Here is a 72,089-nt window from a genome sequence, read left to right as displayed (position 1 = left end):
CTCCCTCAATATTCATTAATCCTCTTGTGTCGGTACGTGACACTCCGATCCCCTAAATCTATGTGTCGGTTCGTGACACCCGATCCCCTAAATCTATGTGTCGATTCGTGACACCCGATCCCCTAAATCTACGTGTCGGTTCGTGACACCCGATCCCCTAATACTACGTGTCGATTCGTGACACCCGATCCCCTAAATCTATGTGTCAGTTCGTGACACCCGATCCCCTAAATCTACGTGTCGGTTCGTGACACCTGATCCCCTAATACTACGTGTCGGTTCGTGACACCCGATCCCCTAATACTACATGTCGGTTCGTGACACCCGATCCCCTAATACTACATGTCGGTTCGTGACACCCGATCCCCTAATTTTACGTGTCGGTTCGTGACACCCGATCCCCTAAATATGCTTCTATCAATTCATCAAGCCTTCTTTCTTACCAAGGCATCATCAATCTCATTATTTTAGTTCATCACGCCTTCTTTTATACCAAGGCCTCATCATTAACAAAGAGATTAGGATTTTACAAGATTTGGGATTCAATAGCTTCATCATGCTTAATATAATCACAATTATATAATCACGTTCATGCAAGCATACAATTAAGCACATAGCAGGGTTTTACAATACTATCAATACATATCATTCGCTATTAAGAGTTTACTACGAATAGCATGAAAACCATAACCTACCTCCACCGAAGATTCGTGATCAAGCAAGCAAATTTTCCCAAAGCTTTGTGTTTTTCCCCTTCTCGATCGTCTCTCTCTCTATCGATTCCCTTCTCTCTCTTTCTCTTGTTCTTTCTATTTTCTTTATTCAAACCCTCTTTCTTTTACCCTAATTAGTATATAATTAAGAATAAAAGATGACAATAATAGCCCACTAATTAACTTAAGGTTACCTCTTTTATCCTCAAGAAATTGAGTTATTAATATAGACCCACGAAATATATAATTATAGCAGGAATAGTCCAAAATGCCCCTTTAAAACTTAACCAGAATTCCGACTTCAACTGGGATTACGCAACCTGTGACGGCCCGTCGCGCCTGCGACGGTCCGTCATGCAGGTTCATCAGAGACTCGATTTCCTTAAGGAGTCTGTGACGGCCCGTCGTACCTACGACGGTCCATCCTGCACTTCCGTCACGACGTTCAGAGAATCGTTCCCTGTACCAAATTCTCAAGAGTTGAAGTGTTTTGAAACGGTGGATCACGACGGTTCGTCGTGCCTGTGACGATCCGTCCTGCAGGTCCGTCACAGAGTTCAGAGAGTCGATTTCAGCACCCAAATTTCAGAATTTCTAAGTGTTTTGGGACGAGACACCCTCGACGGTCCGTCGTGCCCATGACGTTCCGTCGTGGGTTCCGTCGTCTCAGCCTGTTTTTCCAGAAATAAAATCTGCTGCTCAAAACGACTAAACAGGTCGTTACAGATAATAATAAGTTTTGAGTTTTAGAAGTTATTTATTAATTTCGTTAATGAGTTTTAAGTCTTTCGCATTATTTTCTGTTTATTAAGATTGAATTGTTGGGGTTTAGATTGGTTGGTTCGCTCACATAGGAGGTTAAGTGTGGATGTCACTCGCGGCTCGTTTTGGGTCGTAACAAAAAATTGCTTATGTGATAATTTGTCTACATTATTCAATGTATGGTTATTAATAATTAATCTTTTATTTTCTCCAAGAATAAAAAATAAATATTTTATGACTAGATCATTAAAATAGTTAATTTCATTTATCAAAGTAAACCAATAGAATTTGACTTTATTTCAAAATTGAAAACGGAAAATAATTTAAAAGATATAAATTTATAATTTAATATTAATATTGATTACCATTATCTCATTAAAAAAAATGGTAACACAATTTTTGGTTCTCACCATAAATGCGTAAGAGGCCTTTATAGTTGCTTTTCTTTTTACAACACCTTTTTGATGTCCTTATTTTTGCTTATTGGGATCTTTTTTTGGCAAATTATTTTTATTAATGAATTATTTGTTATAATTCTATCTAAATCTTGATTAATTATATGAACAGTCAAGATATAATCACCGATAAAAATACATTAAAGTAAGCCAATAGAGTTTGACTTTATTTCAAATTTGATAGAAAAGGAAAATAATTTAAAAGATATCAACTTAAATTTTAATATTAATTTGCTTTACCATTATCCTATTAAAAGTAATGGTAACACAATCTTGTGGATTTTAATTGTAAATGCAAAAGAGGCATGGTTTGATGAATACTTCATTCTATAAGAATGACTCTTCACACCACACTTAACATAAAAGATAAGAAAAAAGAAGAAGATGAAACTCATGAGAACATTGATAGTGATTTTTTTCGTGTCTCTCACTTTTGTGGCTCATTCATATGAAGATTTGATAGACGATATTTGTAAAAAGACAATTGATGATAAACTATGCGTCGATTCTCTTAGAGCGGATCCTAGAAGTTCTTCTGCTGATAAGAAAGGCTTGGCACATATCATGTTACAATTATCTTTAGCCAAAGCTAACGGAACTTATAATCAATATCTAGTTTTAATGAAGCAACCAATGGAACCAATTCTCAAGCAATGTATTCAGATTTGTCGAGACAATTACTATATAACAGTGACTGAACTTATAAGTTCAATTAAATATTTAGACGAAAATGATTTTTTTAATGCAAAAAGTGATGCAGGGGCTGCCGTAACTTGTACAGTCACATGTGAAGAGTCTTTTACTGAATGGCATCCAATTCGAAAGGACCCACTAAAAAAAGAAAATGACGCTTTTTTTCATTTTAATGTTATGTTATCGAGTTTGCTAAACCTTCTATAAACTCATCTATTAAACAATGAATTGCGGTACTTAAATAAACTTTTCTTTTCATGGTGTTCTTATTATTGTTTATTGAGGCCTTTTCTTTTTTGTAAATTCATTTATTAATCAATTATTTATTAGTAAATTCTATCTACATCTTGATTAATTTTTTAAATAGTTATCACCTTTCACCACCAACACTTATTACGTAATTTTGTTCATTAAATTTAGGATAATTAAATGAAAAGAAATCACTTAATATTTTTATCTATATTAAAATTTAAATTTGATACATCATAATTAAAAATCTACTTCAATTAATCATTAGACTGAGTATGATAACTAGAGACTTAAAATTTTGCTATTGTGAATTTATCAATTAAAATTTAAGAGACAAGCTTGTTACTTTTTTTATAATTAGAAAAGGCCCATATGTTTAAATATGAAAGCCCTCTTTTATGAGTTAATTGGAAAAATAAAGTTAATGAGTGGAGTAGATTAATAAAAGCGTAAATTAGGTATATAACATTTTCTATAAATATTATTAAGATATAGCATTAGAGTTTGTATTTCAATATATAATATTCAATATCTCAAGCTATAACATATTATTAAAAAAAAATATAACGTTAATTTTAAATAATTAAAAAAAATTATTTAAAAAAATTGAAGAGAAAAAAACGGACAAAAATATAAATGGAAAATGGCTATTAATTGGTGTTAATTTATTAGCACGTTTTAAGGAAATTTAAAAAATATTCAAATTAGTTAGTTGCCTTAAATCTCTCAAATTAGTTTAAATGAGATTAAATTTTGATTTAATTCCTTAAAAAGCTTTAACAAATTGACATCAATGTACAAGCTGTTTTTATCCCCAAATTTCACGATTCTTTCAGATTTGCGGCAGATATCAGTTTCATTTTTTTAGTAATTGAAGAAATTTTGGCATTGGAAAAAAATTGGTTTGCTGTGACGGAGAACATTGTGTCGATATTAATTAAACATGGTGAAAGGTGAAATTCATTAGTTGGTTTTAATTATGATTCATTTGTTATAATTATGATTTGTTGATTTAACATGGAAAACATTGTGTCGATTTTTTCGGTCATTTTAAGATATGTAATATAGATTATAGCTTGTTTTTTTTGAATGAAACAGTGATTTGATATATATACCGTATCTGAAAAATAACACGTAAATGATGTGTTTGAGTTTTAATAAAATGAAAGATTCGCATAATACTTGATTTATGAACAAAATAGAGAAAATGAATTTGATGGTACAATGTGTTCAGTCACTAGTCAAAAAATAAGTAGTTATAATTCTGTGGACCGTCGAAGTATGATAGTTATATTAATCGTATATGAAACTTATACGAAACTTGTATTAATTATGTATGAAATTTGGTTTTTGTTGAAATTAGAATATATGTTTCTGTTTGGCATATGAAGGTAAAATGTTGATATATTTTTGTATGAATTTTGTATGAAAATTGTATTCTTTTTGTTTATTTTTTTTGTTTAGTTATTATTTTCTTGTGATGATGAAAGTTATAACAATTGTGTATGAAATTATTATCAATTTTATTTTATGAATGGACAATCTTTTAAAAGTTAATTTAAGTAGTTTATAGGTCATTGAAATGTATTTTAAATGTGTATGAATTATTTTGCAATTATATGTATTATGTTATACTAAATGTTATCTTAATGTTGTGAAACAGGTAAATATGTCGATTTTCAGATGGAGGACATCATATATGAAGCGTCTACTCTTTATAGTGGTTTTGTTAATGCTATAATATCTCAACTTAATATGGAACAAAATATAAATGCAATAATTCTATTTGGAACAGAGTGATTTGAAACAAAATCAGAAATTGATCCAGATTTCAGACCGGTTACAGAAATTCTTTTAGTCCAAACCTTAACTCTGTACCATTTACGTTTATGACAAACATGTTATCTCTGTCATTTTCAGTTTCAAGCAGAAAATATGGCGTAACAACTAACATTGGATTTTAATATTGTGTAAATCATGAAAACAAAAGGTATTCCCTGTAAAAATTGTTGGAACTAGTCTTGACCGAGGAAGGTCAATAGATCATCAAACACATTCATGTTGATACATGAAGACAAATGTGTTTGTTCCTTCTTCTCCTATAAAATTGGTAAAACTAAATTAGTACTTTTAACTTAATTTATAATTCATAAAAAAAATTATAAATGCACTGCTATATTAATGTACTTTCAATGCAATTCATACACATATCATACAAAATGAATGCATCAGTTCATACATCTTTCATATAATATATAATTTCATAGAAAAATCATAGATACACTGCCATATTAAAGAACAGTCAATCCAATTAATACACAATTCATACAAAATAAATACATTAGTTCATACATAATTCAAACTAATACATATTAGATTTTAAAAAAAATTAAAAGTGTTCGCATATAACATTGTAAATTCACTTCATACACGATTAATACATAACTCATATACTATTCATAGATAAAAAAATTTCGACACCAGGATAGTAGAGGATCGGAGTGTCACGTTCCGACACCAGGATAGTAGAGGATCAGAGTATCACGTTCCAACACCAGGATAGTAGGGGATTAGAGTGTCACGTTCCGACACCAGGATAGTAAGATGAATGAATGTTGAGGGGATCGGAGTGTCACGTTCCGACACCAGTATAGTAAAGAGAATAATCTTGAATTACGCTAATATACTCAGATTTAAAGAACCTGTTTCCCAAATGAGTATGGTGTGGAGGCTTGAGTCCTCATAGATGTGCTTGGTGTTGTGGACAATGGTTATGGTACTTGTTGTTGTCACCTGTTAAGTATTTGGTTGGTTTTATGTTATTATTTGATATGTATTGCTTTCTATTTTGAGTTGGCCGATGATATCTACTCAGTACTTGTGCCTTGTACTGACCCCTACTTGTAATTTTCTTCTTTGTTATTTATGGAGTGCAGCAAACGTGCCATCAACTTCGACTCAACCGCAACTCTAGCCAGACTTCAGCATAATCAAATTTCAGGGTGAGCTATTGTTCCTAGCTCGGACTGGATTCTCTCTCATTCATGTCTTGATGTCCTTGAAGTTCGGACATGGACCATTTGTTTACTTATTTTAGCTTCCTAGATACTCTTAGATTAGTAATTTGAGGATAGAATGTTCTTGTGGTGATGACTTCCAGATTTTGGGGATAGTAATTGATAAATTTTAGAAGTTATTAATTGATTTTGCTAATGAGTTTTAAGTCTTCCGCATTATTTTCTGTTTATTATGGTTGAAAATGTTGGGGTTCAGATTGGTTGGTTCGCTCACATAGTAGGATAAGTGTGGGTGCCACTCGCGGCTCATTTTGGATCGTGACAATACCGGTCAACGGGTTCCGGTCCGGTCCGGTATCGATTCATTCCGGTCTGGTGAACCGGTTCCGGTCCATTGACCAGTCTTATCTGTACTATTTGCGTTTATGAAAAACATGTCATCTCTGTCATTTTCACTTTCAAGCAGAAAAATATGGCGTAACAACTAACATTGGATTTTAATATTGTGTAAATCATGAAAACAAAAGGCATTTCCTGTAAAAATTGTTGGAACTTGTCTTGACCGAGGAAAGTCAATAGATCATCAAACACATTCATGTTGATACATGAAGACAAATGTGTCTGTTCCTTCTTCTCCTATAAAATTGGTAAAACTAAGTTAGTACTTTTAACTTAATTTATAATTCATAAAAAAAATTATAAATATACTGCTATATTAATGTACTTTCAATGCAATTCATACACATATCATACAAAATGAATGCATCAGTTCATACATCTTTCATATAATATATAATTTCATAGAAAAATCATAGATACACTGCCATATTAGAGAACAGTCAATACAATTAATACACAATTCTTACAAAATAAATACATCAGTTCATACATAATTCAAATTAATACATATTAGATTTTTACAAAAATTAAAAGTGTTCGCATATAACATTGTAAATTCACTTCATACACGATTAATACATAACTCATATACTATTCATACATAAAAAAATTATCAATTAAAATAATCAATAAACACCTATACACAACTACAATTCTCTTCTATTATTTCTTAATAATAAACAAACAAATAAATAGGAAAAAAAATATTGAGTAAATGTAACTTCATTCGATTAAAATTTACTAAGAACAAGTTAAATATTATATATATTTATATATATATATATATATACACACACACATATACATTTTAATTTAATAAGAATCGAGGCTTCTAATCTAATTAAATTAAAATGTATATAATATATATTAACTTGTTATGATTAAATTTTAATAGAATGATGTTACATTTACTTTTAATATCTTTTTATTCTATTTGTTTGTTTGATTATTATTAAGAAATAGTAGTAGAGAATGTATTTGTGTATGGTTTAAAATTAGTATTTTGAGTTTGTTAAGCTAGATAAAGCAAAATGAGTATTAAAAACTCAAATTTAATTTGTTGTTGATACAAATAAAGCAAAATTAGTATTGAAGACACATATAATAAAAAATTAATGGCCTTAACATTAAAATATATTCATAATCAATCCCACTTATACTATTACATTAAATTTAACCAAATATAACTTTAAAACTTAAAATAAACAGATATAACTGATTAATATTTATTTTTTTAAAAAAATTATCTATGATAAGAGTTCATTTAAGAAATCGCATGCCATGAAAACAATTTTATGGGAAGCACTTTTTTTAAAAAATGAGTTTTATGGTATATAAATATAAATTAAATTAAATTCTAACATGAATATTGAATTAAAACTCAAAAAGAAGCATACATTCTTTATAATCTAAACACAACAGAATATTTGTATATCCCACTTTTCATATTTATATACCTTTTTGCAATAAGTTGAGTGGTAGTTATATTACTCCTTAATATTGCAATGTTAGTATTTAACTTTATTTTGTCACTTAAATTTGTTGTGATTTTGTTTTTCTTTATGTAGTAATTTAAATTTATTGATTTAAATTAAGCTATTGAGTGTAAAAGTTTCAACTAATCAAATTGGTTCAATTTAGTAGTACTAGACAATATCTCATTTAGCTTTTCATAATTTCTTCCTCCAAAAATTATATATACATGACAATCTTGATAGTTGAAATGCATGCATAACACAATTATGCATATATCATTTTCTACATTTCTTGCTTTAAAAAAATGAGTCAACTCGAAGATAATCAAGTTTTCGACATTTTACGTTTATTCAGTTTTTTTTCGATTATCGTTATTTTTTTACTATCTATATTAGAATACGTCGGATGTCAAAATATTTCACATCCTCCATATGTTATAGTAGCAAAGGATGGGTCCGGGAATTATAGTAGTATAATGGCTGCTTTATTTGCGTGTCCGAATAATAGTATTTCACTATACTATATTCAAATCAAACAAGGAATTTATGAAGAATATGTCCAAATCGACTCGTGGAAAACCAACATTGTTTTTCTTGGAGAAGGAATGGACAGAACAATAATAACAGGAAATAAGAGTTATGGAGGTGGAATAGGAACGTACGATACTGCTACCGTGGGTAAGATGATCTCACATAAATAGCTCAAATTAATGGTAGAAGTATATGTATATTATATCATCGACATGATGTTTTTTTTAAAGGGGTGGATGGAAGAGGCTTCATTGCGCAAGACATTGCATTTCGGAACACGGCTGGAGCTGTGAACTATCAAGCGGTAGCTTTAAGGGCATCTGCCGAGTGCATCACCTTCTATAGGTGTCAGTTTGATAGTTTTCAAGACACCGTATATACACACAATGGCAAACAGTTCTACAGAGAATGTGTAATTTTGGGCACCATCGATTTCATTTGTGGTGATGCAACTGCAGTGTTTCAAAGTTGTTTGATTGAAATACGTAAGCCACTAAAAGGTCAATATGTCGTCATCACAGCACAACAGAGAAACAATAATGGTCAAACAGGACTCGTATTGCAGAATTGCACGTTGAAATTGGCAACTCCAGACGCAGGAGATAATGTAGCTATGTACTTAGGTCGGCCATGGGGAAATTTTTCACGTACGGTCATTATGCAGAGTTACATAGATATATTCGTAGATCACAAAGGGTGGATAGAATTTGGAAATATGCCTATAGTTCAGCCATACTATTTGGAATATCAGAATAAAGGAGTTGGTGCAGATACAAAGAGACGTGTCAAGTGGGCATCAACTACTAATGATCCCAGAATTGTATCAAATTTCACAGTTAGAAATTTCATAAACGGTGATGAATGGATTCCTTCCACAGTTCCACATTACTTAGATCTCATGTAGATACAAGTAATAGGATACTTAATTAAATATTGGGTTTGCTGCTATTTGTATGGCAGCTTTGCTGTCACAATGTAAATCAATGGGTTGTGTAATTGAAACTCCTAATTCTTTGAAAAGTCATGTTAGCCAAGACAACTCTGCCACTGTCGATGCCATGCTTCTGAACTCTGCCTCTACAGAACTTCTGGAAATTGTCTCTTGCTTCTTTAATTTCCATGAAATCAAAGAAGTTCCAAATCCAACCATATAACCTGTAACAGATTTTCTGATTTTTGGACATGTGGCCCAGTCAGAGTCGCAATATGCAAATAGATGAGAAGATGTTGTTGAGGACATATGCAGGCTAAGACCTGGAGCATTCTTGATATATCTTATGACTCTGATCGCAGCATGCATATGTGATTCCTTAGGTTTGTGCATGAATTGACTTAGAGCCTGGACAACGAATGAAATGTCAGGTCTAGTCATGGTGAGATATAATAGTCTGCCTACCAATCTTTGATAGCCACCTGGGTCTTCCAGCATTTTGTCATCAGTTGTGCATCCTGTAGACACATCAAACTCATAGGAAGTATGTTTTTGGTTGAAATCAAGGGGTGTAGATGCAGGTTTAGCTCCCCCTTGCCTTGAATCAGCAATCAATTCAATGGAATATTTCTGTTGATTCAACAAAATTCCAAAAGCATTTCTGGAAAATTCAAGACCAAGAAAGAATCGCAAATGTCCAAGATCTTTCATCTTAAATTGTTGTTTCATCTTGACCCGCGTAGACTGAATAATATCAGTATTAGAACCAGTGATCAAAAGGTCATCAACATAGACAAGGATGATGGTAATGTCAGGTTCAGTAGTTAGAGTAAAGAGAGAGTAATCAAAATGACTTTGAATAAATCCCAAATCATGCAGGACACTGGTGAGTTTCAAATTCCATTGTCGGGAGGCTTGTTTTAAGCCATATAGTGATTTCTTTACCTTACAAACCTTTTGGATAGAACCTCGGTGAAACCATAAATCTGCATATAAACTTTCACTACTAAGTCGCCCTGAAGAAAGGCATTGTACACGTCCATTTGAAAGATATTTCAGTGTCTAGATGGTGCAATTGCAAGAACAGACCTCACCGTCACCATCTTAGCAACCGTAGAAAAAGTGTCTTGGTAATCGATGTCCTCTTTTTGGCTAAAACCTTTGGCAACCAATCTGGCTTTGAATCTTTCAACCTTTCCATTAGCCTGATACTTAATCTTGAAAACCCTTTTGCAACCTATGACATGCTTGCCAGGAGGTAAATCCACTATGTCCCAAGTACCATTATCCTCAAGAGCAGTTATTTCTTGCTGCATAGCAAAAATCCATCTTTCATCTTTGATGGCCTCATGGTAAGTCTGACGCTCTATGTCAGAGGTGTGAGCAGTTAAACACTCAGCATAAGCAGGGGATAATGAATCATAGCATAGATAATGAGACATAGGATAAGCACAATTGTTAACTACATAGTCAGTGAACCATTTTGAGGGAATTTTCTGTCTTTGAGATTGTCTCAAAGGTATGAAAAGTGGTTGAACAGAAGCATCTGCAGGCAAAGAAACAAGAGGATCTGCAGGTGAAGGAATAAGAGTGGTAGTTGTTGGCAAAAGATTAGGTACGGGTGGAAAATCAGTAAGAAAATCTAGAACAGGAAACATGGGATCTTTACTGACAGTCATTTGTTTGAAAGGAAAAATAGACTCATGAAAAACAACATCCCTGTTATAAAATAGCCTCTTGGAATGCATATCATAGAGTTTGTGACCCTTCTTAGTAGCTGAATATCCCATGAACACAGTTGGTAAAGCTCGAGCAACAAACTTGTCCCTCCTATGGACATTAACAGCATAGGCTAAGCACCCAAACACCCTAAGATTATCAAGTGAAGGGGAGGTATGAAAATATATTTCATACGGGGATTTATTTCCAAGCACAGAGGAAGGTATCCTGTTTATTATGTGAACAGCTGTAAGAACACAATCACCCCAAAATGATATAGGAACAGCTGCTTCGAACCTTAAAGCCCTAGCCATTTCAAGTATATATCGATGTCGCCTTTCCACCACTCCATTCTGTTGAGGAGTATAAACAAAAATGGTTTGGTGAATAGTCTCTTGGGTCTCATTCACTGTAGTTTGTAATGTGTAGATCAAGAAGAAAAGAGGATGAGATATCAATCGAAATTGCGAAACTTCATAGATATTTTGCGGAAGTAGAAAGTATAAACAGTATATCGTATGCTCTGATACCATGTAAACTTCAGCTACCATGGATCTACACCATGGATTTAGAGCTGGAAATGGAGATCAATCTAGAAACAGTTTAAGAGAAGAAGAACTGATTTTTTTCATTATTGAAAACTAAAATACTGTAATGAACTACAACCACTTTATATACAATGCTAAAACTACATATACAAAAGTTAGTTAGCTAACTAATTGTTCACACATTTCATGCTTACTAACTAATCATAAGTTAGTTACTCACTCCTAACTAACTGCCACATCACTACATTCTATATGTTTGTATAAGTTTTTTCTGTCTTTGACTTAATTAATTTCTTAATCGAATTTAAATTTTAGGCAAAAATATATATGCAATGTCCAGGTGATGTTTCAATCTTGTGCATTAAATGAAAATAACACAATCTTTTTTATTTCACCATATATACAAATTTTGAGTCTTTAATGTAAAGTAATTTTGTGAGACCTCTAATAACTCTTAACTTGGCCAATTACGCTAGAATATTGGAAGAAACAAAATGAATTTGTTTTAAAATTTGATTGAATTACAATTTTGTGAATGATACATGGAAACTCAAATAAAACAAAAAAAAAATAGAAATAAATAAATTTTGGTTATATTTGAATTATGAATGAATTACTCTCCGTTTAAAAAAGAACGGTCTAGTTTAACTTGGAACGGAGTTTAAGAAAAGAAAGAAAGACTTTTTAATCTTGTGATTCTAAATTAAAGTTATGTCAAATGTATCAAAATGTCTTTTAATCTTGTGGTCTTAAACATGTCACGTTAAAAGTTAAAGTCAAAGTGTTGTCAAAAAAGGAAAGAGGTCATTCTTTTTTAATCAAACTAAAAAAAAAATAGGGAAATTCTTTTTGAAACGGAGAGAGTGCGTTTAAAGAAACCGTATATACATATGAAAAGAAGAAACAACAGTAGTACACGGCTGGAACTTGGAACATGTTTACATTTCCTTATATTTTTACTAACCATTATCAATTAATTAATTTAATTAATGGGGGAAAAAAAAGCAAAATAAAAATGAAAAATAGTAAATGATATTTATAAAAAAAATAACTACGTAAATGGAAAACTATCTTGTCAAAGGGCAAATTACTCAAATTATGATTTTTTTTCGACATTAATAACAATAGAAGGAAGAATTGTTACAAATAAATCAAAAGAAGGAAGCTAATATGATTTTTTTCCCGATATTAATTATAATAACAACTAGAAGGAAGAATTGTTACAATTAAATCAAAAGTAGGAAGCTAAGTGTAATATTTTATACCAAGAGAGAAGTTAGTGTCACAGAGCAAAATCTGAGAAGAAGTCTTTAAAATTATTCAATTTTTAAAAATTAGGACTTAGTTAAATCAAATAAGGAAATATATAATAATAAATCTTTTAATTGATTTCAAAATTTTGAATATTGAGAAATCTAGAGAATGACTATTTTATGTAAAATGTGGACATTTTTTTAAAAATTAAAAAGAATTACATTTCGCTATTGTTTAGTGTGCTTTTACGGGGTTTACGATTCGGATAAAAATTGGTTAAAATCGAAAAACTGAACCAAATTGATTATACAAATCAAATTTTATTTGGCTTCCGTGTAGTTTGGTTGTAAATTTTTATAAATTGATAGTATATTGGTTGGTTATGGTTTTGTTAGAAACAAACGAAGAGACAACGAAATCGATAAATCATATATAATATTTTTGTAATATACATACATAATAATTTTTTTATAAACAATTTTAAATATCTTATATGCCTTTTAATCAAAATTTAATTTATAATTTATTTTGAAAGAAAAATATCCAATATGAGAATATTTATTTTATTGGTTTTATGTGTATCAGTGTGTTTATGACAATTCTTTATAAGATTGAAAATATCACTTTCTCTTTGCCAAAATAATGAATTTGAAGTTTTATTCACGTATATTCAATGATTGAAAGTTATGTAATGTCCGTCATTATTCCATTTTAAATGGATTGTTATCACTTTTTTCTCGTTTTGAATGGAATATTTTTTTCCTATTGTTAATAATCGAATAACCAAATCTAATCGAAGCAAAATCGATAACAACCAAATTGATAAATATATACTATATATGATTTTGATAATTTTAAAACCGATTAAGTTGGTTTGATTTTAATTTTGACAAATAACCAATCCAAATCGACCCGTGAATATTCCTACTTATAGGTATGGATGTTGCATTCGTTAACTTCGAAAAAAATCATGTGTATACTTATATAATTATCTTGAAAAACTGATAAAAATTAGAATATAATTAACAGTACACCCGTGAAGAACATATGATTGTTATGATGTTGCCTTTAAAAGCTAAAGGATCCACTAACAAGACCTGAGTTCAAATCTAGCTAGAGTGTTAATTCAAATATTTTTATTTCAAGTTTATCTCATATTTAAGCTAACCCCTAAGGTAATATTGAATCCAATTAGAGTGCTAATTTAGTGTTTTTGTATGAAATTTATCTTAAAGCTCATATTTGAGCTAAACACTAAGATAATATTAATGCATCCAAAATCTTTTGTATCATCTCTGCTAACTTATTACTATAAATTATTCGCCTAATAAATTAATTAAGAGACATTAACGCACTTGTATGAGACTTTGATTAGAAAATGTAACGACCCGTTTGGTCGTTTTGAGCAGTAGAGTTTATTCTGGTAATAACTGTCTGGGTCGACGGATCCCACGACGGACCGTCATGGGCACGACGGACCGTCGAGGGGGTCTCGCTCCAAAACACTTAGATTCTGGAAATTTGGGTACTAAGAACAACTCTTTGAACTTCGTAACGACATGGCAGGACGGACCGTCGTAGGCACGACGGACCGTCACAGAGTCTTAAATAAAATCAACTCTCTGAACTTTGTGACGGAAACAGCAGGACGGACCGTCGCAGGCATGACGGGCCGTCACAGGCTGCGTAACCCTGACTGGGTCGGATTTCTGTTAAATGTTTTATGGGGCGTTTTGGACTAATCCTGCTTATAATTATAAAGTTAGTGGTTGAATGTTAATAATTCAATTACTTGAGGGTTAAAGGAGATAACCTTGAATTAATTAGTGGGTTACTTTGGTCACCTTTTATACTTAATTATATGGTAATTAGGGTAAAAGAGAATGAGAGGGAGAACGATCGAGAGAAGAGAAAAACGAAGAGGAAAGCAAAGGTTTTGGGGGATAGCTTGCTTGATCGCGAATTCTTCGGTGGAGGTAGGTTATGGTTTTTATGCTATTTCATAGTAAACTCCTAATAGCGAATGATATGTATTGGGTAGTATTGTAAAGTCTTCTATATGCTTAATTGTATGCTTGTATGATGTGATTATGTAATTGTAATGGGTTGAAAAGATAAGGTTGTGAAGCTTAAAACTAAAACCCTCTCTGTTAATGATGATGCCTTGGTATAAAAGAAGACTTGATGATCTAAAGGAATGAGGTTAGGGGATCGGGTGTCACGAACCGACACGTAGTATTAATGGATCGGGTGTCACGAACCGACACATAGTATTAGGGGATCGGGTGTCACGAACCGACACGTAGTATTAGGGGATCGGAGTGTCACGTTCCGACACCAGGATAGTAAAAAGAATGAATTTGAATTATGTTAATGTACTCAATTTAATGAACCTGTTTCCCAAATGAGTATGGTGTGGACGCTTGAGTCCTCATAGATGTGCTTGGGTTGTGCCCAATGGTCATGGTGCTTGTTGTTGTCACCTGTTAAGTGTTATGGTTGATTTTATGTTATTATTCGATATATATTGTTTTCTATTTTGAGTTGGCCGATGATATCTACTCAGTACTCGTGTTTTGTACTGACCCCTACTTGTATGTTTTCTTTTTGTCAATTGTGGAGTGCAGCAAACGTACCGTCGTCTTCAACTCAACCGCAACTCTAGCCGGTCTTCATCACGTCAGATTTCAGGGTGAGCTATTGTTCCTAGCTCGGGCTGGATTCTCTCTCATTCATGTCTTGATGTCCTTGAAGTTCGGACATGGACTATCTCTTTTATTTGTTTTAGCTTTCTAGACATTCTTAGATTTAGTAATTTGAGGATAGATTGTTCTTATGGTGATGACTTCCAGATTTTGGGGATAATGTCACGACCCAAACCGGGCTGCGACTGGCACCCACACTTACCCTCCTATGTGAGCGAACCAACCAATCTAACCTTAATATTTCAATATAATGTCAACAGAAAGTAATGCGGAAGACTTAAACTCATTAAATAAAGACCAATTCATTAACTTCTAAAATTCAACATCTATTATTCCCCAAAATCTGGAAGTCATCATCACAAGAACATCTACGATCAAATGACTAAACTAAGAGTATTCTAAAAGCTAAAAATACATAAGAAGCTAGTCCATGCCGGAAGTTCAAGGCATCAAGACTTGAAGAAGAAGATCCAGTCCAAGCTAGAAGCATTAGCTCACCCTGAATTTCCGATGTAGTAAGACTGGCTTGAATTACTGTTGAGTTGAAGACGATGACACGTTTGCTGCACTCCACAAATAAACAAGAAGAAAACATAAAAGTAGGGGTCAGTACAAAACACGGGTACTGAGTAGATATCATCGGCCAACTCAAAATAGAAATCAATATATACCAAGTAATATCATAAAATCAACTATGATACTCAACATGTAGCAACAACAAATACTATATCATTAACAATTACCGTCAAGTTCACACATGAGAACTCAAGTCTCAATACCATACTCATTTGGGAATCATGTTCATTAGATTGAGTATATTAACATCTTTCAAGATTCATTATCTTTATTTCTCTTGTGTCGGTACGTGACACTCCGCTCCCTCAATATTCATTAATCCTCTTGTGTCGGTACGTGACACTCCGATCCCCTAAATCTATGTGTCGGTTCGTGACACCCGATCCCCTAAATCTATGTGTCGATTCGTGACACCCGATCCCCTAAATCTACGTGTCGGTTCGTGACACCCGATCCCCTAATACTACGTGTCGATTCGTGACACCCGATCCCCTAAATCTATGTGTCAGTTCGTGACACCCGATCCCCTAAATCTACGTGTCGGTTCGTGACACCTGATCCCCTAATACTACGTGTCGGTTCGTGACACCCGATCCCCTAATACTACATGTCGGTTCGTGACACCCGATCCCCTAATACTACATGTCGGTTCGTGACACCCGATCCCCTAATTTTACGTGTCGGTTCGTGACACCCGATCCCCTAAATATGCTTCTATCAATTCATCAAGCCTTCTTTCTTACCAAGGCATCATCAATCTCATTATTTTAGTTCATCACGCCTTCTTTTATACCAAGGCCTCATCATTAACAAAGAGATTAGGATTTTACAAGATTTGGGATTCAATAGCTTCATCATGCTTAATATAATCACAATTATATAATCACGTTCATGCAAGCATACAATTAAGCACATAGCAGGGTTTTACAATACTATCAATACATATCATTCGCTATTAAGAGTTTACTACGAATAGCATGAAAACCATAACCTACCTCCACCGAAGATTCGTGATCAAGCAAGCAAATTTTCCCAAAGCTTTGTGTTTTTCCCCTTCTCGATCGTCTCTCTCTCTATCGATTCCCTTCTCTCTCTTTCTCTTGTTCTTTCTATTTTCTTTATTCAAACCCTCTTTCTTTTACCCTAATTAGTATATAATTAAGAATAAAAGATGACAATAATAGCCCACTAATTAACTTAAGGTTACCTCTTTTATCCTCAAGAAATTGAGTTATTAATATAGACCCACGAAATATATAATTATAGCAGGAATAGTCCAAAATGCCCCTTTAAAACTTAACCAGAATTCCGACTTCAACTGGGATTACGCAACCTGTGACGGCCCGTCGCGCCTGCGACGGTCCGTCATGCAGGTTCATCAGAGACTCGATTTCCTTAAGGAGTCTGTGACGGCCCGTCGTACCTACGACGGTCCATCCTGCACTTCCGTCACGACGTTCAGAGAATCGTTCCCTGTACCAAATTCTCAAGAGTTGAAGTGTTTTGAAACGGTGGATCACGACGGTTCGTCGTGCCTGTGACGATCCGTCCTGCAGGTCCGTCACAGAGTTCAGAGAGTCGATTTCAGCACCCAAATTTCAGAATTTCTAAGTGTTTTGGGACGAGACACCCTCGACGGTCCGTCGTGCCCATGACGTTCCGTCGTGGGTTCCGTCGTCTCAGCCTGTTTTTCCAGAAATAAAATCTGCTGCTCAAAACGACTAAACAGGTCGTTACAGATAATAATAAGTTTTGAGTTTTAGAAGTTATTTATTAATTTCGTTAATGAGTTTTAAGTCTTTCGCATTATTTTCTGTTTATTAAGATTGAATTGTTGGGGTTTAGATTGGTTGGTTCGCTCACATAGGAGGTTAAGTGTGGATGTCACTCGCGGCTCGTTTTGGGTCGTAACAAAAAATTGCTTATGTGATAATTTGTCTACATTATTCAATGTATGGTTATTAATAATTAATCTTTTATTTTCTCCAAGAATAAAAAATAAATATTTTATGACTAGATCATTAAAATAGTTAATTTCATTTATCAAAGTAAACCAATAGAATTTGACTTTATTTCAAAATTGAAAACGGAAAATAATTTAAAAGATATAAATTTATAATTTAATATTAATATTGATTACCATTATCTCATTAAAAAAAATGGTAACACAATTTTTGGTTCTCACCATAAATGCGTAAGAGGCCTTTATAGTTGCTTTTCTTTTTACAACACCTTTTTGATGTCCTTATTTTTGCTTATTGGGATCTTTTTTTGGCAAATTATTTTTATTAATGAATTATTTGTTATAATTCTATCTAAATCTTGATTAATTATATGAACAGTCAAGATATAATCACCGATAAAAATACATTAAAGTAAGCCAATAGAGTTTGACTTTATTTCAAATTTGATAGAAAAGGAAAATAATTTAAAAGATATCAACTTAAATTTTAATATTAATTTGCTTTACCATTATCCTATTAAAAGTAATGGTAACACAATCTTGTGGATTTTAATTGTAAATGCAAAAGAGGCATGGTTTGATGAATACTTCATTCTATAAGAATGACTCTTCACACCACACTTAACATAAAAGATAAGAAAAAAGAAGAAGATGAAACTCATGAGAACATTGATAGTGATTTTTTTCGTGTCTCTCACTTTTGTGGCTCATTCATATGAAGATTTGATAGACGATATTTGTAAAAAGACAATTGATGATAAACTATGCGTCGATTCTCTTAGAGCGGATCCTAGAAGTTCTTCTGCTGATAAGAAAGGCTTGGCACATATCATGTTACAATTATCTTTAGCCAAAGCTAACGGAACTTATAATCAATATCTAGTTTTAATGAAGCAACCAATGGAACCAATTCTCAAGCAATGTATTCAGATTTGTCGAGACAATTACTATATAACAGTGACTGAACTTATAAGTTCAATTAAATATTTAGACGAAAATGATTTTTTTAATGCAAAAAGTGATGCAGGGGCTGCCGTAACTTGTACAGTCACATGTGAAGAGTCTTTTACTGAATGGCATCCAATTCGAAAGGACCCACTAAAAAAAGAAAATGACGCTTTTTTTCATTTTAATGTTATGTTATCGAGTTTGCTAAACCTTCTATAAACTCATCTATTAAACAATGAATTGCGGTACTTAAATAAACTTTTCTTTTCATGGTGTTCTTATTATTGTTTATTGAGGCCTTTTCTTTTTTGTAAATTCATTTATTAATCAATTATTTATTAGTAAATTCTATCTACATCTTGATTAATTTTTTAAATAGTTATCACCTTTCACCACCAACACTTATTACGTAATTTTGTTCATTAAATTTAGGATAATTAAATGAAAAGAAATCACTTAATATTTTTATCTATATTAAAATTTAAATTTGATACATCATAATTAAAAATCTACTTCAATTAATCATTAGACTGAGTATGATAACTAGAGACTTAAAATTTTGCTATTGTGAATTTATCAATTAAAATTTAAGAGACAAGCTTGTTACTTTTTTTATAATTAGAAAAGGCCCATATGTTTAAATATGAAAGCCCTCTTTTATGAGTTAATTGGAAAAATAAAGTTAATGAGTGGAGTAGATTAATAAAAGCGTAAATTAGGTATATAACATTTTCTATAAATATTATTAAGATATAGCATTAGAGTTTGTATTTCAATATATAATATTCAATATCTCAAGCTATAACATATTATTAAAAAAAAATATAACGTTAATTTTAAATAATTAAAAAAAATTATTTAAAAAAATTGAAGAGAAAAAAACGGACAAAAATATAAATGGAAAATGGCTATTAATTGGTGTTAATTTATTAGCACGTTTTAAGGAAATTTAAAAAATATTCAAATTAGTTAGTTGCCTTAAATCTCTCAAATTAGTTTAAATGAGATTAAATTTTGATTTAATTCCTTAAAAAGCTTTAACAAATTGACATCAATGTACAAGCTGTTTTTATCCCCAAATTTCACGATTCTTTCAGATTTGCGGCAGATATCAGTTTCATTTTTTTAGTAATTGAAGAAATTTTGGCATTGGAAAAAAATTGGTTTGCTGTGACGGAGAACATTGTGTCGATATTAATTAAACATGGTGAAAGGTGAAATTCATTAGTTGGTTTTAATTATGATTCATTTGTTATAATTATGATTTGTTGATTTAACATGGAAAACATTGTGTCGATTTTTTCGGTCATTTTAAGATATGTAATATAGATTATAGCTTGTTTTTTTTGAATGAAACAGTGATTTGATATATATACCGTATCTGAAAAATAACACGTAAATGATGTGTTTGAGTTTTAATAAAATGAAAGATTCGCATAATACTTGATTTATGAACAAAATAGAGAAAATGAATTTGATGGTACAATGTGTTCAGTCACTAGTCAAAAAATAAGTAGTTATAATTCTGTGGACCGTCGAAGTATGATAGTTATATTAATCGTATATGAAACTTATACGAAACTTGTATTAATTATGTATGAAATTTGGTTTTTGTTGAAATTAGAATATATGTTTCTGTTTGGCATATGAAGGTAAAATGTTGATATATTTTTGTATGAATTTTGTATGAAAATTGTATTCTTTTTGTTTATTTTTTTTGTTTAGTTATTATTTTCTTGTGATGATGAAAGTTATAACAATTGTGTATGAAATTATTATCAATTTTATTTTATGAATGGACAATCTTTTAAAAGTTAATTTAAGTAGTTTATAGGTCATTGAAATGTATTTTAAATGTGTATGAATTATTTTGCAATTATATGTATTATGTTATACTAAATGTTATCTTAATGTTGTGAAACAGGTAAATATGTCGATTTTCAGATGGAGGACATCATATATGAAGCGTCTACTCTTTATAGTGGTTTTGTTAATGCTATAATATCTCAACTTAATATGGAACAAAATATAAATGCAATAATTCTATTTGGAACAGAGTGATTTGAAACAAAATCAGAAATTGATCCAGATTTCAGACCGGTTACAGAAATTCTTTTAGTCCAAACCTTAACTCTGTACCATTTACGTTTATGACAAACATGTTATCTCTGTCATTTTCAGTTTCAAGCAGAAAATATGGCGTAACAACTAACATTGGATTTTAATATTGTGTAAATCATGAAAACAAAAGGTATTCCCTGTAAAAATTGTTGGAACTAGTCTTGACCGAGGAAGGTCAATAGATCATCAAACACATTCATGTTGATACATGAAGACAAATGTGTTTGTTCCTTCTTCTCCTATAAAATTGGTAAAACTAAATTAGTACTTTTAACTTAATTTATAATTCATAAAAAAAATTATAAATGCACTGCTATATTAATGTACTTTCAATGCAATTCATACACATATCATACAAAATGAATGCATCAGTTCATACATCTTTCATATAATATATAATTTCATAGAAAAATCATAGATACACTGCCATATTAAAGAACAGTCAATCCAATTAATACACAATTCATACAAAATAAATACATTAGTTCATACATAATTCAAACTAATACATATTAGATTTTAAAAAAAATTAAAAGTGTTCGCATATAACATTGTAAATTCACTTCATACACGATTAATACATAACTCATATACTATTCATAGATAAAAAAATTTCGACACCAGGATAGTAGAGGATCGGAGTGTCACGTTCCGACACCAGGATAGTAGAGGATCAGAGTATCACGTTCCAACACCAGGATAGTAGGGGATTAGAGTGTCACGTTCCGACACCAGGATAGTAAGATGAATGAATGTTGAGGGGATCGGAGTGTCACGTTCCGACACCAGTATAGTAAAGAGAATAATCTTGAATTACGCTAATATACTCAGATTTAAAGAACCTGTTTCCCAAATGAGTATGGTGTGGAGGCTTGAGTCCTCATAGATGTGCTTGGTGTTGTGGACAATGGTTATGGTACTTGTTGTTGTCACCTGTTAAGTATTTGGTTGGTTTTATGTTATTATTTGATATGTATTGCTTTCTATTTTGAGTTGGCCGATGATATCTACTCAGTACTTGTGCCTTGTACTGACCCCTACTTGTAATTTTCTTCTTTGTTATTTATGGAGTGCAGCAAACGTGCCATCAACTTCGACTCAACCGCAACTCTAGCCAGACTTCAGCATAATCAAATTTCAGGGTGAGCTATTGTTCCTAGCTCGGACTGGATTCTCTCTCATTCATGTCTTGATGTCCTTGAAGTTCGGACATGGACCATTTGTTTACTTATTTTAGCTTCCTAGATACTCTTAGATTAGTAATTTGAGGATAGAATGTTCTTGTGGTGATGACTTCCAGATTTTGGGGATAGTAATTGATAAATTTTAGAAGTTATTAATTGATTTTGCTAATGAGTTTTAAGTCTTCCGCATTATTTTCTGTTTATTATGGTTGAAAATGTTGGGGTTCAGATTGGTTGGTTCGCTCACATAGTAGGATAAGTGTGGGTGCCACTCGCGGCTCATTTTGGATCGTGACAATACCGGTCAACGGGTTCCGGTCCGGTCCGGTATCGATTCATTCCGGTCTGGTGAACCGGTTCCGGTCCATTGACCAGTCTTATCTGTACTATTTGCGTTTATGAAAAACATGTCATCTCTGTCATTTTCACTTTCAAGCAGAAAAATATGGCGTAACAACTAACATTGGATTTTAATATTGTGTAAATCATGAAAACAAAAGGCATTTCCTGTAAAAATTGTTGGAACTTGTCTTGACCGAGGAAAGTCAATAGATCATCAAACACATTCATGTTGATACATGAAGACAAATGTGTCTGTTCCTTCTTCTCCTATAAAATTGGTAAAACTAAGTTAGTACTTTTAACTTAATTTATAATTCATAAAAAAAATTATAAATATACTGCTATATTAATGTACTTTCAATGCAATTCATACACATATCATACAAAATGAATGCATCAGTTCATACATCTTTCATATAATATATAATTTCATAGAAAAATCATAGATACACTGCCATATTAGAGAACAGTCAATACAATTAATACACAATTCTTACAAAATAAATACATCAGTTCATACATAATTCAAATTAATACATATTAGATTTTTACAAAAATTAAAAGTGTTCGCATATAACATTGTAAATTCACTTCATACACGATTAATACATAACTCATATACTATTCATACATAAAAAAATTATCAATTAAAATAATCAATAAACACCTATACACAACTACAATTCTCTTCTATTATTTCTTAATAATAAACAAACAAATAAATAGGAAAAAAAATATTGAGTAAATGTAACTTCATTCGATTAAAATTTACTAAGAACAAGTTAAATATTATATATATTTATATATATATATATATATATACACACACATATACATTTTAATTTAATAAGAATCGAGGCTTCTAATCTAATTAAATTAAAATGTATATAATATATATTAACTTGTTATGATTAAATTTTAATAGAATGATGTTACATTTACTTTTAATATCTTTTTATTCTATTTGTTTGTTTGATTATTATTAAGAAATAGTAGTAGAGAATGTATTTGTGTATGGTTTAAAATTAGTATTTTGAGTTTGTTAAGCTAGATAAAGCAAAATGAGTATTAAAAACTCAAATTTAATTTGTTGTTGATACAAATAAAGCAAAATTAGTATTGAAGACACATATAATAAAAAATTAATGGCCTTAACATTAAAATATATTCATAATCAATCCCACTTATACTATTACATTAAATTTAACCAAATATAACTTTAAAACTTAAAATAAACAGATATAACTGATTAATATTTATTTTTTTAAAAAAATTATCTATGATAAGAGTTCATTTAAGAAATCGCATGCCATGAAAACAATTTTATGGGAAGCACTTTTTTTAAAAAATGAGTTTTATGGTATATAAATATAAATTAAATTAAATTCTAACATGAATATTGAATTAAAACTCAAAAAGAAGCATACATTCTTTATAATCTAAACACAACAGAATATTTGTATATCCCACTTTTCATATTTATATACCTTTTTGCAATAAGTTGAGTGGTAGTTATATTACTCCTTAATATTGCAATGTTAGTATTTAACTTTATTTTGTCACTTAAATTTGTTGTGATTTTGTTTTTCTTTATGTAGTAATTTAAATTTATTGATTTAAATTAAGCTATTGAGTGTAAAAGTTTCAACTAATCAAATTGGTTCAATTTAGTAGTACTAGACAATATCTCATTTAGCTTTTCATAATTTCTTCCTCCAAAAATTATATATACATGACAATCTTGATAGTTGAAATGCATGCATAACACAATTATGCATATATCATTTTCTACATTTCTTGCTTTAAAAAAATGAGTCAACTCGAAGATAATCAAGTTTTCGACATTTTACGTTTATTCAGTTTTTTTTCGATTATCGTTATTTTTTTACTATCTATATTAGAATACGTCGGATGTCAAAATATTTCACATCCTCCATATGTTATAGTAGCAAAGGATGGGTCCGGGAATTATAGTAGTATAATGGCTGCTTTATTTGCGTGTCCGAATAATAGTATTTCACTATACTATATTCAAATCAAACAAGGAATTTATGAAGAATATGTCCAAATCGACTCGTGGAAAACCAACATTGTTTTTCTTGGAGAAGGAATGGACAGAACAATAATAACAGGAAATAAGAGTTATGGAGGTGGAATAGGAACGTACGATACTGCTACCGTGGGTAAGATGATCTCACATAAATAGCTCAAATTAATGGTAGAAGTATATGTATATTATATCATCGACATGATGTTTTTTTTAAAGGGGTGGATGGAAGAGGCTTCATTGCGCAAGACATTGCATTTCGGAACACGGCTGGAGCTGTGAACTATCAAGCGGTAGCTTTAAGGGCATCTGCCGAGTGCATCACCTTCTATAGGTGTCAGTTTGATAGTTTTCAAGACACCGTATATACACACAATGGCAAACAGTTCTACAGAGAATGTGTAATTTTGGGCACCATCGATTTCATTTGTGGTGATGCAACTGCAGTGTTTCAAAGTTGTTTGATTGAAATACGTAAGCCACTAAAAGGTCAATATGTCGTCATCACAGCACAACAGAGAAACAATAATGGTCAAACAGGACTCGTATTGCAGAATTGCACGTTGAAATTGGCAACTCCAGACGCAGGAGATAATGTAGCTATGTACTTAGGTCGGCCATGGGGAAATTTTTCACGTACGGTCATTATGCAGAGTTACATAGATATATTCGTAGATCACAAAGGGTGGATAGAATTTGGAAATATGCCTATAGTTCAGCCATACTATTTGGAATATCAGAATAAAGGAGTTGGTGCAGATACAAAGAGACGTGTCAAGTGGGCATCAACTACTAATGATCCCAGAATTGTATCAAATTTCACAGTTAGAAATTTCATAAACGGTGATGAATGGATTCCTTCCACAGTTCCACATTACTTAGATCTCATGTAGATACAAGTAATAGGATACTTAATTAAATATTGGGTTTGCTGCTATTTGTATGGCAGCTTTGCTGTCACAATGTAAATCAATGGGTTGTGTAATTGAAACTCCTAATTCTTTGAAAAGTCATGTTAGCCAAGACAACTCTGCCACTGTCGATGCCATGCTTCTGAACTCTGCCTCTACAGAACTTCTGGAAATTGTCTCTTGCTTCTTTAATTTCCATGAAATCAAAGAAGTTCCAAATCCAACCATATAACCTGTAACAGATTTTCTGATTTTTGGACATGTGGCCCAGTCAGAGTCGCAATATGCAAATAGATGAGAAGATGTTGTTGAGGACATATGCAGGCTAAGACCTGGAGCATTCTTGATATATCTTATGACTCTGATCGCAGCATGCATATGTGATTCCTTAGGTTTGTGCATGAATTGACTTAGAGCCTGGACAACGAATGAAATGTCAGGTCTAGTCATGGTGAGATATAATAGTCTGCCTACCAATCTTTGATAGCCACCTGGGTCTTCCAGCATTTTGTCATCAGTTGTGCATCCTGTAGACACATCAAACTCATAGGAAGTATGTTTTTGGTTGAAATCAAGGGGTGTAGATGCAGGTTTAGCTCCCCCTTGCCTTGAATCAGCAATCAATTCAATGGAATATTTCTGTTGATTCAACAAAATTCCAAAAGCATTTCTGGAAAATTCAAGACCAAGAAAGAATCGCAAATGTCCAAGATCTTTCATCTTAAATTGTTGTTTCATCTTGACCCGCGTAGACTGAATAATATCAGTATTAGAACCAGTGATCAAAAGGTCATCAACATAGACAAGGATGATGGTAATGTCAGGTTCAGTAGTTAGAGTAAAGAGAGAGTAATCAAAATGACTTTGAATAAATCCCAAATCATGCAGGACACTGGTGAGTTTCAAATTCCATTGTCGGGAGGCTTGTTTTAAGCCATATAGTGATTTCTTTACCTTACAAACCTTTTGGATAGAACCTCGGTGAAACCATAAATCTGCATATAAACTTTCACTACTAAGTCGCCCTGAAGAAAGGCATTGTACACGTCCATTTGAAAGATATTTCAGTGTCTAGATGGTGCAATTGCAAGAACAGACCTCACCGTCACCATCTTAGCAACCGTAGAAAAAGTGTCTTGGTAATCGATGTCCTCTTTTTGGCTAAAACCTTTGGCAACCAATCTGGCTTTGAATCTTTCAACCTTTCCATTAGCCTGATACTTAATCTTGAAAACCCTTTTGCAACCTATGACATGCTTGCCAGGAGGTAAATCCACTATGTCCCAAGTACCATTATCCTCAAGAGCAGTTATTTCTTGCTGCATAGCAAAAATCCATCTTTCATCTTTGATGGCCTCATGGTAAGTCTGACGCTCTATGTCAGAGGTGTGAGCAGTTAAACACTCAGCATAAGCAGGGGATAATGAATCATAGCATAGATAATGAGACATAGGATAAGCACAATTGTTAACTACATAGTCAGTGAACCATTTTGAGGGAATTTTCTGTCTTTGAGATTGTCTCAAAGGTATGAAAAGTGGTTGAACAGAAGCATCTGCAGGCAAAGAAACAAGAGGATCTGCAGGTGAAGGAATAAGAGTGGTAGTTGTTGGCAAAAGATTAGGTACGGGTGGAAAATCAGTAAGAAAATCTAGAACAGGAAACATGGGATCTTTACTGACAGTCATTTGTTTGAAAGGAAAAATAGACTCATGAAAAACAACATCCCTGTTATAAAATAGCCTCTTGGAATGCATATCATAGAGTTTGTGACCCTTCTTAGTAGCTGAATATCCCATGAACACAGTTGGTAAAGCTCGAGCAACAAACTTGTCCCTCCTATGGACATTAACAGCATAGGCTAAGCACCCAAACACCCTAAGATTATCAAGTGAAGGGGAGGTATGAAAATATATTTCATACGGGGATTTATTTCCAAGCACAGAGGAAGGTATCCTGTTTATTATGTGAACAGCTGTAAGAACACAATCACCCCAAAATGATATAGGAACAGCTGCTTCGAACCTTAAAGCCCTAGCCATTTCAAGTATATATCGATGTCGCCTTTCCACCACTCCATTCTGTTGAGGAGTATAAACAAAAATGGTTTGGTGAATAGTCTCTTGGGTCTCATTCACTGTAGTTTGTAATGTGTAGATCAAGAAGAAAAGAGGATGAGATATCAATCGAAATTGCGAAACTTCATAGATATTTTGCGGAAGTAGAAAGTATAAACAGTATATCGTATGCTCTGATACCATGTAAACTTCAGCTACCATGGATCTACACCATGGATTTAGAGCTGGAAATGGAGATCAATCTAGAAACAGTTTAAGAGAAGAAGAACTGATTTTTTTCATTATTGAAAACTAAAATACTGTAATGAACTACAACCACTTTATATACAATGCTAAAACTACATATACAAAAGTTAGTTAGCTAACTAATTGTTCACACATTTCATGCTTACTAACTAATCATAAGTTAGTTACTCACTCCTAACTAACTGCCACATCACTACATTCTATATGTTTGTATAAGTTTTTTCTGTCTTTGACTTAATTAATTTCTTAATCGAATTTAAATTTTAGGCAAAAATATATATGCAATGTCCAGGTGATGTTTCAATCTTGTGCATTAAATGAAAATAACACAATCTTTTTTATTTCACCATATATACAAATTTTGAGTCTTTAATGTAAAGTAATTTTGTGAGACCTCTAATAACTCTTAACTTGGCCAATTACGCTAGAATATTGGAAGAAACAAAATGAATTTGTTTTAAAATTTGATTGAATTACAATTTTGTGAATGATACATGGAAACTCAAATAAAACAAAAAAAAATAGAAATAAATAAATTTTGGTTATATTTGAATTATGAATGAATTACTCTCCGTTTAAAAAAGAACGGTCTAGTTTAACTTGGAACGGAGTTTAAGAAAAGAAAGAAAGACTTTTTAATCTTGTGATTCTAAATTAAAGTTATGTCAAATGTATCAAAATGTCTTTTAATCTTGTGGTCTTAAACATGTCACGTTAAAAGTTAAAGTCAAAGTGTTGTCAAAAAAGGAAAGAGGTCATTCTTTTTTAATCAAACTAAAAAAAAAATAGGGAAATTCTTTTTGAAACGGAGAGAGTGCGTTTAAAGAAACCGTATATACATATGAAAAGAAGAAACAACAGTAGTACACGGCTGGAACTTGGAACATGTTTACATTTCCTTATATTTTTACTAACCATTATCAATTAATTAATTTAATTAATGGGGGAAAAAAAAGCAAAATAAAAATGAAAAATAGTAAATGATATTTATAAAAAAAATAACTACGTAAATGGAAAACTATCTTGTCAAAGGGCAAATTACTCAAATTATGATTTTTTTTCGACATTAATAACAATAGAAGGAAGAATTGTTACAAATAAATCAAAAGAAGGAAGCTAATATGATTTTTTTCCCGATATTAATTATAATAACAACTAGAAGGAAGAATTGTTACAATTAAATCAAAAGTAGGAAGCTAAGTGTAATATTTTATACCAAGAGAGAAGTTAGTGTCACAGAGCAAAATCTGAGAAGAAGTCTTTAAAATTATTCAATTTTTAAAAATTAGGACTTAGTTAAATCAAATAAGGAAATATATAATAATAAATCTTTTAATTGATTTCAAAATTTTGAATATTGAGAAATCTAGAGAATGACTATTTTATGTAAAATGTGGACATTTTTTTAAAAATTAAAAAGAATTACATTTCGCTATTGTTTAGTGTGCTTTTACGGGGTTTACGATTCGGATAAAAATTGGTTAAAATCGAAAAACTGAACCAAATTGATTATACAAATCAAATTTTATTTGGCTTCCGTGTAGTTTGGTTGTAAATTTTTATAAATTGATAGTATATTGGTTGGTTATGGTTTTGTTAGAAACAAACGAAGAGACAACGAAATCGATAAATCATATATAATATTTTTGTAATATACATACATAATAATTTTTTTATAAACAATTTTAAATATCTTATATGCCTTTTAATCAAAATTTAATTTATAATTTATTTTGAAAGAAAAATATCCAATATGAGAATATTTATTTTATTGGTTTTATGTGTATCAGTGTGTTTATGACAATTCTTTATAAGATTGAAAATATCACTTTCTCTTTGCCAAAATAATGAATTTGAAGTTTTATTCACGTATATTCAATGATTGAAAGTTATGTAATGTCCGTCATTATTCCATTTTAAATGGATTGTTATCACTTTTTTCTCGTTTTGAATGGAATATTTTTTTCCTATTGTTAATAATCGAATAACCAAATCTAATCGAAGCAAAATCGATAACAACCAAATTGATAAATATATACTATATATGATTTTGATAATTTTAAAACCGATTAAGTTGGTTTGATTTTAATTTTGACAAATAACCAATCCAAATCGACCCGTGAATATTCCTACTTATAGGTATGGATGTTGCATTCGTTAACTTCGAAAAAAATCATGTGTATACTTATATAATTATCTTGAAAAACTGATAAAAATTAGAATATAATTAACAGTACACCCGTGAAGAACATATGATTGTTATGATGTTGCCTTTAAAAGCTAAAGGATCCACTAACAAGACCTGAGTTCAAATCTAGCTAGAGTGTTAATTCAAATATTTTTATTTCAAGTTTATCTCATATTTAAGCTAACCCCTAAGGTAATATTGAATCCAATTAGAGTGCTAATTTAGTGTTTTTGTATGAAATTTATCTTAAAGCTCATATTTGAGCTAAACACTAAGATAATATTAATGCATCCAAAATCTTTTGTATCATCTCTGCTAACTTATTACTATAAATTATTCGCCTAATAAATTAATTAAGAGACATTAACGCACTTGTATGAGACTTTGATTAGAAAATGTAACGACCCGTTTGGTCGTTTTGAGCAGTAGAGTTTATTCTGGTAATAACTGTCTGGGTCGACGGATCCCACGACGGACCGTCATGGGCACGACGGACCGTCGAGGGGGTCTCGCTCCAAAACACTTAGATTCTGGAAATTTGGGTACTAAGAACAACTCTTTGAACTTCGTAACGACATGGCAGGACGGACCGTCGTAGGCACGACGGACCGTCACAGAGTCTTAAATAAAATCAACTCTCTGAACTTTGTGACGGAAACAGCAGGACGGACCGTCGCAGGCATGACGGGCCGTCACAGGCTGCGTAACCCTGACTGGGTCGGATTTCTGTTAAATGTTTTATGGGGCGTTTTGGACTAATCCTGCTTATAATTATAAAGTTAGTGGTTGAATGTTAATAATTCAATTACTTGAGGGTTAAAGGAGATAACCTTGAATTAATTAGTGGGTTACTTTGGTCACCTTTTATACTTAATTATATGGTAATTAGGGTAAAAGAGAATGAGAGGGAGAACGATCGAGAGAAGAGAAAAACGAAGAGGAAAGCAAAGGTTTTGGGGGATAGCTTGCTTGATCGCGAATTCTTCGGTGGAGGTAGGTTATGGTTTTTATGCTATTTCATAGTAAACTCCTAATAGCGAATGATATGTATTGGGTAGTATTGTAAAGTCTTCTATATGCTTAATTGTATGCTTGTATGATGTGATTATGTAATTGTAATGGGTTGAAAAGATAAGGTTGTGAAGCTTAAAACTAAAACCCTCTCTGTTAATGATGATGCCTTGGTATAAAAGAAGACTTGATGATCTAAAGGAATGAGGTTAGGGGATCGGGTGTCACGAACCGACACGTAGTATTAATGGATCGGGTGTCACGAACCGACACATAGTATTAGGGGATCGGGTGTCACGAACCGACACGTAGTATTAGGGGATCGGAGTGTCACGTTCCGACACCAGGATAGTAAAAAGAATGAATTTGAATTATGTTAATGTACTCAATTTAATGAACCTGTTTCCCAAATGAGTATGGTGTGGACGCTTGAGTCCTCATAGATGTGCTTGGGTTGTGCCCAATGGTCATGGTGCTTGTTGTTGTCACCTGTTAAGTGTTATGGTTGATTTTATGTTATTATTCGATATATATTGTTTTCTATTTTGAGTTGGCCGATGATATCTACTCAGTACTCGTGTTTTGTACTGACCCCTACTTGTATGTTTTCTTTTTGTCAATTGTGGAGTGCAGCAAACGTACCGTCGTCTTCAACTCAACCGCAACTCTAGCCGGTCTTCATCACGTCAGATTTCAGGGTGAGCTATTGTTCCTAGCTCGGGCTGGATTCTCTCTCATTCATGTCTTGATGTCCTTGAAGTTCGGACATGGACTATCTCTTTTATTTGTTTTAGCTTTCTAAACATTCTTAGATTTAGTAATTTGAGGATAGATTGTTCTTATGGTGATGACTTCCAGATTTTGGGGATAATGTCACGACCCAAACCGGGCTGCGACTGGCACCCACACTTACCCTCCTATGTGAGCGAACCAACCAATCTAACCTTAATATTTCAATATAATGTCAACAGAAAGTAATGCGGAAGACTTAAACTCATTAAATAAAGACCAATTCATTAACTTCTAAAATTCAACATCTATTATTCCCCAAAATCTGGAAGTCATCATCACAAGAACATCTACGATCAAATGACTAAACTAAGAGTATTCTAAAAGCTAAAAATACATAAGAAGCTAGTCCATGCCGGAAGTTCAAGGCATCAAGACTTGAAGAAGAAGATCCAGTCCAAGCTAGAAGCATTAGCTCACCCTGAATTTCCGATGTAGTAAGACTGGCTTGAATTACTGTTGAGTTGAAGACGATGACACGTTTGCTGCACTCCACAAATAAACAAGAAGAAAACATAAAAGTAGGGGTCAGTACAAAACACGGGTACTGAGTAGATATCATCGGCCAACTCAAAATAGAAATCAATATATACCAAGTAATATCATAAAATCAACTATGATACTCAACATGTAGCAACAACAAATACTATATCATTAACAATTACCGTCAAGTTCACACATGAGAACTCAAGTCTCAATACCATACTCATTTGGGAATCATGTTCATTAGATTGAGTATATTAACATCTTTCAAGATTCATTATCTTTATTTCTCTTGTGTCGGTACGTGACACTCCGCTCCCTCAATATTCATTAATCCTCTTGTGTCGGTACGTGACACTCCGATCCCCTAAATCTATGTGTCGGTTCGTGACACCCGATCCCCTAAATCTATGTGTCGATTCGTGACACCCGATCCCCTAAATCTACGTGTCGGTTCGTGACACCCGATCCCCTAATACTACGTGTCGATTCGTGACACCCGATCCCCTAAATCTATGTGTCAGTTCGTGACACCCGATCCCCTAAATCTACGTGTCGGTTCGTGACACCTGATCCCCTAATACTACGTGTCGGTTCGTGACACCCGATCCCCTAATACTACATGTCGGTTCGTGACACCCGATCCCCTAATACTACATGTCGGTTCGTGACACCCGATCCCCTAATTTTACGTGTCGGTTCGTGACACCCGATCCCCTAAATATGCTTCTATCAATTCATCAAGCCTTCTTTCTTACCAAGGCATCATCAATCTCATTATTTTAGTTCATCACGCCTTCTTTTATACCAAGGCCTCATCATTAACAAAGAGATTAGGATTTTACAAGATTTGGGATTCAATAGCTTCATCATGCTTAATATAATCACAATTATATAATCACGTTCATGCAAGCATACAATTAAGCACATAGCAGGGTTTTACAATACTATCAATACATATCATTCGCTATTAAGAGTTTACTACGAATAGCATGAAAACCATAACCTACCTCCACCGAAGATTCGTGATCAAGCAAGCAAATTTTCCCAAAGCTTTGTGTTTTTCCCCTTCTCGATCGTCTCTCTCTCTATCGATTCCCTTCTCTCTCTTTCTCTTGTTCTTTCTATTTTCTTTATTCAAACCCTCTTTCTTTTACCCTAATTAGTATATAATTAAGAATAAAAGATGACAATAATAGCCCACTAATTAACTTAAGGTTACCTCTTTTATCCTCAAGAAATTGAGTTATTAATATAGACCCACGAAATATATAATTATAGCAGGAATAGTCCAAAATGCCCCTTTAAAACTTAACCAGAATTCCGACTTCAACTGGGATTACGCAACCTGTGACGGCCCGTCGCGCCTGCGACGGTCCGTCATGCAGGTTCATGAGAGACTCGATTTCCTTAAGGAGTCTGTGACGGCCCGTCGTACCTACGACGGTCCATCCTGCACTTCCGTCACGACGTTCAGAGAATCGTTCCCTGTACCAAATTCTCAAGAGTTGAAGTGTTTTGAAACGGTGGATCACGACGGTTCGTCGTGCCTGTGACGATCCGTCCTGCAGGTCCGTCACAGAGTTCAGAGAGTCGATTTCAGCACCCAAATTTCAGAATTTCTAAGTGTTTTGGGACGAGACACCCTCGACGGTCCGTCGTGCCCATGACGTTCTGTCGTGGGTTCCGTCGTCTCAGCCTGTTTTTCCAGAAATAAAATCTGCTGCTCAAAACGACTAAACAGGTCGTTACAGATAATAATAAGTTTTGAGTTTTAGAAGTTATTTATTAATTTCGTTAATGAGTTTTAAGTCTTTCGCATTATTTTCTGTTTATTAAGATTGAATTGTTGGGGTTTAGATTGGTTGGTTCGCTCACATAGGAGGTTAAGTGTGGATGTCACTCGCGGCTCGTTTTGGGTCGTAACAAAAAATTGCTTATGTGATAATTTGTCTACATTATTCAATGTATGGTTATTAATAATTAATCTTTTATTTTCTCCAAGAATAAAAAATAAATATTTTATGACTAGATCATTAAAATAGTTAATTTCATTTATCAAAGTAAACCAATAGAATTTGACTTTATTTCAAAATTGAAAACGGAAAATAATTTAAAAGATATAAATTTATAATTTAATATTAATATTGATTACCATTATCTCATTAAAAAAAATGGTAACACAATTTTTGGTTCTCACCATAAATGCGTAAGAGGCCTTTATAGTTGCTTTTCTTTTTACAACACCTTTTTGATGTCCTTATTTTTGCTTATTGGGATCTTTTTTTGGCAAATTATTTTTATTAATGAATTATTTGTTATAATTCTATCTAAATCTTGATTAATTATATGAACAGTCAAGATATAATCACCGATAAAAATACATTAAAGTAAGCCAATAGAGTTTGACTTTATTTCAAATTTGATAGAAAAGGAAAATAATTTAAAAGATATCAACTTAAATTTTAATATTAATTTGCTTTACCATTATCCTATTAAAAGTAATGGTAACACAATCTTGTGGATTTTAATTGTAAATGCAAAAGAGGCATGGTTTGATGAATACTTCATTCTATAAGAATGACTCTTCACACCACACTTAACATAAAAGATAAGAAAAAAGAAGAAGATGAAACTCATGAGAACATTGATAGTGATTTTTTTCGTGTCTCTCACTTTTGTGGCTCATTCATATGAAGATTTGATAGACGATATTTGTAAAAAGACAATTGATGATAAACTATGCGTCGATTCTCTTAGAGCGGATCCTAGAAGTTCTTCTGCTGATAAGAAAGGCTTGGCACATATCATGTTACAATTATCTTTAGCCAAAGCTAACGGAACTTATAATCAATATCTAGTTTTAATGAAGCAACCAATGGAACCAATTCTCAAGCAATGTATTCAGATTTGTCGAGACAATTACTATATAACAGTGACTGAACTTATAAGTTCAATTAAATATTTAGACGAAAATGATTTTTTTAATGCAAAAAGTGATGCAGGGGCTGCCGTAACTTGTACAGTCACATGTGAAGAGTCTTTTACTGAATGGCATCCAATTCGAAAGGACCCACTAAAAAAAGAAAATGACGCTTTTTTTCATTTTAATGTTATGTTATCGAGTTTGCTAAACCTTCTATAAACTCATCTATTAAACAATGAATTGCGGTACTTAAATAAACTTTTCTTTTCATGGTGTTCTTATTATTGTTTATTGAGGCCTTTTCTTTTTTGTAAATTCATTTATTAATCAATTATTTATTAGTAAATTCTATCTACATCTTGATTAATTTTTTAAATAGTTATCACCTTTCACCACCAACACTTATTACGTAATTTTGTTCATTAAATTTAGGATAATTAAATGAAAAGAAATCACTTAATATTTTTATCTATATTAAAATTTAAATTTGATACATCATAATTAAAAATCTACTTCAATTAATCATTAGACTGAGTATGATAACTAGAGACTTAAAATTTTGCTATTGTGAATTTATCAATTAAAATTTAAGAGACAAGCTTGTTACTTTTTTTATAATTAGAAAAGGCCCATATGTTTAAATATGAAAGCCCTCTTTTATGAGTTAATTGGAAAAATAAAGTTAATGAGTGGAGTAGATTAATAAAAGCGTAAATTAGGTATATAACATTTTCTATAAATATTATTAAGATATAGCATTAGAGTTTGTATTTCAATATATAATATTCAATATCTCAAGCTATAACATATTATTAAAAAAAAATATAACGTTAATTTTAAATAATTAAAAAAAATTATTTAAAAAAATTGAAGAGAAAAAAACGGACAAAAATATAAATGGAAAATGGCTATTAATTGGTGTTAATTTATTAGCACGTTTTAAGGAAATTTAAAAAATATTCAAATTAGTTAGTTGCCTTAAATCTCTCAAATTAGTTTAAATGAGATTAAATTTTGATTTAATTCCTTAAAAAGCTTTAACAAATTGACATCAATGTACAAGCTGTTTTTATCCCCAAATTTCACGATTCTTTCAGATTTGCGGCAGATATCAGTTTCATTTTTTTAGTAATTGAAGAAATTTTGGCATTGGAAAAAAATTGGTTTGCTGTGACGGAGAACATTGTGTCGATATTAATTAAACATGGTGAAAGGTGAAATTCATTAGTTGGTTTTAATTATGATTCATTTGTTATAATTATGATTTGTTGATTTAACATGGAAAACATTGTGTCGATTTTTTCGGTCATTTTAAGATATGTAATATAGATTATAGCTTGTTTTTTTTGAATGAAACAGTGATTTGATATATATACCGTATCTGAAAAATAACACGTAAATGATGTGTTTGAGTTTTAATAAAATGAAAGATTCGCATAATACTTGATTTATGAACAAAATAGAGAAAATGAATTTGATGGTACAATGTGTTCAGTCACTAGTCAAAAAATAAGTAGTTATAATTCTGTGGACCGTCGAAGTATGATAGTTATATTAATCGTATATGAAACTTATACGAAACTTGTATTAATTATGTATGAAATTTGGTTTTTGTTGAAATTAGAATATATGTTTCTGTTTGGCATATGAAGGTAAAATGTTGATATATTTTTGTATGAATTTTGTATGAAAATTGTATTCTTTTTGTTTATTTTTTTTGTTTAGTTATTATTTTCTTGTGATGATGAAAGTTATAACAATTGTGTATGAAATTATTATCAATTTTATTTTATGAATGGACAATCTTTTAAAAGTTAATTTAAGTAGTTTATAGGTCATTGAAATGTATTTTAAATGTGTATGAATTATTTTGCAATTATATGTATTATGTTATACTAAATGTTATCTTAATGTTGTGAAACAGGTAAATATGTCGATTTTCAGATGGAGGACATCATATATGAAGCGTCTACTCTTTATAGTGGTTTTGTTAATGCTATAATATCTCAACTTAATATGGAACAAAATATAAATGCAATAATTCTATTTGGAACAGAGTGATTTGAAACAAAATCAGAAATTGATCCAGATTTCAGACCGGTTACAGAAATTCTTTTAGTCCAAACCTTAACTCTGTACCATTTACGTTTATGACAAACATGTTATCTCTGTCATTTTCAGTTTCAAGCAGAAAATATGGCGTAACAACTAACATTGGATTTTAATATTGTGTAAATCATGAAAACAAAAGGTATTCCCTGTAAAAATTGTTGGAACTAGTCTTGACCGAGGAAGGTCAATAGATCATCAAACACATTCATGTTGATACATGAAGACAAATGTGTTTGTTCCTTCTTCTCCTATAAAATTGGTAAAACTAAATTAGTACTTTTAACTTAATTTATAATTCATAAAAAAAATTATAAATGCACTGCTATATTAATGTACTTTCAATGCAATTCATACACATATCATACAAAATGAATGCGTCAGTTCATACATCTTTCATATAATATATAATTTCATAGAAAAATCATAGATACACTGCCATATTAAAGAACAGTCAATCCAATTAATACACAATTCATACAAAATAAATACATTAGTTCATACATAATTCAAACTAATACATATTAGATTTTAAAAAAAATTAAAAGTGTTCGCATATAACATTGTAAATTCACTTCATACACGATTAATACATAACTCATATACTATTCATAGATAAAAAAATTTCGACACCAGGATAGTAGAGGATCGGAGTGTCACGTTCCGACACCAGGATAGTAGAGGATCAGAGTATCACGTTCCAACACCAGGATAGTAGGGGATTAGAGTGTCACGTTCCGACACCAGGATAGTAAGATGAATGAATGTTGAGGGGATCGGAGTGTCACGTTCCGACACCAGTATAGTAAAGAGAATAATCTTGAATTACGCTAATATACTCAGATTTAAAGAACCTGTTTCCCAAATGAGTATGGTGTGGAGGCTTGAGTCCTCATAGATGTGCTTGGTGTTGTGGACAATGGTTATGGTACTTGTTGTTGTCACCTGTTAAGTATTTGGTTGGTTTTATGTTATTATTTGATATGTATTGCTTTCTATTTTGAGTTGGCCGATGATATCTACTCAGTACTTGTGCCTTGTACTGACCCCTACTTGTAATTTTCTTCTTTGTTATTTATGGAGTGCAGCAAACGTGCCATCAACTTCGACTCAACCGCAACTCTAGCCAGACTTCAGCATAATCAAATTTCAGGGTGAGCTATTGTTCCTAGCTCGGACTGGATTCTCTCTCATTCATGTCTTGATGTCCTTGAAGTTCGGACATGGACCATTTGTTTACTTATTTTAGCTTCCTAGATACTCTTAGATTAGTAATTTGAGGATAGAATGTTCTTGTGGTGATGACTTCCAGATTTTGGGGATAGTAATTGATAAATTTTAGAAGTTATTAATTGATTTTGCTAATGAGTTTTAAGTCTTCTGCATTATTTTCTGTTTATTATGGTTGAAAATGTTGGGGTTCAGATTGGTTGGTTCGCTCACATAGTAGGATAAGTGTGGGTGCCACTCGCGGCTCATTTTGGATCGTGACAATACCGGTCAACGGGTTCCGGTCCGGTCCGGTATCGATTCATTCCGGTCTGGTGAACCGGTTCCGGTCCATTGACCAGTCTTATCTGTACTATTTGCGTTTATGAAAAACATGTCATCTCTGTCATTTTCACTTTCAAGCAGAAAAATATGGCGTAACAACTAACATTGGATTTTAATATTGTGTAAATCATGAAAACAAAAGGCATTTCCTGTAAAAATTGTTGGAACTTGTCTTGACCGAGGAAAGTCAATAGATCATCAAACACATTCATGTTGATACATGAAGACAAATGTGTCTGTTCCTTCTTCTCCTATAAAATTGGTAAAACTAAGTTAGTACTTTTAACTTAATTTATAATTCATAAAAAAAATTATAAATATACTGCTATATTAATGTACTTTCAATGCAATTCATACACATATCATACAAAATGAATGCATCAGTTCATACATCTTTCATATAATATATAATTTCATAGAAAAATCATAGATACACTGCCATATTAGAGAACAGTCAATACAATTAATACACAATTCTTACAAAATAAATACATCAGTTCATACATAATTCAAATTAATACATATTAGATTTTTACAAAAATTAAAAGTGTTCGCATATAACATTGTAAATTCACTTCATACACGATTAATACATAACTCATATACTATTCATACATAAAAAAATTATCAATTAAAATAATCAATAAACACCTATACACAACTACAATTCTCTTCTATTATTTCTTAATAATAAACAAACAAATAAATAGGAAAAAAAATATTGAGTAAATGTAACTTCATTCGATTAAAATTTACTAAGAACAAGTTAAATATTATATATATTTATATATATATATATATATATACACACACATATACATTTTAATTTAATAAGAATCGAGGCTTCTAATCTAATTAAATTAAAATGTATATAATATATATTAACTTGTTATGATTAAATTTTAATAGAATGATGTTACATTTACTTTTAATATCTTTTTATTCTATTTGTTTGTTTGATTATTATTAAGAAATAGTAGTAGAGAATGTATTTGTGTATGGTTTAAAATTAGTATTTTGAGTTTGTTAAGCTAGATAAAGCAAAATGAGTATTAAAAACTCAAATTTAATTTGTTGTTGATACAAATAAAGCAAAATTAGTATTGAAGACACATATAATAAAAAATTAATGGCCTTAACATTAAAATATATTCATAATCAATCCCACTTATACTATTACATTAAATTTAACCAAATATAACTTTAAAACTTAAAATAAACAGATATAACTGATTAATATTTATTTTTTTAAAAAAATTATCTATGATAAGAGTTCATTTAAGAAATCGCATGCCATGAAAACAATTTTATGGGAAGCACTTTTTTTAAAAAATGAGTTTTATGGTATATAAATATAAATTAAATTAAATTCTAACATGAATATTGAATTAAAACTCAAAAAGAAGCATACATTCTTTATAATCTAAACACAACAGAATATTTGTATATCCCACTTTTCATATTTATATACCTTTTTGCAATAAGTTGAGTGGTAGTTATATTACTCCTTAATATTGCAATGTTAGTATTTAACTTTATTTTGTCACTTAAATTTGTTGTGATTTTGTTTTTCTTTATGTAGTAATTTAAATTTATTGATTTAAATTAAGCTATTGAGTGTAAAAGTTTCAACTAATCAAATTGGTTCAATTTAGTAGTACTAGACAATATCTCATTTAGCTTTTCATAATTTCTTCCTCCAAAAATTATATATACATGACAATCTTGATAGTTGAAATGCATGCATAACACAATTATGCATATATCATTTTCTACATTTCTTGCTTTAAAAAAATGAGTCAACTCGAAGATAATCAAGTTTTCGACATTTTACGTTTATTCAGTTTTTTTTCGATTATCGTTATTTTTTTACTATCTATATTAGAATACGTCGGATGTCAAAATATTTCACATCCTCCATATGTTATAGTAGCAAAGGATGGGTCCGGGAATTATAGTAGTATAATGGCTGCTTTATTTGCGTGTCCGAATAATAGTATTTCACTATACTATATTCAAATCAAACAAGGAATTTATGAAGAATATGTCCAAATCGACTCGTGGAAAACCAACATTGTTTTTCTTGGAGAAGGAATGGACAGAACAATAATAACAGGAAATAAGAGTTATGGAGGTGGAATAGGAACGTACGATACTGCTACCGTGGGTAAGATGATCTCACATAAATAGCTCAAATTAATGGTAGAAGTATATGTATATTATATCATCGACATGATGTTTTTTTTAAAGGGGTGGATGGAAGAGGCTTCATTGCGCAAGACATTGCATTTCGGAACACGGCTGGAGCTGTGAACTATCAAGCGGTAGCTTTAAGGGCATCTGCCGAGTGCATCACCTTCTATAGGTGTCAGTTTGATAGTTTTCAAGACACCGTATATACACACAATGGCAAACAGTTCTACAGAGAATGTGTAATTTTGGGCACCATCGATTTCATTTGTGGTGATGCAACTGCAGTGTTTCAAAGTTGTTTGATTGAAATACGTAAGCCACTAAAAGGTCAATATGTCGTCATCACAGCACAACAGAGAAACAATAATGGTCAAACAGGACTCGTATTGCAGAATTGCACGTTGAAATTGGCAACTCCAGACGCAGGAGATAATGTAGCTATGTACTTAGGTCGGCCATGGGGAAATTTTTCACGTACGGTCATTATGCAGAGTTACATAGATATATTCGTAGATCACAAAGGGTGGATAGAATTTGGAAATATGCCTATAGTTCAGCCATACTATTTGGAATATCAGAATAAAGGAGTTGGTGCAGATACAAAGAGACGTGTCAAGTGGGCATCAACTACTAATGATCCCAGAATTGTATCAAATTTCACAGTTAGAAATTTCATAAACGGTGATGAATGGATTCCTTCCACAGTTCCACATTACTTAGATCTCATGTAGATACAAGTAATAGGATACTTAATTAAATATTGGGTTTGCTGCTATTTGTATGGCAGCTTTGCTGTCACAATGTAAATCAATGGGTTGTGTAATTGAAACTCCTAATTCTTTGAAAAGTCATGTTAGCCAAGACAACTCTGCCACTGTCGATGCCATGCTTCTGAACTCTGCCTCTACAGAACTTCTGGAAATTGTCTCTTGCTTCTTTAATTTCCATGAAATCAAAGAAGTTCCAAATCCAACCATATAACCTGTAACAGATTTTCTGATTTTTGGACATGTGGCCCAGTCAGAGTCGCAATATGCAAATAGATGAGAAGATGTTGTTGAGGACATATGCAGGCTAAGACCTGGAGCATTCTTGATATATCTTATGACTCTGATCGCAGCATGCATATGTGATTCCTTAGGTTTGTGCATGAATTGACTTAGAGCCTGGACAACGAATGAAATGTCAGGTCTAGTCATGGTGAGATATAATAGTCTGCCTACCAATCTTTGATAGCCACCTGGGTCTTCCAGCATTTTGTCATCAGTTGTGCATCCTGTAGACACATCAAACTCATAGGAAGTATGTTTTTGGTTGAAATCAAGGGGTGTAGATGCAGGTTTAGCTCCCCCTTGCCTTGAATCAGCAATCAATTCAATGGAATATTTCTGTTGATTCAACAAAATTCCAAAAGCATTTCTGGAAAATTCAAGACCAAGAAAGAATCGCAAATGTCCAAGATCTTTCATCTTAAATTGTTGTTTCATCTTGACCCGCGTAGACTGAATAATATCAGTATTAGAACCAGTGATCAAAAGGTCATCAACATAGACAAGGATGATGGTAATGTCAGGTTCAGTAGTTAGAGTAAAGAGAGAGTAATCAAAATGACTTTGAATAAATCCCAAATCATGCAGGACACTGGTGAGTTTCAAATTCCATTGTCGGGAGGCTTGTTTTAAGCCATATAGTGATTTCTTTACCTTACAAACCTTTTGGATAGAACCTCGGTGAAACCATAAATCTGCATATAAACTTTCACTACTAAGTCGCCCTGAAGAAAGGCATTGTACACGTCCATTTGAAAGATATTTCAGTGTCTAGATGGTGCAATTGCAAGAACAGACCTCACCGTCACCATCTTAGCAACCGTAGAAAAAGTGTCTTGGTAATCGATGTCCTCTTTTTGGCTAAAACCTTTGGCAACCAATCTGGCTTTGAATCTTTCAACCTTTCCATTAGCCTGATACTTAATCTTGAAAACCCTTTTGCAACCTATGACATGCTTGCCAGGAGGTAAATCCACTATGTCCCAAGTACCATTATCCTCAAGAGCAGTTATTTCTTGCTGCATAGCAAAAATCCATCTTTCATCTTTGATGGCCTCATGGTAAGTCTGACGCTCTATGTCAGAGGTGTGAGCAGTTAAACACTCAGCATAAGCAGGGGATAATGAATCATAGCATAGATAATGAGACATAGGATAAGCACAATTGTTAACTACATAGTCAGTGAACCATTTTGAGGGAATTTTCTGTCTTTGAGATTGTCTCAAAGGTATGAAAAGTGGTTGAACAGAAGCATCTGCAGGCAAAGAAACAAGAGGATCTGCAGGTGAAGGAATAAGAGTGGTAGTTGTTGGCAAAAGATTAGGTACGGGTGGAAAATCAGTAAGAAAATCTAGAACAGGAAACATGGGATCTTTACTGACAGTCATTTGTTTGAAAGGAAAAATAGACTCATGAAAAACAACATCCCTGTTATAAAATAGCCTCTTGGAATGCATATCATAGAGTTTGTGACCCTTCTTAGTAGCTGAATATCCCATGAACACAGTTGGTAAAGCTCGAGCAACAAACTTGTCCCTCCTATGGACATTAACAGCATAGGCTAAGCACCCAAACACCCTAAGATTATCAAGTGAAGGGGAGGTATGAAAATATATTTCATACGGGGATTTATTTCCAAGCACAGAGGAAGGTATCCTGTTTATTATGTGAACAGCTGTAAGAACACAATCACCCCAAAATGATATAGGAACAGCTGCTTCGAACCTTAAAGCCCTAGCCATTTCAAGTATATATCGATGTCGCCTTTCCACCACTCCATTCTGTTGAGGAGTATAAACAAAAATGGTTTGGTGAATAGTCTCTTGGGTCTCATTCACTGTAGTTTGTAATGTGTAGATCAAGAAGAAAAGAGGATGAGATATCAATCGAAATTGCGAAACTTCATAGATATTTTGCGGAAGTAGAAAGTATAAACAGTATATCGTATGCTCTGATACCATGTAAACTTCAGCTACCATGGATCTACACCATGGATTTAGAGCTGGAAATGGAGATCAATCTAGAAACAGTTTAAGAGAAGAAGAACTGATTTTTTTCATTATTGAAAACTAAAATACTGTAATGAACTACAACCACTTTATATACAATGCTAAAACTACATATACAAAAGTTAGTTAGCTAACTAATTGTTCACACATTTCATGCTTACTAACTAATCATAAGTTAGTTACTCACTCCTAACTAACTGCCACATCACTACATTCTATATGTTTGTATAAGTTTTTTCTGTCTTTGACTTAATTAATTTCTTAATCGAATTTAAATTTTAGGCAAAAATATATATGCAATGTCCAGGTGATGTTTCAATCTTGTGCATTAAATGAAAATAACACAATCTTTTTTATTTCACCATATATACAAATTTTGAGTCTTTAATGTAAAGTAATTTTGTGAGACCTCTAATAACTCTTAACTTGGCCAATTACGCTAGAATATTGGAAGAAACAAAATGAATTTGTTTTAAAATTTGATTGAATTACAATTTTGTGAATGATACATGGAAACTCAAATAAAACAAAAAAAAATAGAAATAAATAAATTTTGGTTATATTTGAATTATGAATGAATTACTCTCCGTTTAAAAAAGAACGGTCTAGTTTAACTTGGAACGGAGTTTAAGAAAAGAAAGAAAGACTTTTTAATCTTGTGATTCTAAATTAAAGTTATGTCAAATGTATCAAAATGTCTTTTAATCTTGTGGTCTTAAACATGTCACGTTAAAAGTTAAAGTCAAAGTGTTGTCAAAAAAGGAAAGAGGTCATTCTTTTTTAATCAAACTAAAAAAAAAATAGGGAAATTCTTTTTGAAACGGAGAGAGTGCGTTTAAAGAAACCGTATATACATATGAAAAGAAGAAACAACAGTAGTACACGGCTGGAACTTGGAACATGTTTACATTTCCTTATATTTTTACTAACCATTATCAATTAATTAATTTAATTAATGGGGGAAAAAAAAGCAAAATAAAAATGAAAAATAGTAAATGATATTTATAAAAAAAATAACTACGTAAATGGAAAACTATCTTGTCAAAGGGCAAATTACTCAAATTATGATTTTTTTTCGACATTAATAACAATAGAAGGAAGAATTGTTACAAATAAATCAAAAGAAGGAAGCTAATATGATTTTTTTCCCGATATTAATTATAATAACAACTAGAAGGAAGAATTGTTACAATTAAATCAAAAGTAGGAAGCTAAGTGTAATATTTTATACCAAGAGAGAAGTTAGTGTCACAGAGCAAAATCTGAGAAGAAGTCTTTAAAATTATTCAATTTTTAAAAATTAGGACTTAGTTAAATCAAATAAGGAAATATATAATAATAAATCTTTTAATTGATTTCAAAATTTTGAATATTGAGAAATCTAGAGAATGACTATTTTATGTAAAATGTGGACATTTTTTTAAAAATTAAAAAGAATTACATTTCGCTATTGTTTAGTGTGCTTTTACGGGGTTTACGATTCGGATAAAAATTGGTTAAAATCGAAAAACTGAACCAAATTGATTATACAAATCAAATTTTATTTGGCTTCCGTGTAGTTTGGTTGTAAATTTTTATAAATTGATAGTATATTGGTTGGTTATGGTTTTGTTAGAAACAAACGAAGAGACAACGAAATCGATAAATCATATATAATATTTTTGTAATATACATACATAATAATTTTTTTATAAACAATTTTAAATATCTTATATGCCTTTTAATCAAAATTTAATTTATAATTTATTTTGAAAGAAAAATATCCAATATGAGAATATTTATTTTATTGGTTTTATGTGTATCAGTGTGTTTATGACAATTCTTTATAAGATTGAAAATATCACTTTCTCTTTGCCAAAATAATGAATTTGAAGTTTTATTCACGTATATTCAATGATTGAAAGTTATGTAATGTCCGTCATTATTCCATTTTAAATGGATTGTTATCACTTTTTTCTCGTTTTGAATGGAGTATTTTTTTCCTATTGTTAATAATCGAATAACCAAATCTAATCGAAGCAAAATCGATAACAACCAAATTGATAAATATATACTATATATGATTTTGATAATTTTAAAACCGATTAAGTTGGTTTGATTTTAATTTTGACAAATAACCAATCCAAATCGACCCGTGAATATTCCTACTTATAGGTATGGATGTTGCATTCGTTAACTTCGAAAAAAATCATGTGTATACTTATATAATTATCTTGAAAAACTGATAAAAATTAGAATATAATTAACAGTACACCCGTGAAGAACATATGATTGTTATGATGTTGCCTTTAAAAGCTAAAGGATCCACTAACAAGACCTGAGTTCAAATCTAGCTAGAGTGTTAATTCAAATATTTTTATTTCAAGTTTATCTCATATTTAAGCTAACCCCTAAGGTAATATTGAATCCAATTAGAGTGCTAATTTAGTGTTTTTGTATGAAATTTATCTTAAAGCTCATATTTGAGCTAAACACTAAGATAATATTAATGCATCCAAAATCTTTTGTATCATCTCTGCTAACTTATTACTATAAATTATTCGCCTAATAAATTAATTAAGAGACATTAACGCACTTGTATGAGACTTTGATTAGAAAATGTAACGACCCGTTTGGTCGTTTTGAGCAGTAGAGTTTATTCTGGTAATAACTGTCTGGGTCGACGGATCCCACGACGGACCGTCATGGGCACGACGGACCGTCGAGGGGGTCTCGCTCCAAAACACTTAGATTCTGGAAATTTGGGTACTAAGAACAACTCTTTGAACTTCGTAACGACATGGCAGGACGGACCGTCGTAGGCACGACGGACCGTCACAGAGTCTTAAATAAAATCAACTCTCTGAACTTTGTGACGGAAACAGCAGGACGGACCGTCGCAGGCATGACGGGCCGTCACAGGCTGCGTAACCCTGACTGGGTCGGATTTCTGTTAAATGTTTTATGGGGCGTTTTGGACTAATCCTGCTTATAATTATAAAGTTAGTGGTTGAATGTTAATAATTCAATTACTTGAGGGTTAAAGGAGATAACCTTGAATTAATTAGTGGGTTACTTTGGTCACCTTTTATACTTAATTATATGGTAATTAGGGTAAAAGAGAATGAGAGGGAGAACGATCGAGAGAAGAGAAAAACGAAGAGGAAAGCAAAGGTTTTGGGGGATAGCTTGCTTGATCGCGAATTCTTCGGTGGAGGTAGGTTATGGTTTTTATGCTATTTCATAGTAAACTCCTAATAGCGAATGATATGTATTGGGTAGTATTGTAAAGTCTTCTATATGCTTAATTGTATGCTTGTATGATGTGATTATGTAATTGTAATGGGTTGAAAAGATAAGGTTGTGAAGCTTAAAACTAAAACCCTCTCTGTTAATGATGATGCCTTGGTATAAAAGAAGACTTGATGATCTAAAGGAATGAGGTTAGGGGATCGGGTGTCACGAACCGACACGTAGTATTAATGGATCGGGTGTCACGAACCGACACATAGTATTAGGGGATCGGGTGTCACGAACCGACACGTAGTATTAGGGGATCGGAGTGTCACGTTCCGACACCAGGATAGTAAAAAGAATGAATTTGAATTATGTTAATGTACTCAATTTAATGAACCTGTTTCCCAAATGAGTATGGTGTGGACGCTTGAGTCCTCATAGATGTGCTTGGGTTGTGCCCAATGGTCATGGTGCTTGTTGTTGTCACCTGTTAAGTGTTATGGTTGATTTTATGTTATTATTCGATATATATTGTTTTCTATTTTGAGTTGGCCGATGATATCTACTCAGTACTCGTGTTTTGTACTGACCCCTACTTGTATGTTTTCTTTTTGTCAATTGTGGAGTGCAGCAAACGTACCGTCGTCTTCAACTCAACCGCAACTCTAGCCGGTCTTCATCACGTCAGATTTCAGGGTGAGCTATTGTTCCTAGCTCGGGCTGGATTCTCTCTCATTCATGTCTTGATGTCCTTGAAGTTCGGACATGGACTATCTCTTTTATTTGTTTTAGCTTTCTAGACATTCTTAGATTTAGTAATTTGAGGATAGATTGTTCTTATGGTGATGACTTCCAGATTTTGGGGATAATGTCACGACCCAAACCGGGCTGCGACTGGCACCCACACTTACCCTCCTATGTGAGCGAACCAACCAATCTAACCTTAATATTTCAATATAATGTCAACAGAAAGTAATGCGGAAGACTTAAACTCATTAAATAAAGACCAATTCATTAACTTCTAAAATTCAACATCTATTATTCCCCAAAATCTGGAAGTCATCATCACAAGAATATCTACGATCAAATGACTAAACTAAGAGTATTCTAAAAGCTAAAAATACATAAGAAGCTAGTCCATGCCGGAAGTTCAAGGCATCAAGACTTGAAGAAGAAGATCCAGTCCAAGCTAGAAGCATTAGCTCACCCTGAATTTCCGATGTAGTAAGACTGGCTTGAATTACTGTTGAGTTGAAGACGATGACACGTTTGCTGCACTCCACAAATAAACAAGAAGAAAACATAAAAGTAGGGGTCAGTACAAAACACGGGTACTGAGTAGATATCATCGGCCAACTCAAAATAGAAATCAATATATACCAAGTAATATCATAAAATCAACTATGATACTCAACATGTAGCAACAACAAATACTATATCATTAACAATTACCGTCAAGTTCACACATGAGAACTCAAGTCTCAATACCATACTCATTTGGGAATCATGTTCATTAGATTGAGTATATTAACATCTTTCAAGATTCATTATCTTTATTTCTCTTGTGTCGGTACGTGACACTCCGCTCCCTCAATATTCATTAATCCTCTTGTGTCGGTACGTGACACTCCGATCCCCTAAATCTATGTGTCGGTTCGTGACACCCGATCCCCTAAATCTATGTGTCGATTCGTGACACCCGATCCCCTAAATCTACGTGTCGGTTCGTGACACCCGATCCCCTAATACTACGTGTCGATTCGTGACACCCGATCCCCTAAATATATGTGTCAGTTCGTGACACCCGATCCCCTAAATCTACGTGTCGGTTCGTGACACCTGATCCCCTAATACTACGTGTCGGTTCGTGACACCCGATCCCCTAATACTACATGTCGGTTCGTGACACCCGATCCCCTAATACTACATGTCGGTTCGTGACACCCGATCCCCTAATTTTACGTGTCGGTTCGTGACACCCGATCCCCTAAATATGCTTCTATCAATTCATCAAGCCTTCTTTCTTACCAAGGCATCATCAATCTCATTATTTTAGTTCATCACGCCTTCTTTTATACCAAGGCCTCATCATTAACAAAGAGATTAGGATTTTACAAGATTTGGGATTCAATAGCTTCATCATGCTTAATATAATCACAATTATATAATCACGTTCATGCAAGCATACAATTAAGCACATAGCAGGGTTTTACAATACTATCAATACATATCATTCGCTATTAAGAGTTTACTACGAATAGCATGAAAACCATAACCTACCTCCACCGAAGATTCGTGATCAAGCAAGCAAATTTTCCCAAAGCTTTGTGTTTTTCCCCTTCTCGATCGTCTCTCTCTCTATCGATTCCCTTCTCTCTCTTTCTCTTGTTCTTTCTATTTTCTTTATTCAAACCCTCTTTCTTTTACCCTAATTAGTATATAATTAAGAATAAAAGATGACAATAATAGCCCACTAATTAACTTAAGGTTACCTCTTTTATCCTCAAGAAATTGAGTTATTAATATAGACCCACGAAATATATAATTATAGCAGGAATAGTCCAAAATGCCCCTTTAAAACTTAACCAGAATTCCGACTTCAACTGGGATTACGCAACCTGTGACGGCCCGTCGCGCCTGCGACGGTCCGTCATGCAGGTTCATCAGAGACTCGATTTCCTTAAGGAGTCTGTGACGGCCCGTCGTACCTACGACGGTCCATCCTGCACTTCCGTCACGACGTTCAGAGAATCGTTCCCTGTACCAAATTCTCAAGAGTTGAAGTGTTTTGAAACGGTGGATCACGACGGTTCGTCGTGCCTGTGACGATCCGTCCTGCAGGTCCGTCACAGAGTTCAGAGAGTCGATTTCAGCACCCAAATTTCAGAATTTCTAAGTGTTTTGGGACGAGACACCCTCGACGGTCCGTCGTGCCCATGACGTTCCGTCGTGGGTTCCGTCGTCTCAGCCTGTTTTTCCAGAAATAAAATCTGCTGCTCAAAACGACTAAACAGGTCGTTACAGATAATAATAAGTTTTGAGTTTTAGAAGTTATTTATTAATTTCGTTAATGAGTTTTAAGTCTTTCGCATTATTTTCTGTTTATTAAGATTGAATTGTTGGGGTTTAGATTGGTTGGTTCGCTCACATAGGAGGTTAAGTGTGGATGTCACTCGCGGCTCGTTTTGGGTCGTAACAAAAAATTGCTTATGTGATAATTTGTCTACATTATTCAATGTATGGTTATTAATAATTAATCTTTTATTTTCTCCAAGAATAAAAAATAAATATTTTATGACTAGATCATTAAAATAGTTAATTTCATTTATCAAAGTAAACCAATAGAATTTGACTTTATTTCAAAATTGAAAACGGAAAATAATTTAAAAGATATAAATTTATAATTTAATATTAATATTGATTACCATTATCTCATTAAAAAAAATGGTAACACAATTTTTGGTTCTCACCATAAATGCGTAAGAGGCCTTTATAGTTGCTTTTCTTTTTACAACACCTTTTTGATGTCCTTATTTTTGCTTATTGGGATCTTTTTTTGGCAAATTATTTTTATTAATGAATTATTTGTTATAATTCTATCTAAATCTTGATTAATTATATGAACAGTCAAGATATAATCACCGATAAAAATACATTAAAGTAAGCCAATAGAGTTTGACTTTATTTCAAATTTGATAGAAAAGGAAAATAATTTAAAAGATATCAACTTAAATTTTAATATTAATTTGCTTTACCATTATCCTATTAAAAGTAATGGTAACACAATCTTGTGGATTTTAATTGTAAATGCAAAAGAGGCATGGTTTGATGAATACTTCATTCTATAAGAATGACTCTTCACACCACACTTAACATAAAAGATAAGAAAAAAGAAGAAGATGAAACTCATGAGAACATTGATAGTGATTTTTTTCGTGTCTCTCACTTTTGTGGCTCATTCATATGAAGATTTGATAGACGATATTTGTAAAAAGACAATTGATGATAAACTATGCGTCGATTCTCTTAGAGCGGATCCTAGAAGTTCTTCTGCTGATAAGAAAGGCTTGGCACATATCATGTTACAATTATCTTTAGCCAAAGCTAACGGAACTTATAATCAATATCTAGTTTTAATGAAGCAACCAATGGAACCAATTCTCAAGCAATGTATTCAGATTTGTCGAGACAATTACTATATAACAGTGACTGAACTTATAAGTTCAATTAAATATTTAGACGAAAATGATTTTTTTAATGCAAAAAGTGATGCAGGGGCTGCCGTAACTTGTACAGTCACATGTGAAGAGTCTTTTACTGAATGGCATCCAATTCGAAAGGACCCACTAAAAAAAGAAAATGACGCTTTTTTTCATTTTAATGTTATGTTATCGAGTTTGCTAAACCTTCTATAAACTCATCTATTAAACAATGAATTGCGGTACTTAAATAAACTTTTCTTTTCATGGTGTTCTTATTATTGTTTATTGAGGCCTTTTCTTTTTTGTAAATTCATTTATTAATCAATTATTTATTAGTAAATTCTATCTACATCTTGATTAATTTTTTAAATAGTTATCACCTTTCACCACCAACACTTATTACGTAATTTTGTTCATTAAATTTAGGATAATTAAATGAAAAGAAATCACTTAATATTTTTATCTATATTAAAATTTAAATTTGATACATCATAATTAAAAATCTACTTCAATTAATCATTAGACTGAGTATGATAACTAGAGACTTAAAATTTTGCTATTGTGAATTTATCAATTAAAATTTAAGAGACAAGCTTGTTACTTTTTTTATAATTAGAAAAGGCCCATATGTTTAAATATGAAAGCCCTCTTTTATGAGTTAATTGGAAAAATAAAGTTAATGAGTGGAGTAGATTAATAAAAGCGTAAATTAGGTATATAACATTTTCTATAAATATTATTAAGATATAGCATTAGAGTTTGTATTTCAATATATAATATTCAATATCTCAAGCTATAACATATTATTAAAAAAAATATAACGTTAATTTTAAATAATTAAAAAAAATTATTTAAAAAAATTGAAGAGAAAAAAACGGACAAAAATATAAATGGAAAATGGCTATTAATTGGTGTTAATTTATTAGCACGTTTTAAGGAAATTTAAAAAATATTCAAATTAGTTAGTTGCCTTAAATCTCTCAAATTAGTTTAAATGAGATTAAATTTTGATTTAATTCCTTAAAAAGCTTTAACAAATTGACATCAATGTACAAGCTGTTTTTATCCCCAAATTTCACGATTCTTTCAGATTTGCGGCAGATATCAGTTTCATTTTTTTAGTAATTGAAGAAATTTTGGCATTGGAAAAAAATTGGTTTGCTGTGACGGAGAACATTGTGTCGATATTAATTAAACATGGTGAAAGGTGAAATTCATTAGTTGGTTTTAATTATGATTCATTTGTTATAATTATGATTTGTTGATTTAACATGGAAAACATTGTGTCGATTTTTTCGGTCATTTTAAGATATGTAATATAGATTATAGCTTGTTTTTTTTGAATGAAACAGTGATTTGATATATATACCGTATCTGAAAAATAACACGTAAATGATGTGTTTGAGTTTTAATAAAATGAAAGATTCGCATAATACTTGATTTATGAACAAAATAGAGAAAATGAATTTGATGGTACAATGTGTTCAGTCACTAGTCAAAAAATAAGTAGTTATAATTCTGTGGACCGTCGAAGTATGATAGTTATATTAATCGTATATGAAACTTATACGAAACTTGTATTAATTATGTATGAAATTTGGTTTTTGTTGAAATTAGAATATATGTTTCTGTTTGGCATATGAAGGTAAAATGTTGATATATTTTTGTATGAATTTTGTATGAAAATTGTATTCTTTTTGTTTATTTTTTTTGTTTAGTTATTATTTTCTTGTGATGATGAAAGTTATAACAATTGTGTATGAAATTATTATCAATTTTATTTTATGAATGGACAATCTTTTAAAAGTTAATTTAAGTAGTTTATAGGTCATTGAAATGTATTTTAAATGTGTATGAATTATTTTGCAATTATATGTATTATGTTATACTAAATGTTATCTTAATGTTGTGAAACAGGTAAATATGTCGATTTTCAGATGGAGGACATCATATATGAAGCGTCTACTCTTTATAGTGGTTTTGTTAATGCTATAATATCTCAACTTAATATGGAACAAAATATAAATGCAATAATTCTATTTGGAACAGAGTGATTTGAAACAAAATCAGAAATTGATCCAGATTTCAGACCGGTTACAGAAATTCTTTTAGTCCAAACCTTAACTCTGTACCATTTACGTTTATGACAAACATGTTATCTCTGTCATTTTCAGTTTCAAGCAGAAAATATGGCGTAACAACTAACATTGGATTTTAATATTGTGTAAATCATGAAAACAAAAGGTATTCCCTGTAAAAATTGTTGGAACTAGTCTTGACCGAGGAAGGTCAATAGATCATCAAACACATTCATGTTGATACATGAAGACAAATGTGTTTGTTCCTTCTTCTCCTATAAAATTGGTAAAACTAAATTAGTACTTTTAACTTAATTTATAATTCATAAAAAAAATTATAAATGCACTGCTATATTAATGTACTTTCAATGCAATTCATACACATATCATACAAAATGAATGCATCAGTTCATACATCTTTCATATAATATATAATTTCATAGAAAAATCATAGATACACTGCCATATTAAAGAACAGTCAATCCAATTAATACACAATTCATACAAAATAAATACATTAGTTCATACATAATTCAAACTAATACATATTAGATTTTAAAAAAAATTAAAAGTGTTCGCATATAACATTGTAAATTCACTTCATACACGATTAATACATAACTCATATACTATTCATAGATAAAAAAATTTCGACACCAGGATAGTAGAGGATCGGAATGTCACGTTCCGACACCAGGATAGTAGAGGATCAGAGTATCACGTTCCAACACCAGGATAGTAGGGGATTAGAGTGTCACGTTCCGACACCAGGATAGTAAGATGAATGAATGTTGAGGGGATCGGAGTGTCACGTTCCGACACCAGTATAGTAAAGAGAATAATCTTGAATTACGCTAATATACTCAGATTTAAAGAACCTGTTTCCCAAATGAGTATGGTGTGGAGGCTTGAGTCCTCATAGATGTGCTTGGTGTTGTGGACAATGGTTATGGTACTTGTTGTTGTCACCTGTTAAGTATTTGGTTGGTTTTATGTTATTATTTGATATGTATTGCTTTCTATTTTGAGTTGGCCGATGATATCTACTCAGTACTTGTGCCTTGTACTGACCCCTACTTGTAATTTTCTTCTTTGTTATTTATGGAGTGCAGCAAACGTGCCATCAACTTCGACTCAACCGCAACTCTAGCCAGACTTCAGCATAATCAAATTTCAGGGTGAGCTATTGTTCCTAGCTCGGACTGGATTCTCTCTCATTCATGTCTTGATGTCCTTGAAGTTCGGACATGGACCATTTGTTTACTTATTTTAGCTTCCTAGATACTCTTAGATTAGTAATTTGAGGATAGAATGTTCTTGTGGTGATGACTTCCAGATTTTGGGGATAGTAATTGATAAATTTTAGAAGTTATTAATTGATTTTGCTAATGAGTTTTAAGTCTTCCGCATTATTTTCTGTTTATTATGGTTGAAAATGTTGGGGTTCAGATTGGTTGGTTCGCTCACATAGTAGGATAAGTGTGGGTGCCACTCGCGGCTCATTTTGGATCGTGACAATACCGGTCAACGGGTTCCGGTCCGGTCCGGTATCGATTCATTCCGGTCTGGTGAACCGGTTCCGGTCCATTGACCAGTCTTATCTGTACTATTTGCGTTTATGAAAAACATGTCATCTCTGTCATTTTCACTTTCAAGCAGAAAAATATGGCGTAACAACTAACATTGGATTTTAATATTGTGTAAATCATGAAAACAAAAGGCATTTCCTGTAAAAATTGTTGGAACTTGTCTTGACCGAGGAAAGTCAATAGATCATCAAACACATTCATGTTGATACATGAAGACAAATGTGTCTGTTCCTTCTTCTCCTATAAAATTGGTAAAACTAAGTTAGTACTTTTAACTTAATTTATAATTCATAAAAAAAATTATAAATATACTGCTATATTAATGTACTTTCAATGCAATTCATACACATATCATACAAAATGAATGCATCAGTTCATACATCTTTCATATAATATATAATTTCATAGAAAAATCATAGATACACTGCCATATTAGAGAACAGTCAATACAATTAATACACAATTCTTACAAAATAAATACATCAGTTCATACATAATTCAAATTAATACATATTAGATTTTTACAAAAATTAAAAGTGTTCGCATATAACATTGTAAATTCACTTCATACACGATTAATACATAACTCATATACTATTCATACATAAAAAAATTATCAATTAAAATAATCAATAAACACCTATACACAACTACAATTCTCTTCTATTATTTCTTAATAATAAACAAACAAATAAATAGGAAAAAAAATATTGAGTAAATGTAACTTCATTCGATTAAAATTTACTAAGAACAAGTTAAATATTATATATATTTATATATATATATATATATATACACACACATATACATTTTAATTTAATAAGAATCGAGGCTTCTAATCTAATTAAATTAAAATGTATATAATATATATTAACTTGTTATGATTAAATTTTAATAGAATGATGTTACATTTACTTTTAATATCTTTTTATTCTATTTGTTTGTTTGATTATTATTAAGAAATAGTAGTAGAGAATGTATTTGTGTATGGTTTAAAATTAGTATTTTGAGTTTGTTAAGCTAGATAAAGCAAAATGAGTATTAAAAACTCAAATTTAATTTGTTGTTGATACAAATAAAGCAAAATTAGTATTGAAGACACATATAATAAAAAATTAATGGCCTTAACATTAAAATATATTCATAATCAATCCCACTTATACTATTACATTAAATTTAACCAAATATAACTTTAAAACTTAAAATAAACAGATATAACTGATTAATATTTATTTTTTTAAAAAAATTATCTATGATAAGAGTTCATTTAAGAAATCGCATGCCATGAAAACAATTTTATGGGAAGCACTTTTTTTAAAAAATGAGTTTTATGGTATATAAATATAAATTAAATTAAATTCTAACATGAATATTGAATTAAAACTCAAAAAGAAGCATACATTCTTTATAATCTAAACACAACAGAATATTTGTATATCCCACTTTTCATATTTATATACCTTTTTGCAATAAGTTGAGTGGTAGTTATATTACTCCTTAATATTGCAATGTTAGTATTTAACTTTATTTTGTCACTTAAATTTGTTGTGATTTTGTTTTTCTTTATGTAGTAATTTAAATTTATTGATTTAAATTAAGCTATTGAGTGTAAAAGTTTCAACTAATCAAATTGGTTCAATTTAGTAGTACTAGACAATATCTCATTTAGCTTTTCATAATTTCTTCCTCCAAAAATTATATATACATGACAATCTTGATAGTTGAAATGCATGCATAACACAATTATGCATATATCATTTTCTACATTTCTTGCTTTAAAAAAATGAGTCAACTCGAAGATAATCAAGTTTTCGACATTTTACGTTTATTCAGTTTTTTTTCGATTATCGTTATTTTTTTACTATCTATATTAGAATACGTCGGATGTCAAAATATTTCACATCCTCCATATGTTATAGTAGCAAAGGATGGGTCCGGGAATTATAGTAGTATAATGGCTGCTTTATTTGCGTGTCCGAATAATAGTATTTCACTATACTATATTCAAATCAAACAAGGAATTTATGAAGAATATGTCCAAATCGACTCGTGGAAAACCAACATTGTTTTTCTTGGAGAAGGAATGGACAGAACAATAATAACAGGAAATAAGAGTTATGGAGGTGGAATAGGAACGTACGATACTGCTACCGTGGGTAAGATGATCTCACATAAATAGCTCAAATTAATGGTAGAAGTATATGTATATTATATCATCGACATGATGTTTTTTTTAAAGGGGTGGATGGAAGAGGCTTCATTGCGCAAGACATTGCATTTCGGAACACGGCTGGAGCTGTGAACTATCAAGCGGTAGCTTTAAGGGCATCTGCCGAGTGCATCACCTTCTATAGGTGTCAGTTTGATAGTTTTCAAGACACCGTATATACACACAATGGCAAACAGTTCTACAGAGAATGTGTAATTTTGGGCACCATCGATTTCATTTGTGGTGATGCAACTGCAGTGTTTCAAAGTTGTTTGATTGAAATACGTAAGCCACTAAAAGGTCAATATGTCGTCATCACAGCACAACAGAGAAACAATAATGGTCAAACAGGACTCGTATTGCAGAATTGCACGTTGAAATTGGCAACTCCAGACGCAGGAGATAATGTAGCTATGTACTTAGGTCGGCCATGGGGAAATTTTTCACGTACGGTCATTATGCAGAGTTACATAGATATATTCGTAGATCACAAAGGGTGGATAGAATTTGGAAATATGCCTATAGTTCAGCCATACTATTTGGAATATCAGAATAAAGGAGTTGGTGCAGATACAAAGAGACGTGTCAAGTGGGCATCAACTACTAATGATCCCAGAATTGTATCAAATTTCACAGTTAGAAATTTCATAAACGGTGATGAATGGATTCCTTCCACAGTTCCACATTACTTAGATCTCATGTAGATACAAGTAATAGGATACTTAATTAAATATTGGGTTTGCTGCTATTTGTATGGCAGCTTTGCTGTCACAATGTAAATCAATGGGTTGTGTAATTGAAACTCCTAATTCTTTGAAAAGTCATGTTAGCCAAGACAACTCTGCCACTGTCGATGCCATGCTTCTGAACTCTGCCTCTACAGAACTTCTGGAAATTGTCTCTTGCTTCTTTAATTTCCATGAAATCAAAGAAGTTCCAAATCCAACCATATAACCTGTAACAGATTTTCTGATTTTTGGACATGTGGCCCAGTCAGAGTCGCAATATGCAAATAGATGAGAAGATGTTGTTGAGGACATATGCAGGCTAAGACCTGGAGCATTCTTGATATATCTTATGACTCTGATCGCAGCATGCATATGTGATTCCTTAGGTTTGTGCATGAATTGACTTAGAGCCTGGACAACGAATGAAATGTCAGGTCTAGTCATGGTGAGATATAATAGTCTGCCTACCAATCTTTGATAGCCACCTGGGTCTTCCAGCATTTTGTCATCAGTTGTGCATCCTGTAGACACATCAAACTCATAGGAAGTATGTTTTTGGTTGAAATCAAGGGGTGTAGATGCAGGTTTAGCTCCCCCTTGCCTTGAATCAGCAATCAATTCAATGGAATATTTCTGTTGATTCAACAAAATTCCAAAAGCATTTCTGGAAAATTCAAGACCAAGAAAGAATCGCAAATGTCCAAGATCTTTCATCTTAAATTGTTGTTTCATCTTGACCCGCGTAGACTGAATAATATCAGTATTAGAACCAGTGATCAAAAGGTCATCAACATAGACAAGGATGATGGTAATGTCAGGTTCAGTAGTTAGAGTAAAGAGAGAGTAATCAAAATGACTTTGAATAAATCCCAAATCATGCAGGACACTGGTGAGTTTCAAATTCCATTGTCGGGAGGCTTGTTTTAAGCCATATAGTGATTTCTTTACCTTACAAACCTTTTGGATAGAACCTCGGTGAAACCATAAATCTGCATATAAACTTTCACTACTAAGTTGCCCTGAAGAAAGGCATTGTACACGTCCATTTGAAAGATATTTCAGTGTCTAGATGGTGCAATTGCAAGAACAGACCTCACCGTCACCATCTTAGCAACCGTAGAAAAAGTGTCTTGGTAATCGATGTCCTCTTTTTGGCTAAAACCTTTGGCAACCAATCTGGCTTTGAATCTTTCAACCTTTCCATTAGCCTGATACTTAATCTTGAAAACCCTTTTGCAACCTATGACATGCTTGCCAGGAGGTAAATCCACTATGTCCCAAGTACCATTATCCTCAAGAGCAGTTATTTCTTGCTGCATAGCAAAAATCCATCTTTCATCTTTGATGGCCTCATGGTAAGTCTGACGCTCTATGTCAGAGGTGTGAGCAGTTAAACACTCAGCATAAGCAGGGGATAATGAATCATAGCATAGATAATGAGACATAGGATAAGCACAATTGTTAACTACATAGTCAGTGAACCATTTTGAGGGAATTTTCTGTCTTTGAGATTGTCTCAAAGGTATGAAAAGTGGTTGAACAGAAGCATCTGCAGGCAAAGAAACAAGAGGATCTGCAGGTGAAGGAATAAGAGTGGTAGTTGTTGGCAAAAGATTAGGTACGGGTGGAAAATCAGTAAGAAAATCTAGAACAGGAAACATGGGATCTTTACTGACAGTCATTTGTTTGAAAGGAAAAATAGACTCATGAAAAACAACATCCCTGTTATAAAATAGCCTCTTGGAATGCATATCATAGAGTTTGTGACCCTTCTTAGTAGCTGAATATCCCATGAACACAGTTGGTAAAGCTCGAGCAACAAACTTGTCCCTCCTATGGACATTAACAGCATAGGCTAAGCACCCAAACACCCTAAGATTATCAAGTGAAGGGGAGGTATGAAAATATATTTCATACGGGGATTTATTTCCAAGCACAGAGGAAGGTATCCTGTTTATTATGTGAACAGCTGTAAGAACACAATCACCCCAAAATGATATAGGAACAGCTGCTTCGAACCTTAAAGCCCTAGCCATTTCAAGTATATATCGATGTCGCCTTTCCACCACTCCATTCTGTTGAGGAGTATAAACAAAAATGGTTTGGTGAATAGTCTCTTGGGTCTCATTCACTGTAGTTTGTAATGTGTAGATCAAGAAGAAAAGAGGATGAGATATCAATCGAAATTGCGAAACTTCATAGATATTTTGCGGAAGTAGAAAGTATAAACAGTATATCGTATGCTCTGATACCATGTAAACTTCAGCTACCATGGATCTACACCATGGATTTAGAGCTGGAAATGGAGATCAATCTAGAAACAGTTTAAGAGAAGAAGAACTGATTTTTTTCATTATTGAAAACTAAAATACTGTAATGAACTACAACCACTTTATATACAATGCTAAAACTACATATACAAAAGTTAGTTAGCTAACTAATTGTTCACACATTTCATGCTTACTAACTAATCATAAGTTAGTTACTCACTCCTAACTAACTGCCACATCACTACATTCTATATGTTTGTATAAGTTTTTTCTGTCTTTGACTTAATTAATTTCTTAATCGAATTTAAATTTTAGGCAAAAATATATATGCAATGTCCAGGTGATGTTTCAATCTTGTGCATTAAATGAAAATAACACAATCTTTTTTATTTCACCATATATACAAATTTTGAGTCTTTAATGTAAAGTAATTTTGTGAGACCTCTAATAACTCTTAACTTGGCCAATTACGCTAGAATATTGGAAGAAACAAAATGAATTTGTTTTAAAATTTGATTGAATTACAATTTTGTGAATGATACATGGAAACTCAAATAAAACAAAAAAAAATAGAAATAAATAAATTTTGGTTATATTTGAATTATGAATGAATTACTCTCCGTTTAAAAAAGAACGGTCTAGTTTAACTTGGAACGGAGTTTAAGAAAAGAAAGAAAGACTTTTTAATCTTGTGATTCTAAATTAAAGTTATGTCAAATGTATCAAAATGTCTTTTAATCTTGTGGTCTTAAACATGTCACGTTAAAAGTTAAAGTCAAAGTGTTGTCAAAAAAGGAAAGAGGTCATTCTTTTTTAATCAAACTAAAAAAAAAATAGGGAAATTCTTTTTGAAACGGAGAGAGTGCGTTTAAAGAAACCGTATATACATATGAAAAGAAGAAACAACAGTAGTACACGGCTGGAACTTGGAACATGTTTACATTTCCTTATATTTTTACTAACCATTATCAATTAATTAATTTAATTAATGGGGGAAAAAAAAGCAAAATAAAAATGAAAAATAGTAAATGATATTTATAAAAAAAATAACTACGTAAATGGAAAACTATCTTGTCAAAGGGCAAATTACTCAAATTATGATTTTTTTTCGACATTAATAACAATAGAAGGAAGAATTGTTACAAATAAATCAAAAGAAGGAAGCTAATATGATTTTTTTCCCGATATTAATTATAATAACAACTAGAAGGAAGAATTGTTACAATTAAATCAAAAGTAGGAAGCTAAGTGTAATATTTTATACCAAGAGAGAAGTTAGTGTCACAGAGCAAAATCTGAGAAGAAGTCTTTAAAATTATTCAATTTTTAAAAATTAGGACTTAGTTAAATCAAATAAGGAAATATATAATAATAAATCTTTTAATTGATTTCAAAATTTTGAATATTGAGAAATCTAGAGAATGACTATTTTATGTAAAATGTGGACATTTTTTTAAAAATTAAAAAGAATTACATTTCGCTATTGTTTAGTGTGCTTTTACGGGGTTTACGATTCGGATAAAAATTGGTTAAAATCGAAAAACTGAACCAAATTGATTATACAAATCAAATTTTATTTGGCTTCCGTGTAGTTTGGTTGTAAATTTTTATAAATTGATAGTATATTGGTTGGTTATGGTTTTGTTAGAAACAAACGAAGAGACAACGAAATCGATAAATCATATATAATATTTTTGTAATATACATACATAATAATTTTTTTATAAACAATTTTAAATATCTTATATGCCTTTTAATCAAAATTTAATTTATAATTTATTTTGAAAGAAAAATATCCAATATGAGAATATTTATTTTATTGGTTTTATGTGTATCAGTGTGTTTATGACAATTCTTTATAAGATTGAAAATATCACTTTCTCTTTGCCAAAATAATGAATTTGAAGTTTTATTCACGTATATTCAATGATTGAAAGTTATGTAATGTCCGTCATTATTCCATTTTAAATGGATTGTTATCACTTTTTTCTCGTTTTGAATGGAATATTTTTTTCCTATTGTTAATAATCGAATAACCAAATCTAATCGAAGCAAAATCGATAACAACCAAATTGATAAATATATACTATATATGATTTTGATAATTTTAAAACCGATTAAGTTGGTTTGATTTTAATTTTGACAAATAACCAATCCAAATCGACCCGTGAATATTCCTACTTATAGGTATGGATGTTGCATTCGTTAACTTCGAAAAAAATCATGTGTATACTTATATAATTATCTTGAAAAACTGATAAAAATTAGAATATAATTAACAGTACACCCGTGAAGAACATATGATTGTTATGATGTTGCCTTTAAAAGCTAAAGGATCCACTAACAAGACCTGAGTTCAAATCTAGCTAGAGTGTTAATTCAAATATTTTTATTTCAAGTTTATCTCATATTTAAGCTAACCCCTAAGGTAATATTGAATCCAATTAGAGTGCTAATTTAGTGTTTTTGTATGAAATTTATCTTAAAGCTCATATTTGAGCTAAACACTAAGATAATATTAATGCATCCAAAATCTTTTGTATCATCTCTGCTAACTTATTACTATAAATTATTCGCCTAATAAATTAATTAAGAGACATTAACGCACTTGTATGAGACTTTGATTAGAAAATGTAACGACCCGTTTGGTCGTTTTGAGCAGTAGAGTTTATTCTGGTAATAACTGTCTGGGTCGACGGATCCCACGACGGACCGTCATGGGCACGACGGACCGTCGAGGGGGTCTCGCTCCAAAACACTTAGATTCTGGAAATTTGGGTACTAAGAACAACTCTTTGAACTTCGTAACGACATGGCAGGACGGACCGTCGTAGGCACGACGGACCGTCACAGAGTCTTAAATAAAATCAACTCTCTGAACTTTGTGACGGAAACAGCAGGACGGACCGTCGCAGGCATGACGGGCCGTCACAGGCTGCGTAACCCTGACTAGGTCGGATTTCTGTTAAATGTTTTATGGGGCGTTTTGGACTAATCCTGCTTATAATTATAAAGTTAGTGGTTGAATGTTAATAATTCAATTACTTGAGGGTTAAAGGAGATAACCTTGAATTAATTAGTGGGTTACTTTGGTCACCTTTTATACTTAATTATATGGTAATTAGGGTAAAAGAGAATGAGAGGGAGAACGATCGAGAGAAGAGAAAAACGAAGAGGAAAGCAAAGGTTTTGGGGGATAGCTTGCTTGATCGCGAATTCTTCGGTGGAGGTAGGTTATGGTTTTTATGCTATTTCATAGTAAACTCCTAATAGCGAATGATATGTATTGGGTAGTATTGTAAAGTCTTCTATATGCTTAATTGTATGCTTGTATGATGTGATTATGTAATTGTAATGGGTTGAAAAGATAAGGTTGTGAAGCTTAAAACTAAAACCCTCTCTGTTAATGATGATGCCTTGGTATAAAAGAAGACTTGATGATCTAAAGGAATGAGGTTAGGGGATCGGGTGTCACGAACCGACACGTAGTATTAATGGATCGGGTGTCACGAACCGACACATAGTATTAGGGGATCGGGTGTCACGAACCGACACGTAGTATTAGGGGATCGGAGTGTCACGTTCCGACACCAGGATAGTAAAAAGAATGAATTTGAATTATGTTAATGTACTCAATTTAATGAACCTGTTTCCCAAATGAGTATGGTGTGGACGCTTGAGTCCTCATAGATGTGCTTGGGTTGTGCCCAATGGTCATGGTGCTTGTTGTTGTCACCTGTTAAGTGTTATGGTTGATTTTATGTTATTATTCGATATATATTGTTTTCTATTTTGAGTTGGCCGATGATATCTACTCAGTACTCGTGTTTTGTACTGACCCCTACTTGTATGTTTTCTTTTTGTCAATTGTGGAGTGCAGCAAACGTACCGTCGTCTTCAACTCAACCGCAACTCTAGCCGGTCTTCATCACGTCAGATTTCAGGGTGAGCTATTGTTCCTAGCTCGGGCTGGATTCTCTCTCATTCATGTCTTGATGTCCTTGAAGTTCGGACATGGACTATCTCTTTTATTTGTTTTAGCTTTCTAGACATTCTTAGATTTAGTAATTTGAGGATAGATTGTTCTTATGGTGATGACTTCCAGATTTTGGGGATAATGTCACGACCCAAACCGGGCTGCGACTGGCACCCACACTTACCCTCCTATGTGAGCGAACCAACCAATCTAACCTTAATATTTCAATATAATGTCAACAGAAAGTAATGCGGAAGACTTAAACTCATTAAATAAAGACCAATTCATTAACTTCTAAAATTCAACATCTATTATTCCCCAAAATCTGGAAGTCATCATCACAAGAATATCTACGATCAAATGACTAAACTAAGAGTATTCTAAAAGCTAAAAATACATAAGAAGCTAGTCCATGCCGGAAGTTCAAGGCATCAAGACTTGAAGAAGAAGATCCAGTCCAAGCTAGAAGCATTAGCTCACCCTGAATTTCCGATGTAGTAAGACTGGCTTGAATTACTGTTGAGTTGAAGACGATGACACGTTTGCTGCACTCCACAAATAAACAAGAAGAAAACATAAAAGTAGGGGTCAGTACAAAACACGGGTACTGAGTAGATATCATCGGCCAACTCAAAATAGAAATCAATATATACCAAGTAATATCATAAAATCAACTATGATACTCAACATGTAGCAACAACAAATACTATATCATTAACAATTACCGTCAAGTTCACACATGAGAACTCAAGTCTCAATACCATACTCATTTGGGAATCATGTTCATTAGATTGAGTATATTAACATCTTTCAAGATTCATTATCTTTATTTCTCTTGTGTCGGTACGTGACACTCCGCTCCCTCAATATTCATTAATCCTCTTGTGTCGGTACGTGACACTCCGATCCCCTAAATCTATGTGTCGGTTCGTGACACCCGATCCCCTAAATCTATGTGTCGATTCGTGACACCCGATCCCCTAAATCTACGTGTCGGTTCGTGACACCCGATCCCCTAATACTACGTGTCGATTCGTGACACCCGATCCCCTAAATATATGTGTCAGTTCGTGACACCCGATCCCCTAAATCTACGTGTCGGTTCGTGACACCTGATCCCCTAATACTACGTGTCGGTTCGTGACACCCGATCCCCTAATACTACATGTCGGTTCGTGACACCCGATCCCCTAATACTACATGTCGGTTCATGACACCCGATCCCCTAATTTTACGTGTCGGTTCGTGACACCCGATCCCCTAAATATGCTTCTATCAATTCATCAAGCCTTCTTTCTTACCAAGGCATCATCAATCTCATTATTTTAGTTCATCACGCCTTCTTTTATACCAAGGCCTCATCATTAACAAAGAGATTAGGATTTTACAAGATTTGGGATTCAATAGCTTCATCATGCTTAATATAATCACAATTATATAATCACGTTCATGCAAGCATACAATTAAGCACATAGCAGGGTTTTACAATACTATCAATACATATCATTCGCTATTAAGAGTTTACTACGAATAGCATGAAAACCATAACCTACCTCCACCGAAGATTCGTGATCAAGCAAGCAAATTTTCCCAAAGCTTTGTGTTTTTCCCCTTCTCGATCGTCTCTCTCTCTATCGATTCCCTTCTCTCTCTTTCTCTTGTTCTTTCTATTTTCTTTATTCAAACCCTCTTTCTTTTACCCTAATTAGTATATAATTAAGAATAAAAGATGACAATAATAGCCCACTAATTAACTTAAGGTTACCTCTTTTATCCTCAAGAAATTGAGTTATTAATATAGACCCACGAAATATATAATTATAGCAGGAATAGTCCAAAATGCCCCTTTAAAACTTAACCAGAATTCCGACTTCAACTGGGATTACGCAACCTGTGACGGCCCGTCGCGCCTGCGACGGTCCGTCATGCAGGTTCATCAGAGACTCGATTTCCTTAAGGAGTCTGTGACGGCCCGTCGTACCTACGACGGTCCATCCTGCACTTCCGTCACGACGTTCAGAGAATCGTTCCCTGTACCAAATTCTCAAGAGTTGAAGTGTTTTGAAACGGTGGATCACGACGGTTCGTCGTGCCTGTGACGATCCGTCCTGCAGGTCCGTCACAGAGTTCAGAGAGTCGATTTCAGCACCCAAATTTCAGAATTTCTAAGTGTTTTGGGACGAGACACCCTCGACGGTCCGTCGTGCCCATGACGTTCCGTCGTGGGTTCCGTCGTCTCAGCCTGTTTTTCCAGAAATAAAATCTGCTGCTCAAAACGACTAAACAGGTCGTTACAGATAATAATAAGTTTTGAGTTTTAGAAGTTATTTATTAATTTCGTTAATGAGTTTTAAGTCTTTCGCATTATTTTCTGTTTATTAAGATTGAATTGTTGGGGTTTAGATTGGTTGGTTCGCTCACATAGGAGGTTAAGTGTGGATGTCACTCGCGGCTCGTTTTGGGTCGTAACAAAAAATTGCTTATGTGATAATTTGTCTACATTATTCAATGTATGGTTATTAATAATTAATCTTTTATTTTCTCCAAGAATAAAAAATAAATATTTTATGACTAGATCATTAAAATAGTTAATTTCATTTATCAAAGTAAACCAATAGAATTTGACTTTATTTCAAAATTGAAAACGGAAAATAATTTAAAAGATATAAATTTATAATTTAATATTAATATTGATTACCATTATCTCATTAAAAAAAATGGTAACACAATTTTTGGTTCTCACCATAAATGCGTAAGAGGCCTTTATAGTTGCTTTTCTTTTTACAACACCTTTTTGATGTCCTTATTTTTGCTTATTGGGATCTTTTTTTGGCAAATTATTTTTATTAATGAATTATTTGTTATAATTCTATCTAAATCTTGATTAATTATATGAACAGTCAAGATATAATCACCGATAAAAATACATTAAAGTAAGCCAATAGAGTTTGACTTTATTTCAAATTTGATAGAAAAGGAAAATAATTTAAAAGATATCAACTTAAATTTTAATATTAATTTGCTTTACCATTATCCTATTAAAAGTAATGGTAACACAATCTTGTGGATTTTAATTGTAAATGCAAAAGAGGCATGGTTTGATGAATACTTCATTCTATAAGAATGACTCTTCACACCACACTTAACATAAAAGATAAGAAAAAAGAAGAAGATGAAACTCATGAGAACATTGATAGTGATTTTTTTCGTGTCTCTCACTTTTGTGGCTCATTCATATGAAGATTTGATAGACGATATTTGTAAAAAGACAATTGATGATAAACTATGCGTCGATTCTCTTAGAGCGGATCCTAGAAGTTCTTCTGCTGATAAGAAAGGCTTGGCACATATCATGTTACAATTATCTTTAGCCAAAGCTAACGGAACTTATAATCAATATCTAGTTTTAATGAAGCAACCAATGGAACCAATTCTCAAGCAATGTATTCAGATTTGTCGAGACAATTACTATATAACAGTGACTGAACTTATAAGTTCAATTAAATATTTAGACGAAAATGATTTTTTTAATGCAAAAAGTGATGCAGGGGCTGCCGTAACTTGTACAGTCACATGTGAAGAGTCTTTTACTGAATGGCATCCAATTCGAAAGGACCCACTAAAAAAAGAAAATGACGCTTTTTTTCATTTTAATGTTATGTTATCGAGTTTGCTAAACCTTCTATAAACTCATCTATTAAACAATGAATTGCGGTACTTAAATAAACTTTTCTTTTCATGGTGTTCTTATTATTGTTTATTGAGGCCTTTTCTTTTTTGTAAATTCATTTATTAATCAATTATTTATTAGTAAATTCTATCTACATCTTGATTAATTTTTTAAATAGTTATCACCTTTCACCACCAACACTTATTACGTAATTTTGTTCATTAAATTTAGGATAATTAAATGAAAAGAAATCACTTAATATTTTTATCTATATTAAAATTTAAATTTGATACATCATAATTAAAAATCTACTTCAATTAATCATTAGACTGAGTATGATAACTAGAGACTTAAAATTTTGCTATTGTGAATTTATCAATTAAAATTTAAGAGACAAGCTTGTTACTTTTTTTATAATTAGAAAAGGCCCATATGTTTAAATATGAAAGCCCTCTTTTATGAGTTAATTGGAAAAATAAAGTTAATGAGTGGAGTAGATTAATAAAAGCGTAAATTAGGTATATAACATTTTCTATAAATATTATTAAGATATAGCATTAGAGTTTGTATTTCAATATATAATATTCAATATCTCAAGCTATAACATATTATTAAAAAAAAATATAACGTTAATTTTAAATAATTTAAAAAAATTATTTAAAAAAATTGAAGAGAAAAAAACGGACAAAAATATAAATGGAAAATGGCTATTAATTGGTGTTAATTTATTAGCACGTTTTAAGGAAATTTAAAAAATATTCAAATTAGTTAGTTGCCTTAAATCTCTCAAATTAGTTTAAATGAGATTAAATTTTGATTTAATTCCTTAAAAAGCTTTAACAAATTGACATCAATGTACAAGCTGTTTTTATCCCCAAATTTCACGATTCTTTCAGATTTGCGGCAGATATCAGTTTCATTTTTTTAGTAATTGAAGAAATTTTGGCATTGGAAAAAAATTGGTTTGCTGTGACGGAGAACATTGTGTCGATATTAATTAAACATGGTGAAAGGTGAAATTCATTAGTTGGTTTTAATTATGATTCATTTGTTATAATTATGATTTGTTGATTTAACATGGAAAACATTGTGTCGATTTTTTCGGTCATTTTAAGATATGTAATATAGATTATACCTTGTTTTTTTTGAATGAAACAGTGATTTGATATATATACCGTATCTGAAAAATAACACGTAAATGATGTGTTTGAGTTTTAATAAAATGAAAGATTCGCATAATACTTGATTTATGAACAAAATAGAGAAAATGAATTTGATGGTACAATGTGTTCAGTCACTAGTCAAAAAATAAGTAGTTATAATTCTGTGGACCGTCGAAGTATGATAGTTATATTAATCGTATATGAAACTTATACGAAACTTGTATTAATTATGTATGAAATTTGGTTTTTGTTGAAATTAGAATATATGTTTCTGTTTGGCATATGAAGGTAAAATGTTGATATATTTTTGTATGAATTTTGTATGAAAATTGTATTCTTTTTGTTTATTTTTTTTGTTTAGTTATTATTTTCTTGTGATGATGAAAGTTATAACAATTGTGTATGAAATTATTATCAATTTTATTTTATGAATGGACAATCTTTTAAAAGTTAATTTAAGTAGTTTATAGGTCATTGAAATGTATTTTAAATGTGTATGAATTATTTTGCAATTATATGTATTATGTTATACTAAATGTTATCTTAATGTTGTGAAACAGGTAAATATGTCGATTTTCAGATGGAGGACATCATATATGAAGCGTCTACTCTTTATAGTGGTTTTGTTAATGCTATAATATCTCAACTTAATATGGAACAAAATATAAATGCAATAATTCTATTTGGAACAGAGTGATTTGAAACAAAATCAGAAATTGATCCAGATTTCAGACCGGTTACAGAAATTCTTTTAGTCCAAACCTTAACTCTGTACCATTTACGTTTATGACAAACATGTTATCTCTGTCATTTTCAGTTTCAAGCAGAAAATATGGCGTAACAACTAACATTGGATTTTAATATTGTGTAAATCATGAAAACAAAAGGTATTCCCTGTAAAAATTGTTGGAACTAGTCTTGACCGAGGAAGGTCAATAGATCATCAAACACATTCATGTTGATACATGAAGACAAATGTGTTTGTTCCTTCTTCTCCTATAAAATTGGTAAAACTAAATTAGTACTTTTAACTTAATTTATAATTCATAAAAAAAATTATAAATGCACTGCTATATTAATGTACTTTCAATGCAATTCATACACATATCATACAAAATGAATGCATCAGTTCATACATCTTTCATATAATATATAATTTCATAGAAAAATCATAGATACACTGCCATATTAAAGAACAGTCAATCCAATTAATACACAATTCATACAAAATAAATACATTAGTTCATACATAATTCAAACTAATACATATTAGATTTTAAAAAAAATTAAAAGTGTTCGCATATAACATTGTAAATTCACTTCATACACGATTAATACATAACTCATATACTATTCATAGATAAAAAAATTTCGACACCAGGATAGTAGAGGATCGGAATGTCACGTTCCGACACCAGGATAGTAGAGGATCAGAGTATCACGTTCCAACACCAGGATAGTAGGGGATTAGAGTGTCACGTTCCGACACCAGGATAGTAAGATGAATGAATGTTGAGGGGATCGGAGTGTCACGTTCCGACACCAGTATAGTAAAGAGAATAATCTTGAATTACGCTAATATACTCAGATTTAAAGAACCTGTTTCCCAAATGAGTATGGTGTGGAGGCTTGAGTCCTCATAGATGTGCTTGGTGTTGTGGACAATGGTTATGGTACTTGTTGTTGTCACCTGTTAAGTATTTGGTTGGTTTTATGTTATTATTTGATATGTATTGCTTTCTATTTTGAGTTGGCCGATGATATCTACTCAGTACTTGTGCCTTGTACTGACCCCTACTTGTAATTTTCTTCTTTGTTATTTATGGAGTGCAGCAAACGTGCCATCAACTTCGACTCAACCGCAACTCTAGCCAGACTTCAGCATAATCAAATTTCAGGGTGAGCTATTGTTCCTAGCTCGGACTGGATTCTCTCTCATTCATGTCTTGATGTCCTTGAAGTTCGGACATGGACCATTTGTTTACTTATTTTAGCTTCCTAGATACTCTTAGATTAGTAATTTGAGGATAGAATGTTCTTGTGGTGATGACTTCCAGATTTTGGGGATAGTAATTGATAAATTTTAGAAGTTATTAATTGATTTTGCTAATGAGTTTTAAGTCTTCCGCATTATTTTCTGTTTATTATGGTTGAAAATGTTGGGGTTCAGATTGGTTGGTTCGCTCACATAGTAGGATAAGTGTGGGTGCCACTCGCGGCTCATTTTGGATCGTGACAATACCGGTCAACGGGTTCCGGTCCGGTCCGGTATCGATTCATTCCGGTCTGGTGAACCGGTTCCGGTCCATTGACCAGTCTTATCTGTACTATTTGCGTTTATGAAAAACATGTCATCTCTGTCATTTTCACTTTCAAGCAGAAAAATATGGCGTAACAACTAACATTGGATTTTAATATTGTGTAAATCATGAAAACAAAAGGCATTTCCTGTAAAAATTGTTGGAACTTGTCTTGACCGAGGAAAGTCAATAGATCATCAAACACATTCATGTTGATACATGAAGACAAATGTGTCTGTTCCTTCTTCTCCTATAAAATTGGTAAAACTAAGTTAGTACTTTTAACTTAATTTATAATTCATAAAAAAAATTATAAATATACTGCTATATTAATGTACTTTCAATGCAATTCATACACATATCATACAAAATGAATGCATCAGTTCATACATCTTTCATATAATATATAATTTCATAGAAAAATCATAGATACACTGCCATATTAGAGAACAGTCAATACAATTAATACACAATTCTTACAAAATAAATACATCAGTTCATACATAATTC

The 72,089-nt window shown here is 32.0% G+C and overlaps 8 protein-coding genes across 8 annotated transcripts; 4 read left to right on the top strand and 4 right to left on the bottom strand.

Annotated features, from left to right (window-relative positions):
• The first annotated feature begins 8,239 nt into the window (after nt 1–8,239).
• Nucleotides 8,240–9,198, top strand: LOC112940087 (probable pectinesterase/pectinesterase inhibitor 12). The gene is made up of 2 exons (XM_026027674.1): nt 8,240–8,441; nt 8,525–9,198. Exons 1-2 carry the CDS (start codon nt 8,240–8,242, stop codon nt 9,196–9,198), a joined length of 876 nt encoding a protein of 291 aa, XP_025883459.1.
• Nucleotides 9,199–9,315: 117 nt separating this feature from the next.
• Nucleotides 9,316–10,268, bottom strand: LOC112940086 (uncharacterized mitochondrial protein AtMg00810-like). Its single transcript, XM_026027673.1, has 2 exons — nt 10,180–10,268; nt 9,316–10,078 (listed from the first exon to the last, which is right to left on the bottom strand). Exons 1-2 carry the CDS (start codon nt 10,266–10,268, stop codon nt 9,316–9,318), a joined length of 852 nt encoding a protein of 283 aa, XP_025883458.1.
• Nucleotides 10,269–24,566: 14,298 nt separating this feature from the next.
• Nucleotides 24,567–25,525, top strand: LOC138338963 (probable pectinesterase/pectinesterase inhibitor 12). Its single transcript, XM_069290068.1, has 2 exons — nt 24,567–24,768; nt 24,852–25,525. The coding sequence occupies exons 1-2, from the start codon at nt 24,567–24,569 to the stop codon at nt 25,523–25,525; spliced, it is 876 nt and encodes a 291-aa protein (XP_069146169.1).
• A 117-nt stretch (nt 25,526–25,642) lies between these two features.
• LOC138338962 (uncharacterized mitochondrial protein AtMg00810-like) lies at nt 25,643–26,595 on the bottom strand. The gene is made up of 2 exons (XM_069290067.1): nt 26,507–26,595; nt 25,643–26,405 (listed from the first exon to the last, which is right to left on the bottom strand). The coding sequence occupies exons 1-2, from the start codon at nt 26,593–26,595 to the stop codon at nt 25,643–25,645; spliced, it is 852 nt and encodes a 283-aa protein (XP_069146168.1).
• A 14,297-nt stretch (nt 26,596–40,892) lies between these two features.
• On the top strand, nt 40,893–41,851 carry LOC138338961 (probable pectinesterase/pectinesterase inhibitor 12). The gene is made up of 2 exons (XM_069290066.1): nt 40,893–41,094; nt 41,178–41,851. Exons 1-2 carry the CDS (start codon nt 40,893–40,895, stop codon nt 41,849–41,851), a joined length of 876 nt encoding a protein of 291 aa, XP_069146167.1.
• Nucleotides 41,852–41,968: 117 nt separating this feature from the next.
• Nucleotides 41,969–42,921, bottom strand: LOC138338960 (uncharacterized mitochondrial protein AtMg00810-like). Its single transcript, XM_069290065.1, has 2 exons — nt 42,833–42,921; nt 41,969–42,731 (listed from the first exon to the last, which is right to left on the bottom strand). Exons 1-2 carry the CDS (start codon nt 42,919–42,921, stop codon nt 41,969–41,971), a joined length of 852 nt encoding a protein of 283 aa, XP_069146166.1.
• A 14,296-nt stretch (nt 42,922–57,217) lies between these two features.
• LOC101264307 (probable pectinesterase/pectinesterase inhibitor 12) lies at nt 57,218–58,176 on the top strand. The gene is made up of 2 exons (XM_004253272.3): nt 57,218–57,419; nt 57,503–58,176. Exons 1-2 carry the CDS (start codon nt 57,218–57,220, stop codon nt 58,174–58,176), a joined length of 876 nt encoding a protein of 291 aa, XP_004253320.1.
• Nucleotides 58,177–58,293: 117 nt separating this feature from the next.
• On the bottom strand, nt 58,294–59,246 carry LOC109119272 (uncharacterized mitochondrial protein AtMg00810-like). The gene is made up of 2 exons (XM_019211740.2): nt 59,158–59,246; nt 58,294–59,056 (listed from the first exon to the last, which is right to left on the bottom strand). The coding sequence occupies exons 1-2, from the start codon at nt 59,244–59,246 to the stop codon at nt 58,294–58,296; spliced, it is 852 nt and encodes a 283-aa protein (XP_019067285.2).
• Nucleotides 59,247–72,089: the final 12,843 nt, after the last annotated feature.

This window comes from Solanum lycopersicum, chromosome 10 (assembly GCF_036512215.1).
Source record: "Solanum lycopersicum chromosome 10, SLM_r2.1".
In the NCBI taxonomy this organism is placed as follows: domain Eukaryota; kingdom Viridiplantae; phylum Streptophyta; class Magnoliopsida; order Solanales; family Solanaceae; genus Solanum; species Solanum lycopersicum.
The sequence above is the reverse complement of the archived record's forward strand: the minus strand, read 5'-3'. Positions and strand labels throughout refer to the sequence as shown.

What these genes read in the sequence shown, in the direction of transcription:
- LOC112940087 (XM_026027674.1), top strand. Translation starts at nt 8,240, where the DNA reads ATGGCTGCTTTATTTGCGTGTCCGAATAATAGTATTTCACTATACTAT. An exon ending in GTACGATACTGCTACCGTGG is followed by an intron (nt 8,442 to 8,524) that starts GTAAGATGATCT and finishes TTTTTTTTAAAG; the next exon opens with GGGTGGATGGAAGAGGCTTC.
- LOC112940086 (XM_026027673.1), bottom strand. Translation starts at nt 10,268, where the DNA reads ATGGACGTGTACAATGCCTTTCTTCAGGGCGACTTAGTAGTGAAAGTT. An exon ending in ACCGAGGTTCTATCCAAAAG is followed by an intron (nt 10,079 to 10,179) that starts GTTTGTAAGGTA and finishes ATTTATTCAAAG; the next exon opens with TCATTTTGATTACTCTCTCT.
- LOC138338963 (XM_069290068.1), top strand. Translation starts at nt 24,567, where the DNA reads ATGGCTGCTTTATTTGCGTGTCCGAATAATAGTATTTCACTATACTAT. An exon ending in GTACGATACTGCTACCGTGG is followed by an intron (nt 24,769 to 24,851) that starts GTAAGATGATCT and finishes TTTTTTTTAAAG; the next exon opens with GGGTGGATGGAAGAGGCTTC.
- LOC138338962 (XM_069290067.1), bottom strand. Translation starts at nt 26,595, where the DNA reads ATGGACGTGTACAATGCCTTTCTTCAGGGCGACTTAGTAGTGAAAGTT. An exon ending in ACCGAGGTTCTATCCAAAAG is followed by an intron (nt 26,406 to 26,506) that starts GTTTGTAAGGTA and finishes ATTTATTCAAAG; the next exon opens with TCATTTTGATTACTCTCTCT.
- LOC138338961 (XM_069290066.1), top strand. Translation starts at nt 40,893, where the DNA reads ATGGCTGCTTTATTTGCGTGTCCGAATAATAGTATTTCACTATACTAT. An exon ending in GTACGATACTGCTACCGTGG is followed by an intron (nt 41,095 to 41,177) that starts GTAAGATGATCT and finishes TTTTTTTTAAAG; the next exon opens with GGGTGGATGGAAGAGGCTTC.
- LOC138338960 (XM_069290065.1), bottom strand. Translation starts at nt 42,921, where the DNA reads ATGGACGTGTACAATGCCTTTCTTCAGGGCGACTTAGTAGTGAAAGTT. An exon ending in ACCGAGGTTCTATCCAAAAG is followed by an intron (nt 42,732 to 42,832) that starts GTTTGTAAGGTA and finishes ATTTATTCAAAG; the next exon opens with TCATTTTGATTACTCTCTCT.
- LOC101264307 (XM_004253272.3), top strand. Translation starts at nt 57,218, where the DNA reads ATGGCTGCTTTATTTGCGTGTCCGAATAATAGTATTTCACTATACTAT. An exon ending in GTACGATACTGCTACCGTGG is followed by an intron (nt 57,420 to 57,502) that starts GTAAGATGATCT and finishes TTTTTTTTAAAG; the next exon opens with GGGTGGATGGAAGAGGCTTC.
- LOC109119272 (XM_019211740.2), bottom strand. Translation starts at nt 59,246, where the DNA reads ATGGACGTGTACAATGCCTTTCTTCAGGGCAACTTAGTAGTGAAAGTT. An exon ending in ACCGAGGTTCTATCCAAAAG is followed by an intron (nt 59,057 to 59,157) that starts GTTTGTAAGGTA and finishes ATTTATTCAAAG; the next exon opens with TCATTTTGATTACTCTCTCT.